Source organism: Bombyx mori, chromosome 10 (genome assembly GCF_030269925.1).
Source record: "Bombyx mori chromosome 10, ASM3026992v2".
NCBI classification, from domain to species: domain Eukaryota; kingdom Metazoa; phylum Arthropoda; class Insecta; order Lepidoptera; family Bombycidae; genus Bombyx; species Bombyx mori.
This window is the reverse complement of record NC_085116.1, coordinates 10459377-10518290: the sequence shown is the minus strand read 5'-3', so window position 1 is coordinate 10518290 and position 58914 is coordinate 10459377. Positions and strand designations below refer to the sequence as shown.

At 36.8% G+C, this 58914-nt stretch overlaps 2 protein-coding genes and 1 long non-coding RNA gene across 4 annotated transcripts; 2 read left to right on the top strand and 1 right to left on the bottom strand.

Moving 5' to 3' along the window:
• The first annotated feature begins 7248 nt into the window (after positions 1–7248).
• On the top strand, positions 7249–15043 carry LOC101740993 (serine/threonine-protein kinase fused). Its single transcript, XM_004923160.5, has 11 exons — positions 7249–7546; positions 7913–8172; positions 8657–8825; positions 9760–9915; positions 10039–10229; positions 10441–11291; positions 11400–11506; positions 12179–12319; positions 12640–12734; positions 12854–12987; positions 13633–15043. The coding sequence occupies exons 1-11, from the start codon at positions 7436–7438 to the stop codon at positions 13983–13985; spliced, it is 2568 nt and encodes an 855-aa protein (XP_004923217.1). The 5' UTR covers positions 7249–7435; the 3' UTR covers positions 13986–15043.
• On the bottom strand, positions 12168–58563 carry LOC134199538 (uncharacterized). Its single transcript, XR_009974081.1, has 3 exons — positions 58534–58563; positions 47625–47675; positions 12168–12286 (listed from the first exon to the last, which is right to left on the bottom strand). It is a non-coding gene; the product is annotated as an uncharacterized LOC134199538 (long non-coding RNA).
• LOC101740852 (cytochrome P450 18a1) lies at positions 29254–45856 on the top strand. 2 transcript variants are annotated; one of them, XM_062670670.1, is made up of 8 exons: positions 29254–29272; positions 34613–34811; positions 36287–36511; positions 37519–37634; positions 40008–40232; positions 41561–41774; positions 42490–42754; positions 43223–45856. In XM_062670670.1, the coding sequence occupies exons 2-8, from the start codon at positions 34613–34615 to the stop codon at positions 43578–43580; spliced, it is 1602 nt and encodes a 533-aa protein (XP_062526654.1). In that variant the 5' UTR covers positions 29254–29272; the 3' UTR covers positions 43581–45856. The 2 variants fall into 2 exon arrangements, with proteins under 2 accessions (XP_062526654.1, XP_021209147.1); XM_021353472.3 differs by lacking the exon at positions 29254–29272 and adding an exon at positions 34116–34318.
• Positions 58564–58914: the final 351 nt, after the last annotated feature.

Genomic DNA, 58914 nt, shown 5'->3' with positions numbered 1-58914 from the left:
AAATACATTTAACAAATCAGGATTTCAAGTCGAGTGAGATTTTGTGGAAATTGACGATTAAAAATTAATAAAGTCCGGACCTCACACAGAAACTATTGGATTGACAATTACGTTTTTCAACGCCCTCATATAAATACGCTGTAAGATCATTACGCACGACGCGACGTGATCTGATAAAATCACTTTCGGAAATTAGATATAATACGCTTTAAATTTATTATCATTAAATTTGACTGGTGTTATTCCATCTATAATGTAGTCATAATGGGTGGCTGCCAATACGAATGTGCCGGTCATAAATCAATCGCATTTTTATGAGCACTGGAAAACTCGAAACGGGCTATTTTGAGAAACGGTTATGAACTCCGCAGTTCATAAAACAACTCGAATTCAGGACGCATCTAAAACGGACACCGCTTTAATTTCAACATCGTTATTAGTCGAATAAATTATGTTTGAATAATCAAATGGACAGTCCAAGTGCTATCTGAACAGGTGCCTAAAGATATTTTAAGTTTAATATAACGTTATCTACAAAGATTCGACTAAGCGATTAAACGTTATATTTCTTTAAATATTAATGTTAAAAAGTTTACAGTGTGTACCGACATCCCACGCTATTCTGATTTGTTTATAGCGTGCACGGTTACGGAATGATACGCTTCAACATGAAATAATGCTCCGACCGAACCTTAGCCCAGTTCGTGTTTATTGTGTATGTGATTCTGAGTTTTATCCCGTACAGCTGGTTGCCGTATAATCCGTTTATAAATAGCGTATAGACAACAAAGCGTCAACAAATTTTCACGTATCGGATACCGACCGCTGTCGAATAATGTCTGGCAGTCGTAAATGCTCGTTTAAATTATTAAAATCGTTCTATTTTTTTGCACGGGCCTCTTCATTGTACTAGCACATTAGAGAGGATTTATGAATACTGTGAAATCCAAGTCAGATAACGAGCAGTTGTACTTGTAGATTTATTAGAAAATCGTTTTGATTAGTTAGATATGGATTCCTTCGAAATGTTCGGACTACTTCGGACAGATGGTCTATTTATAAAATTTATATTTACTATTATAATCATTTGAATATAGAGCGTGTAGTGTTTTTAACTTATCAGCACAGTGATGGAAGTATTAGAGCTCATGGTGGTTTTTGTTGTAGCGATTCATCTCGACGACCATTTAATTAATATGTAGGTGGAATCCGCATATCTGAAAGACCAACTTAGATTCCAAGAGGGTGCTTAGACAGTGGGCAGTTGTCGAACACTTCTCGCAAGAAACTTTTAATAAAGTTGGGATGATTTTAATAATCTAGTTGGATACCTCTAATTTAACCTCTGACTTTCTACATTTCTTTTGCATCCTGAAGGTACCTATGTCATGAATAAGCGAACGAGGTAAGTGGTATCATCTCCTTTGTCATCAGATATTCGACAGGACTAGTTTTGCACCAATTAATTGAACTGTTTAATTGCTGCAAACAGGTCAACGAGTCCACAGCCCAACTAAAAATTACCGGAGCCGAGGGATATTATAGCGTGGCGCCATTCGTCCGGGATGTGTACGCTGACGAAATATGGGACTCAGTATATCCAGACTGCTTGTCTAGCCATGGATGGTTTGACATTAGAGGGCCAAATACGAATAACGTACGAAAACTTTAAAACAAAAAAAGGATCAGCCTGTATTGTTATTAATACAGCTTTTATTTCAGTACCTTCGAGATTTAAGCTCTTATCTTTTTTTTCCTACCAAAGCTGATAGCCTTGAGAGGCTATTTCAGCGTAACTTTAGCTAGTAGGTGAGCTCACGGGGCTCAAACCGGAGTGATGCTAACACTGATCTTAGCAAGAGCAGTGCTTGCAGAATCTACCACTGGATCGGAAACGCGACCCACTGAGAAGATCCGGCGAGAAGCTCATTGGGCCATAAGCTCTTAGCTCTTGAAACTTTTTATAGTAGATGCATAAGTATTAAGTAGTTCATTCGCAAAGCTACTCTTGAGTTGTTAGGTCTCAATTGGAGGCGCTCGGGTAGCTGTTAGCAAATCCCGCCCTTCCTGGCTGAGCCCTTGCTCGCCCACCTACCCTGGTAAAACTAGAAAGGCCTACGGGCCACCAGCACTCTTAAACATAAAAAAGTGTGTTGTGTAATAAGGGCACAGATATTGTGGGGGGTAGGTACCGTCATTTACTTACATATTTCTGCCGCATCTAAACATAACCGTGACTGTGAACCCGTGTGTAATCTAACACAACAAAATGTGGACCTGGGATACACTTAGTCTGGCCATAAATATTGTTACAATTAAAAATAAACTAAATATTACATTTGAATTTGGAATCTATCATTTTAAATGATTGCTCATTGAGTTTTCTCATTTTGGCGCCAATACATTGTACAATATTTTGCGATATTAAAATGGAGTGGGGTGATAAAGAGAACCGAATCGCTGTGATTGCATTACACAAAGTAGGTATGGAGCCAAATGCAATTTTTAAAACTCTCCATACGCTTGGTATTAGTAAAATATTTGTGTACCAGGCTATTAATAGGTGCAATGAGACCTCCTCTGTTTGTGACAGAAAAAGATCTGGCCGTCAACGTAGTGTTCGTACGAAAAAGGTGGTCAAAGCAGTAAGGGAAAGAATTCGAAGAAATCCTGTCCGAAAGCAAAAGATTTTATCTCGGGAGATGAAGATAGCACCTAGAATCATGTCGCGTATTTTAAAAGATGACTTAGGACTTGCAGCCTATAAGAGACGTACTGGTGATTTCTTAACTGATAATTTAAAACAGAATAGGGTGGTAAAATCGGAACAACTACTGAAGCGGTACGCAAAGGGAGGTCATAGAAAATTTTTGTTTACGATGAGAAAATTTTTACAATTGAGCAACATTTTAACAAACAAAGTGACCGTATTTATGCTCAAAGCTCTAAGGAAGCTTCCCAATTAGTCGACAGAGTGCAACGTGGGCACTATCCGACTTCAGTGATGGTTTGGTGTGGTATTAGCTATGAAGGAGTGGCTGAGCCATACTTTTGTGAAAAAGGTATCAAAACATCGGCACAAGTGTATCAAGATATAATTCTTGAGAAGGTAGTGAAGTCCCTTAACAACCCCATGTTCAATAATCAAGAATGGTCCTTCCAGGAAGACTCGGCGCCAGGTCATAAAGCTCGGTCTACGCAGTCTTGGTTGGAAACGAACGTTTCAGACTTCATCAGAGCTGAAGACTGGCCGACGTCTAGTCCCGATCTTAATCCGCTGGATTATGATTTATGGTCAGTTTTAGAGAGTACGGCTTGCTCTAAGCGCCATGATAATTTGGAGTCCCTAAAACAATCCGTACAATTGGCAGTGAACATTTTTCCCATGAAAAGAGTGCGTGCTTCTATTGATAACTGGCCTCAACGTTTAAAGGACTGTATTGCAGCCAATGGAGACCACTTCGAATAAGCTTTTTATACTTTAAATTGTTTTATATTTATGTATTAAACTAACACACTGTAAAAGTAATAAATGTTATTTGCAATAGATTTTTTTTCCTTTGTCTCAGTATTTATGGCAAGACTAGGTAGTTTCAATACTAAGCAGTACGTCTTATCTCTTAGGTCATGAATTTATCCGCTTTTTGCAGTGCCTAATATTTTCATTTCGTGATGCAGTGTTACTGACGGTCGGCGATGACGTAAATTTCTATGAAAATGTTATTTTTCCTGTATGCAGTAAGTTTATGGCCGCATGTGTTGATGTACGAGGAGGGATCAAAAAGTAATGAGAACAACATACTCGTTGGTAAGAAAACTAAAATAAAAATAGTGGCAGGCATAGCTCAGATACATCTTTGTAATATTAATTTAAAAAAAAAACTTCGATTCTCTTTTGTTTTTTTCTGAATGTAGTCATTTGTTTGTTTCGTGTCGGAACGTGTTCTCGAAAACGGAGAAAAATGAAGAACGAGCCGTTATTAAATATCTCTGTTTAAAAAAGTTAACGTCGCGAGAGATTCATTGCGATTTGGAGGCAATATTAGGAGAGTCTGCTCCACCGTATTCCACTGTCGCAGGGTGGGCCTTCTCAATTTCGAGTACGGAGAATGAGTACGGAAGTCGAACATCGTTGCGGCCGTCCATCGACGTCAGTCACCCAAGAGAATATTGCGAAAGTCGAGAAAATTATATTGAGCGATAGAAGAGTTACCATCCGATACTTAATTCAAGAAACGGGTATTTCATATGGAAGTATTCAATTCATATTGAAACAATCTTTGAATATGAGAAAAGTCTCCGCAAGTTGGGTGCCGAGAATGCTAACCGACAGTCAGAAACAAAGTCGACTTGACATTTCGAAGACATTGTTGGACAAGTTTCAAGAAGATTCTGAATTTTTTTGTCTCGTTTCGTAACAATGGATGAAACATGGGTCCATCATTTTGATCCCGAGACAAAACAGCAATCTTCGCAATGGAAACGGCCATCATCACCGACTCCGAAGAAGTTTCGTGCCGTGGCATCGGCTGGCAAGGCTATGGCCTCAATATTTTGGGACTCAGAAGGGATATTGTTTATTGATTTTTTTGAAAGGGATTGAAGCTTTGGAAAAGCGCTGGACTCGCTATGTAGAGAGACTCGGAGACTATGTAGAAACATAAATTATTAAGTTATCAACAGTCATTATATTCTATCTCATTCTCACTACTTTTTGATACCCCCTAGTATATAAGTCGTTCCTTTGCGAAACTATGTTAAGTTGCAGATATAGTTTGTTTTACAATGATTGCCAACATTATTACCACTTTAAGATCGCTTTAGAATTCGTTAGCACTGCAGTAATAATCAGTGTGGGTATTGGAAAGTCAGGCATTGAATGATAATTACGATTAACGACTTACATCAATTTATATCAATAAATTTAACAAGTATTATTAATAAAAAAAAATACAACCAAAGACTCGTCAGCAGACAGAAGTGGTCGTGGACTAAAATATATGACGCCCGGTGCATTCATATCGAGCGATGCCATTGTGCCGGTGATCGAATCCCGTAAGCAGGTATAAATTTTTCTAATAAAATACGTAGAGCTACTTAACAGAGGCTCATGAATAACTTTTTTTATTGCTTACATGGGTGGACGAGCTCACAGCCTACCTGGTGTTGAGTGGTTACTGGAGCCCATAGACATTTATAACGTAAATACGCCACCCACCTTGAGTGTTGAGTGGTTACTGGAGCCCAAAGACATTTATAACGTAAATACGCCACCCACCTTGAGATATAAGTTCTAAGACTTCTAAGGTCTCAGTATAGTTACAACGGCTGTCCCACTCTACAGGCCGAAACGCATTACTGCTTCACGGCACAAATAGACGTGGTGGTGGTACCTACCTGTGCGGACTCACATGAGGTCCTACTTCCAGTAAAAATCGATCGACTCCAGTGACCACTCAACACCAGGTAGACCGTGAGCTCGTCTACCCATCTTAACAATAAAAAATACTTATTTAGACAGCTTTACTATTCAAAAGAGAGTGAGTATTTTATTTTGTTAGTTTTTGCGGGCTTGATTCTTATTACACGATGCTATTACTTCACTGTGGAAGTCAATCGTGAACATTTGTTAAGTACGTATTTCATTAGCAAAACTGGTACCTGGGGGTTTCGAACACCGTTGCATCGCTCGACACGAATGCAGCGGACTTCTTACCCTTTGGCCACAACAAATTCAAAATTACATTATACAACAAAATTGAGAATTCAACTTGTGTATGAAGGTGCCGGGGGGCATTCAGGTCAAAATGTCCGTGAACTGTGGTAACCGTCCAAATCCAGGCTGTATACGAGCTTCTCCACCCATCTAATGTAATAAAAAACAATTTCAGATAAATCAATAACAATTTCACTTCGCTATGAAGCTATTCTTTTCAAAAAAGGTTGACCTTTGAATTAATCCGAATCGAAGTATGAAGAATTTATTGAAAAAAATATTCGAATAAGGTTTTATGAAATATCTTCAAACAATGTAAAGAAAATAAATTTGTAGCTAACCTAATGTAACCAATGAATCATTTGGTCTTATCTATGGAGCCACTCACTGAGAATATCCGGGGAAAACTCAGGCGATTATGTCTGTGGATTAAGTTGCATGTCGAACACTTCGCCGCCCACTGAGTTTCTTGTTGGATATTCTTAGTGGGTCCGATTCAGTGGTAGATTCTGCGAAGCACTGCCCTTGCTAGGGCTGATTTTAGCAAATTCTCTCAGGTTGAGCCTGTGTGCTCATCTAACCGTAGTTGTAATAATTCCCGGCGAATAGGTAGGAGAAAAAAATATGATAAGAAGGCTACCTAATAGGTCGGGTTGCTTTTTCAAAGAAACCGCGTCTATGATCGCTTTTGGTCTAGAGACCTCGCCACTTTCCTAAGCCGGCTATTGTAAATTATTTTGTGGTCGTTTTTTGTAACAACAAACAAGGAATTTCAATTTTCCACGCTCGAATCGATTCTTTGGTTTTAGATTGAAAATAATAGTTTAAAATTACTAAAAAAAATAAGCTTTTATAAAAATTAAACTAAAAATAGAAAATAAATTTTAATAAATTTGAATTAAAAATAGTGTAAGAAAAAAATGATCTTATTGTAAAAAAAGTGTGGGTGGTTTTCAGGATATGTATTATCAAAATATTTATAACTGTTATAACCATGCACCCCACGGTTTCTTTTTACAATAAATTCATTTATTCTAAATTGTATATCTGTTATGGTGTATATATGGTGCTAATATAGATCCATTAATTTTGAAACTTCCTGTTTTTATTTATTGTTTTGCATTTCTCTGCTCCAGTCTTTTAACGTACATGATATTATGTATTGTCTATTTAGTGTTTCTTCAGGTTTAAATGTGTAATAACGTTGGTTTATTAACTGTTTATTATCTGTGAAAGTGCACAAATATGGGAAAATGAAACAAAGTCGCTGGACGTAACTTCTCGGGATCCTTCAAAAAGTCCACTGAAAAAATCAGTAAATGACCACCATTTTACTGAGATTATATTTCATCGCATATAATCTCATCATATTTCATTTAATTTTATCCCAGTTGATTAATGTCTCAAATTAATCATCTTCATTTCATTTCATGTCATGTTTCACTTCATTTTATTTCATAATGTCATATTTCATAAAATAAAATAAATTTATAAAAGATTAGGCTGTATGGTATGATACTTTTGCCTTTCTATTTGGAAAAATAAAATTACTACATTACGAAGAGAACAAAATATTTTATGTTTATTTACAATACATATGTACGACGACTGGAGCAGAGAAATGCAAATCAATAAATAAAAACAGGAAGTTTCAAAATTAATGGATCTATATTAGCACCATATATACACCATAATAGATATACAACTTTACATTTTAAAATGAATAGCTACGTTATAAATTCATTCGTCGGCGAAGGCTCATTTGGACGTGTTTTTAAAGCAAAACACAAAGATACCGATGCTGTAGTAGCCTTGAAAGTGATAAGGAAGGTATTTATTAAGTTTTTATGACTTTAAATACTTGGTGCCTTCATGATTTCCTAATTTTTTTCTATAAATGTATACCATCAATACAAATAAATTACAAAAAAAACTTGCGAGTGCTTATTAAATCTTCATTTCCACTATTTCCAAAATAATATATTTAATAAGATCATTAATAAAGTGTGATAAAATAATAATTGTACACACAGAGAATGTTATTAACCAGGTTTTCTTACTAGTAAAATTTTAAATGGTCTTATTCAGTTATCATGATCCCAATGTCTTCGCTGTCATAGATATCACGGTCAAACCTCTCGTCATCCACATTAGTTAATAAACAAATATTCTTACACAATAATTCAACATTTTCAGAAAGGTCGCTCGTCTAAAGACTTAAAATGTTTGAAGCAAGAATGCGACATACAGAGGCAATTGAATCATCCAAACATAATTCGGATGATAGACAGTTTCGACACTGATACAGAATTGGTAGTTGTCACAGAATATGCTGAGAAAGAACTACATGGAATATTGGCTAAGGAGGGTTGTCTTAATGAAGAACAAGTGAAGAAGATTACTTGGGACCTTGTGTCTGCACTGTACTACTTACATTCTCATAGAGTTTTACATAGGTAACTTGTTTGTTTCATATTTTATATCAAATAATAATACTAAACACACATTATTAATATTATATCATTATTGATGTAAATAATAATTATATCTAAACATTTTTTGGACCTTGGCAGGGGGCATAGCTAGGTGAAATCAGTATAATTTATTCATTTTTTCTCTATAGCCTGGCTTATAATAGAGACATTCATCTTATATCTCAATGTGGACAGTTATATTGATTGGTTCTGGATACTGAATCTATTAAGATTTATTTAAATAAAAAGATTAATTTGTAAAAAAATTGAGAGTAGGATAGAAAGTTATTATTGTTCTTATAGTTAATATTTAATTTGATCTGAGCTTTTAACGTTGAAATTGGATATTGAAGTAATTCTCATTGCATAAAATTGAGAAAGAAAATAATCATAGAAATATCTATGATTCATTTATTATGATTTTATATTATTCCTGAACATTTATCATACAAAATAACAATTTTAGAGACCTCAAGCCACAAAATGTGCTATTGGATAGTACAGGACGTGCCAAACTCTGTGACTTTGGTCTTGCAAGAATAATGACAAATGCAACACACATTTTAACATCCATCAAAGGCACACCATTGTACATGGCCCCCGAGTTAATTGATGAGAAGCCATATGATCATCAGGTAATTATATTAAAATAGCATTATATAAACAAAGAGTTATACTGTAATTTTCTGTGGAGATGACATGTTTTTACCTATGTCTTCCGTCTGACCTAACTATTCTTAGTAAAACTATAATTAAAAAAAAAAAACTGGTCAATCTGTTGCTTTGTTTTGATGTGAAAGGGCATACAAATACACAATCTAATAACAAACACACTTTCACATTTATAATATTTGTATAGTGTGGAAGTATGGATACTTAGTATGCATGCTGTTCCATCAATGCAGCTATGCTATTATATTATATAGTAATACTTTCAATTTTCAAAATTACATTAATTATTCTTAGTAAAACATTATTTATAACAATAATTGACATATTTTAGAGTACTTTTATTTTAATTTGTCCTTAGCCTAATTAATATAAATCAATAATTTCAGAGATTTTCCTGTACGTAATTAAAAAAAAAAAAACATGAATTTATGCTAATGATAGTTTATTCAACAATATTTTTATGTATGCATATATGGTAGGGTTTATATATTAATTAATCACTTTGCTATAAACAAAAGTGATTATATCGTTAAAACTTCATTTTATACAGATATTTCTGTCACTTTTTATGCACAAATATGCATCAAAACCTCATGGAATATTGTTATTAATCCTAAAGAGTTGCAAACATTTTTGTACATTACAGGGCTCCTTGTGGAAAATTTCAGCACCTATAACAACAGGAGTTAAAAAAATTTGCTATCACAATACTGACTAAATATCAATATAATAATTATCCAAATTGTTTTTTTTTAAGTATAATAATATGGGTGAATAAGCCACTTTGTGCTATGTGGTTACCTGAGCCCATAGATATCTCAATGTGTTTGAGCACACCTATTTTGAGACATTATATTGAGATCTCAATTGTATTTTTATTTTGTGTATTTTTTTCAGGCAGACTTATGGTCACTTGGCTGTATTGTATATGAGCTAATTGCTGGGCAACCACCTTTCTGTACAATGTCTATATGGCAACTTGTCCGCATGATTAGACACAAACCTGTACAGTGGCCTAGTTTCATCAGCACTAATGCTCGGACCTTCCTACAGGTTTGTTTGCTTTTGAGCTCTCACTTCAAGCTTTTAAAACTGCACAAATAATTTAACATTTTACGTTTAATTAAGTTATACTATTTGTACCATTAGTTTAATAGTATTAAAATATTTATTTAGGGCTTATTGCATAAAGATCCTTTGAAAAGAATGAGCTGGCCAGAAATATTGGAACATCCATTTGTAGCTGGTCACATTCTTATTCTACCAGAAGACGTCCAGAGTGAATCACCATTTACCAAGCCTTTAACACACAGTCAGCAAGAAGCCAAGCAATTGCAGCGGGAAAAAATATGCATTGGGAATGCAAGGTAATAAAAATTACTTACAGATATATCAGATTTGTAATTAATATCAGAGTTAAAGTTAAAAGAACTTCAACACAGAATAATATTTAAAAAATTAATTTTAAATACATTTACAAAATTGATTTTCAAATAAAAGTAATCACAACAAAATATAGTATATTTAGAATGTATTATAGTTAAACTAATTTTGTAAAAGACTTTCCTTTGTCATTAGAACAAAAAAAATGGAAGGTGATCCACTAAGACTTGTAACCAAAGAGCATGATTTAAGGAATGTAAAAGTCATGCAAGCTTTGGAATGTTTGCCTATGTCTGATGACGACAGTGTCAGGGCCACTAGCGCATTCAGTGTTCGAGACAGCCTCAAAACTGATGATGAAGAGCAAGCATATCCCATTTCAGTAGCCAATGCAAAGCTTTTACGACATGAATATAATGTAATGAACAACAGTAATCTCCTTGTTTGTAATCTAGAAAACAATATGGCACAGCTAATGGCTTGTAATAAAAAACAGATAGAATTAAATACAAAGAAAATGGAGAAAATAGATGAAGAAAAACATATAACAGAAAAATCTGAAGAATCTAAAGCGGATGCAGTCAAATGTGTTGAGGATGAACAGGTTACTGAATTTAAACAGAAATCTAAAACAACAGATACTGCCTCACACAGCTTAGAGAATCCTAAAAGTTCAACAAAATGCAGCAGTGATATTAGTTGCAAGTCTGGATTAAGCAAAAGTGTACCACCTTCATATAAGCAGAAAATATTACAGTTCTCTAGGGATAAACTAAGGTTTGGTAGTGGCGGGAATAAACTGACAAGAAGCATTAAAAGATCATTTAGTATTCGAAGTTGGGATAAAAAAAGTGATAGTCAGAGAAGAATCAGTGAACCAACTGTGGAAATACCAAGTATTATTAGTGCTGAAGAAGAAAAACATTCAAAGGAAGAAAAGGATGAGGATGTTGAGAAGTGTGAGGTAATTGAAGATATACCGAATGATCGAGATGTTGCAGATAATGATAGAATTCTCAAAGTCGAAGAGAATAACAAACCAGTTGGTAAATATATTAAATTTAAAAGAATGCTTAAATTTGATGTGTTAAAGTAATATCCATAAATTTTAATACCAAAGTGTACATTTTTTATAATGGTACTTAAAATTTCAGAGCAGGAACCATCAAGCATTGAACTAGAAGAATGGGAGGCTTTCTTGAATTCAAATATCAGTGAAGTTATGGACGGCGATGTCGAATCTTTGACTCAGTTGAATATGGTATATTTATCAAATAATATTGTGGATTGTGTTGGATTCTTCATAGTTTTAATGATTTAATGAATTTCAATATTTTTTTCCTTTTTGTTCTTTACGATTGAAGGATTACTGGTGGCCCGGAGGCCTTTCCAGTTTTACCAGGACAGGTGGGAGAAGACAAAGGGAATTTTTAATTATATCAACCATATTATGCAATGCATATTGCCGCAATTCAGTGGCTGACAGAATGCACAACCAAAGCCGATGAAATAAGAAAATATTTGTTTCCTCTAAACATAATGCATGGTGCCGTAGACATAATTAAAAGTGCTTTTACATTATTTCTCATGTTTGGAATACTTCACAGTTTTCGTAGTCACCGACGACTATATCATATTTTATATATAAATGAAATAAAAATTAATCATAAATAAATTATTTGAAACATCGATAATATTATGATATGAACCGTAAATTTTTTTTAATTGCTTTTGGATTTACGAGCTCACGGTCCACCTGGTGTTAAGTGGCCCATGGACATCTACAACGTAAATGCCGCCACTCACCTTGCGACATGAGGTGTAAGGTCTCCGTTTTAACAGTACAACGGCTGCCTCGCCCTTCGAACTTCGCATTACTGCTTCACGGCAGAAATAGGCATAGTTTGTATTAAGTTCCGTTACCTGTTTGCAGGTGAGTATGGTGGTTGGTGTGGTGGGCAATGCAGCGCGCGGTGCGGGGGGCGGCCGGGTCTGCGGGGCTGTGGCTGCGCTACTGGCGCTGCCCGCTCTGGTGCACACCCTGCCGAGACACACGCTACTCAATATACAAGATGTTAGTATTTTTTGTATTCTATAATAAATAAATATGAAAATGCTAGGAATTAAACAAAAATAACAATTTTGTTTTTCCTTTGATGTGTCCCCCTTTTGTTTGTTTTATGTTTATTTCATTCAAAAGTTTAGGTCTTTTATTTATCGATTGAGGCACTACGAAGTCTGCCGGGTCAGCTAGTACCAAATAAAACTCACCTTTAATTACAAAGATAAATGTAGAGTACCTACTACGCGAAATGTCTCTTAAATTAAATAGCCTTACACTCCACGATATAATAAATGAAATCGTTTTTCAAATGAGCGACTTTCATTCACCAGGTATATTTGGAGGCGAAAGTGCCTTATAATTTCGTAGCAGCTATAAACACATTAATGGAGAACAGTGAGGACAATGACGACGGAGCAGAGGATAGGTAAATATTACCATTTTGAACTTGTAAAAGGTTTGCTTAAAATCTGCTTAAACTAGATTTGCCATTCCTAACAAGTACCGCAATTTTCGCATTTAAAATTGTATTTTTTTTATTCGCAGATTACAAGGTGTTAGTCGTATGGTTGAAGTGTGTGCGTGGCTGTGCGTTCGTTCCTGCAGAGGAGTGAGACAGTTTGCCACTGCCCTAAGTGCCTACAACGCGTATCCGGTGTTCACTAAACTGCTTAAGCTTGGTAAGAGCGCCATTCTAATAACATTAATAATAATATTTTTATTGACCGCGACTTGGATGTTAGTACAAATTGAGAACTACGTTAGAATATTTAGAGCTATAATTGCACTGCAGCGATTCACGTAGCTGCAGTCCAGACGGCAATCGTGTTTAGGATGCGATGAAAACCACCCCGCCCATTGTACAATTATACCTGCTTGTTGACTGTTTTTCAATGTTAAATATGTTTTGATGTGCAATAAAGTACACTTTTCTCTCTCTCTCTCTCTTTATCTCACACACGCGCGCGCGCAGGCACGCACGCACTTACTCACTCACTCACTCACTCACTCACTCACTCACTCACTCACTCACTCACTCACTCACGCACACACGCACTGGATTGGACAACAATTATTCCAATGTTTTCATCTGAAACCCAAATTTTAAAGCCTAAAAATTTTTTAATATTAATTCCAAAACTAAATTCCCATACTGGAAAAGGAATAGAGAACCCTCTCTCAATAATCACTAAATCACCGCCCATCAAACGATTTTTTTATCTAAATCTTACATTTTATTTTATGAATATAAGTTAAAGTGAGAGTTTAAAAATACGTTCTCATTAAAATAAGTAAAGCGTATAATTCTTAATATTTCGTTACAGACACGAGAAATCCCAGGATAGTCCTGAACATAGTCGGTCTCCTGATCACCATACTGCAGGACCTACCGGAACTAGCTGACGTTGTCGAAAGAATACTATTCGAGGACAAGAGTTTTAATTTCATAAATCTACTCGAACAGCCAAACGACGCACTGAGAATGAGAGTTTGTATACTGATAAGTCTACTTTGCACCTTCTCGTGTACCGCTTTCTCTGCAGCAATGGAAACGAAATGGAGTAAGAAGGAGAGCGATAGTTTGGAAGCGCTCCACGGTCATTGTAACGTTACTCTGAACAGGGCCGCAAGACTGGCCACTAAGGAGCTCAGTAATATGCCTTTTTATTCTAATTAATCGAGGAAAGATTGAAATTTTATTGGAAAATTTCATGGTAAATTACGTAAAACGAAACGTATTTCGAACACAATATTAATATATTATGCTATTGGATGGAACGATGTAGGAATAATTTGAGATAATCGACTTATCTTTGTTTGCTACATAGACGAGAGATCCTATCTAGTATTTAGCTGATACCAGTGGCTATATTATTGTTGGATTGTTTACTCTTTGGAGGGCGAAATAGACTATTTATACAATATATTTAAGATATACAATATACTTCGGTATCACTTGGCGACGATAAATTTGTGATTTCTTAGAGGTCCGGTAACAACATATCATCAGGTGCGCTGTCTACTCTTTCATCCATCCATAAATAGAAAAGTTAAAACTGTGCTTATTATAGCTAAAAAAGATCAAATAAGCAGATTATTAAACTGTAAACTTGTAAATAGAAATAAATAAACGTATGAAATAAATTTTCAATAAGCCCATATATATTGACAAGTACTTATCGGATTAAAAGACGTAATATATTTTTTTTATTAAAAATCTTAATACTCACTGCCATTTTAAATAAAGACTGATGTTTAATTCCATTTACATTTTGTGAGCAATAAGGAATTGCAAATATTTACATTCTTAATGTTTCTGATTATATATTTAATCATTCATGATTATGATTAACTCCAAATATTTTCCTTTTTCTATAACCCGTCTAAAAAAAATAGCCTGAACGCGATTCGACTTCGTGATGTCATATAGACCCAAAATACACGACAAAATAACAGAAGATCATACACATCGATTTTATCATAAATTGTCTTGATGATTTGAAATCTGACATAGTCGTCGCATTCAGGCCACGATTCCAAAGAAATATTCCGCTGTAATCCGTTGTAATCAATTCTACTAAAATAAGATTAAAATGATAAACGAAAATAAAATTTATAAATGAACAGATTTTTTACACCCTGTATATTTATTACTAAAATGAAATCGCATCTAATTGTAATCAGAAAATATAAGTAAAGATATCAACTATAATACATCGAATATTAAATTTAAAACTTGTTTTTTTTTTCAACCCAAATTATTATTTTTTTGTAGAAAGACAGCTGATCTCACGGCACATCTTCAGATATGAAGTCGATATATTCATTGTACTATATTATAATAAGGACTGTCCTGCACGTTCAAACAGCAACGTAATGAATGGTTCATAGCAGAAATGGTACGAATATTCTCTCCTAACCATACAAGTTTACAATGTACAGCACAGGACAATGTGCATCAGAAAAAAATTTTTTTTGATTGCTTAGTTGGGTGGACGAGCTCAGAGCCCACCTGGTGTTAAGTGGTTACTGGAGCCCATATACAACTACAACGAAAATGCGCCACCCACCTTGAGATATAAGTTCTAAGGTCTCAGTATAGTTACAACGGCCGCTCCACCCTTCAAACCGAAACGCATTACTGCTTCACGGCAGAAATAGGCAGGGCGTTCCCAGGACTCCCAAGAGGTACTACCACCAGTAAAAAAATCACTGACTTGCTTTCTACCTATTGCTTAAAAAACGATACGCTCTTAATGGGATTTTGAAATTAGCGATTCTGGAATTAGATTTTGCAAGTTGAGATAGTTGTATACTTCCAAATGATTTCTATAGCAACAACGAGAACCCTAAATAATTCAGCGCCTGTCTTTATGTTGCAGCAATGTTACTCGGAGATAAATTATCTTCTATATATTATTATATAAAAATTAATTGCTGTTCGTTAATCTCGCTAAAACTCGACAACGGCTGGACTGATTTGGCTAATTTTGGTCTTGAATTATTTGTGGAAGTCCAGAGAAGGTTTAAAAGGTAGATAAATATGAAAATGCTGGGAATTAAATAAAAATAACAATTTTGTTTTTCCTTTGATGTGTCACCCGTCGGACGGATTTTGTTTGTTTTAAGTCAATTTTATACAATAGTTTAGGTCTTTTATTTATCGATTAAGGCACTACGAAGTCTGCCGGGTCAACTAGTAATCAATAGATATAATGAAACTGGAACTAGGTGTGTTTGTACACTGAAGAAAATAATGAAAACAGAAGGAGGGTAACTAATGAAGAGTAATATCACATATATACCAGCGATTTTTGTAATAATTTTCTGTTTGTTTGTTGGTTTTTGTACGTGCCCTTCTCTAGAACTATTAAACGGATTTTTATGTACTTTTCACAGAGAGATATGTTTTAATTTGGAGTAGAATATCGCCTTGATTTAATCAAAATTCGATGTTGCTACAAAAGTGAGATACATTTAAAGATTTTTAGAATCTAATCTTACAACAGCTTTTTATTGCCTTAATAAATAGGTAGAATGTACTGGTGTTTGATCACCATTGACGATGGACATCAGTGTGCTTAGTGCGTGTTTCTTAACGTTCTCGATAGCGTAAAAGTTAACCCAATTTTGTATGCAGTTGGAACAGCGCCCCTAACGGCAAAGGAAGGCAAACGATCCCATTCCATACAAATATGAGCTAACTTTTACGCTATCGAGAACGTTATAAAATCGCACTAATCGTACAGAATGACAGAGGTACTAACTGGTACTACTAAGTTTTGACTTACCGTTTTTAGATATTTCGTATCAAATAATATTATTTTGTTCGAATGTAACTTTATCTACGACGTTTTCGTGGTCAAGCAGCAGTGAAACATTTTTAATGAAATTTGGAAACATGTATTCAGAGTAATAGTTTGAATAATGGGGAAAAAGCAACTCTTTATCTCGAGTAAGTGCATCGTTCTTCATTTTTTCTGAATTACAAATTCGACGCGGGAGAAACCACGGGACGCGTCTAGTATTTTATAAAATCTTAATATAGCTTATTATGGCTATATGGAATACATTTATTGATACCAAGTTAACTGTCAATGATAGTAATCCCTTTTTAATCAATTTAAAAAGAAGGAATATGTTTTTATTTAGTTTTATTATGTTTATAAAACGAAATTACTGCTGGATGTATTTATTGAGTTTGCTTTTTTTTATTGCTTAGATGGGTGGACGAGCTGACGGCCCACCTGATGTTAAGTGGTTATCGGAGCCCATAGACATGTACAACGTAAATGCCGCCGCCCACCTTGAGATATGAGTTCTAAGGTCTCAGTATAGTTACAACGGCTGTCCCACCCTTCAACCGAAGCGCATTACTGCTTTACGGCAGAAATAGGCAGGGTGGTGGTACCTACCCGTGCGGAATCACAAGAGGTCCTACCACCAGTTATTACGCAAATTATAATTTTGCGGGTTTGATTTTTATTACACGATGTTATTCTTTCACCGTGGAAGTCAATCGTTTGTTAAGTACGTATTTTGAGTTAGAAAAAATTAGTACCCGCCAGCGGGATTCGAACACCGGTGCATCGCAAGATACGAATGCACCGAACGTCTTATCCTTTAAGCCACGACGGCTTTTGTACATGCTGTTTTATAGATGCCTCAGTGTGGTCCCAAGTAACAATTTTCTAAAACGGTAAGAGGTAAACTTTGATAATTTTGAAATGCGTATAAAAAGGAACTCGGAGCATTTTTGTCTAAATGTACTAAATTTTCACATCCGTGCCCACTGGCTCTCTATTACTTTGTACGTACACGAAAATGTCTGGCGCCGGCGGCATAGCACTCGAGTTGTATGAACGTAAATCAACTCATCGAAATAACAAGGGATATTTCCTGATAAGAATTGGAAACGTCAATGGTATCTATCTGTTTCGACTGTGATGCACCGCATGAAGATGAACTTATGTTTATTTGTTTAGATCAGCCTTTCTCAAAGTGGGCGATAACGCCCCCTTGTGGGCGCTGCGGGCCTAAAGGGGGGCGGTATGAAACCCAAAAAAAAATGAGAGCGTTGGGTAGAGGCTTGGGAGGCGATTTGTAATTTCAACTAGGACTCTTAGACACCGAGTGAGCTCTCGCTATAGTGGTTATTAAGTAGGTGAAAAAAAGGGGGCGCTAAAAAATAACTTATCTCAACGTGGGCAGAAGACAAAATAAGTTTGAGAATCCCTGGTTTAGATCATGATCGGTCTTTAAAGTAAATTACATAAGGCGGGTTATCGGCCAGCCTCGAGTCGGTCACAGCGTGCATTCACCGAACATGCGTTTGAATTTGTTAATACGCATTCATAACAACAAACCAATAAAACTAATCATAAATATCAACAGTAAAATGAATTGTTCAACATTTAACATGGATTTCACTTGTTTTTCTGTGAAAACAAATGCTGCCGATCAGATAAACTTTTATCAAGAGCAAATATTATACATAGTATTTTCCTCAATTTAATTTTTACGGAGCCGCCTGTGAACACGATATCTAAAAATATGATTTCCAATGACAATAAAAACGGGATTATGCCGAAAAAGTTGAAGTCGTCGTGGCCTAAAGGATAAGACGTCCGGTGCATTCGTATCTTGCGATCGCGTCCGCCACTTCTCCGATCGTGCCTGCTCCGAGGGGGGCGTGTTGTTGGCTGTGTCGATTGATATCGCCAACGCCTTCAACACGATTGTTGAATCGCTTCGGTTTCACCGCGTCCCCACTAGTCTCCGCACCCTGATAGAGGACTACCTCTCAGGGCGGAATGTGGTCTTCCCCGACGGAAAGCGGTGTCTTGCGGGGTCTCACAGGGGTCGGTACTGGGACCACTCCTGTGGGACATCGGTTTCGACTGGGTCCTGCGCAGTGCTAGCCTGCGTGGCGTCGACGTAGTGTGCTATGCCGACGACACGCTGGTGACGGCCCGCGGAAATGACTACAGAGCTGCAGCGATCCTTACGACGGCGGCGGTCTCCACGGTCGTTAGTTGCATTCGAAGATTGGGTCTTGAGGTGGCCCTCCGCAAGCTCGAGGCCGTGTACTTTCACCCAGTCCGGAGGCGACCCCCTCCGGGAGCAACTCTCATAGTCGGCGGAGTATCGATCGCTGTCCAGCTGAAGCTCAAATATTTGGGCCTTGTGCTGGACAGCCGATGGCGCTTCGACAACCACCTCGGTGAGTTGGTCCCGAAGCTACTGGGAATGGCGGGTGCACTAGCCCGTCTTCTCCCCAATGTCGGTGGTTGCCGCGCCGGTGTCCGGCGTCTGTACCGGGGGGTCGTGCGCAGTATGGCCTTGTACGGCGCTCTCATGTGGTCGCCCGCACTCTCCGCGCGTAATGCGGCTTTGCTGCTACAAGCTCAGCGGGCGCTCGCGATGAGGGTCATCAGGGGGATCGTACGGTCTCCCGGGAGGTCGCCTGCGCCCTCGCCGGTTCCCTTCCTTGGGATCTCGAGGCCAAGGTAGTGGCTACGGTATACCGGCACAGGACACAGTCCCTGAGTCGGGGACGGACGCCCGGCCTGTCGGCTGTCGGTCGGTGGAGGCGTGCTGCACGTCATCTGGCCTACGCCAAGTGGAGGGAGCGGTTGCTGGAGGAGCTTGGCCAAACTTTAGTCACTCGTCAGCGCACCCTCGGGGCCCTGGTGCCTGTGCTGGAGGGATGGTCAGGTCGGCGACACGGCGTGCTCTCCTTCCTGACGCGGGTCCTCTCGGGGCATGGCTGCTTCGGGAGGTACCCGTGGAAGGTCTGCAGGAGAGAGCCACATCCAGGTTGCCACCAGTGTGGGCATCCGGACGATGACGCTCAGCACGCACTCGAAGCGTGCCCACGTTGGGAGCACTCGCGGCGGGACCTCATCGCGGTGCTCGGGAGAGACCTCTCCTTGCGGGCTGTCATCGCCCGCATACTAGAGGACCAGAATTCGTGGGAGGTCATGACCAGGTTTTGCGACCTGGTCATGGCATTCCATGAGGCTGAGGAGCGCGAAACGGAATGGGATTCCTCTTCGGCTCCTCAGCGAAGAAGGCGGAGTGGGCGGTACGGGCGCGAAGCTCCCGTTCATCTCCCGTAGGGGCTGTCGGGTGCCGGGTGCGGGGGCACCCGGTACTCGGCTGTCGGTCCAGTGGTGAGGCGGCGCAAGGTGGCTCCTGTGCACCGCTCACGGTGTGTCTCCCAAGACGAAGTCCTGCGGGATCTTCCCGGGGATGGAATCCCGTTCTATTAACAGGACGGGTAGGTACCGGAGAAGGCGAGCCTTCGGCGCACACTGCGCGGTACCGTGGGTTTCGTGGAGTCGGAGTGGTGGGGCTCGATGGGGTTTAGTCGGTAGTTGGTTTTGCAGGGTAGCTCTTGCGTGGCTGACGCCGTGCAGTGCCTCGCGCGCCTTTTTCAAGGCGTAGTCTCCCGACAGGAATTGGAAGAAGAGGAGGACACCGGTTTTCCTCTTCTCCCTCTTCTTCTCTGGAGGCGCTGGAGTCCGACATAACCCGGTCTGTTACCCACCTCGACCGGATAATGGATTCCCTAGCGTTAAAAAAAGAAAAAAAAGGCGGGTACCAATTTTTCTAATGAAATACGTACTTAACAAATGTTCACGATTGAGTTCCACGGTGAAGGAATAACATCGTGTAATAAAAATCAAACCCCCAAAATTATAATTTGCGTAATTACTGGTGGTAGGACCTCTTATGAGTCTGCATGGGTACCACCACCCTGCCTATTTCTATCGTGAAGCAGTAATGCGTTTCGGTTTGAAGGGTGGGGCAGCCGTTGTAACTATACTGGGACCTTAGAACTCATATCTCAAGGTGGGTGGCGGTATTTACGTTGTAGATGTCTATGGGCTCCGGTAACCACTTAACACCAGGTGCGCTGTGAGCTCGTCCACCCATCTATGCAATAAATAAAAATTAAAAAAGTAGTTTAATTAAGATGAAAAACCTTCTGGAAATTTTGAATAAATATATACATAAGTATACCATATAATTACCAATGTTTGCTCAGTTATCACAATTAAATAACAATCACTGACGCCTCAAGATTTTGATTTATTGTATGCATTACATTTTATTTTTGTTATGAACTTTTTTTGTATTTGTTTTGTAATAACATTAAAGTTTGTCAATAGTTACTTAATAAGAAAATCTGTTGATAAATACGAGAAGAAAAATGTGATGAACTGTTTTGCCTTTGCCTGTTTATGTAAATGAATAGGACAGACTAATTTTTAAATGAATACACCTTTATCATGCAGACTTAAGAAATATTAGGAAAATGCAATGAAAATTTTAAGCAGCTTTAAAGATTTCGTAACAAATATTGATCACTTAATGAAATAAGACGAAACTTTTTAAAATTGAGTAACAGTAAGTTGTTAATCGACTTCAATTTATGAAGAAGACAAAAATATAAAGTAAATTTTCAATAAACCTATTTAAAAATATTGTCATTTAAATATGGATTTACTTGGGAATATGGCTAAGTTACTGCTGCTGCTGATGAAAAGGTGGCTTATGAGCCCGCATATGTATGTAACAGGACCCTGCCTATTTTTGTCTTGAAGTATTGTTTTCCGGTTTGAATTGTGGGTCATTCGTTATCCTATATAATTGAGTCTCAGATCTCGTGCCTGTGTGGTGACATTGGCATTGTGTCGTTCATCGCTCTACGAAGTAAAGAAAGTTATGCTCTCCAAATACATATTTCAGCGCTGATTTTTTGACAACCTCGCGTCCCTGTAGTCTTAACGGGCTATTTATAACGTATTAGATGTGTGGTTTTATGCGTCATCCGTTATACTTGTTAATCAAAAATAATGAAACACATTGCGTTTTCCCTTTTTTTCTCGCAGGGGGCGAACCTCCTGCGAGGTGTCCACGCCTAGGGGGTACGTGACGTATGTGGGACTTGACCACAGATCATAGAGTTTCTATGATCTGTGGACTTGACGCTCTGCAGATGCGTTAGGAGCAGACCGCGGGCCTAAGAATATGTCATTGGATTTTCCTAGGATAACGTTTGTCTCTCTGGTCCATAAACTATCCTTGCTATATGAACGGTTGCCTTTGCAACTTTTGCTACGTGTCGGTATGCCTTGTGCCTTGTGTAAACATTGGTAGATAAAAAACAAACAACAGATACGAAGTATCTTTAAATTTCTGAGATCTGGTAATGATTGATACCACTCACTGTATTTCCATTTTAAATGTAGATAATAAACGATCACGTTGAACTTCTAAAAAAATTTACATGCTTTTCTTTGTCATAATTAAAAAAATGGGCTCAATGCTTCAATAAGTAGGTACACTTTTTTGGAATCTCATTGGTTGAAATATTTCAAACAAAAAATAATCATAGGTAATTCAGTAAATTGCATCATTGAAACACCGGTTCCATTTGAATATTTCGGTGACTGATGCAATGAAGCGATCATTGAATCGTTTGACATTTCCACATCATTCCACATGTCTAAGGTGAATACCCTCAAAATTAGTTGAAAATTCGTCAGATATCCACCGCTTTATTATAATAAAAGACCTGCGGCGATAATCCTCGTCGCGTTCTTAATTAATATTAATTATTATAATTGAATGCTCTTTAAATTAAGGGCTACTATTTTTTGACTAACGCGGTGTTGCAAAAGCGTCTTGGGCTCGATCCGGTCACCGTCCACGCCGAACCCGTCGCTTGCGACGAAGGGCTCGACGAGTAAATTAACCCATAGACACAGTCCACTGGGTTTCTCGCCCTTCTCAGTGGGTCGCGTTTCCGATCCGGTGGTTGATTCTGCGAAGCACTGCTCTTGCTAGGACCGGTGTTAGCACCACTCCCGGTCTGAGCCCCGTGAGCTCACCTACTAGCTCGGTGAATCTAGAATAATCCCTCGAGGTTACTAGAACAGGTAAAAAAAAAAGGAAATCCCAGTTTGTGGCCAGGTGACGTGTATGACTTATCCCCGGCTACTATTACTATGTTGCTCACCATAAAATTTGCTTACGACTCTTATATTACATAGAAAATTTATTTGTCGTTAATCTGGAACGCTTCGAGAAAATTCGAATATTTGAAAACCTTCTTTTATCAACATTTATTTATTTATTTATTGCTTGTTTATTGCGTTCATCATATACAGTTCTCAATATACAGTTCATGACTTCGGAGTCTTAGTTTTTACAGGACAACGGCTGCTTCACACTTCAAACCGAGACGCACTACTGCTTCACGGCAGAAATAGGCAAAGATGTAATACCCACCCACAGTAATACTTTAATTAATATTAAATGAGAAAATTTATATAAATTATTTTAATCTTCAGAAGATAATTCAAAGTAAATAACTGTGCTTATGTAAATAGAATCCGCGCTCGTCCTGCTCAGGGTCACTTCTTTGTGGTATTTAAATAAGTTAAAGATGGACACGCTTTATAAGTAGGCAGAACTATTTCTTCATAGTTATTAACAATGGGCACCGTCTGTTGTTTGATCTACGCTCAAAAATATATAATAATATGTCATATTTTAAAGTTTGCTACCTCTGCAAACATGTCACGATTTTAAACCTACTTTTATTTAAAATGCAAAAAGATAATCATTCATCTCTATTTGTGTAGAATTTCCGTTCTCGTGTGTTAGAAACAAAGCTAAATTTACACTTGAATAAATTACGAACTGAGGAGCATTGACATAGAATATAAACAGGCGTTTAGGTGCATTGATGACGTCTACGTACATTTATGTTGATTAATTATTGAAGTACTAAGAATTTAATAGAATTCACAAGTTACAAGCAGGTAATAAATAATAAACACATCATATTGTTCTTGCTTTTTTTCCATGTCGGTTTATGGGAATTACTAATTGATTATCAGTTTTTACTACATAATTGATTGTTCTTTTTACTGACAAACTTTAATGAAATAAAATCTGCTGAACCAGGGTGTAACCAACATGATGACCGCTTACTATTGTCAAAAAGAATCCATTTTTCATCGGCAGTGAAAGTGCGGGTCAAAATCATTTTGTTTTTTTTTTTCACTTCGTTACTGTGTCTATTAAACAATGCAAGGCATACCTTAACGCGTTTAACGCCCTAGCGATCGTTCAGTACATGCGGCATCCATTAATCATTTTTTTTTACCTTGCCAACTTGAGCAAAGCGATAATATTATTATATTTTGATTCCAATTCCAAAAAAATTGAATGCGATTTTAATTTGCGTGATGTTTGAACGTAAAAACAACAAAAAAATCTGTAATCTGTGGTCTGGTAAGGTATCAGTGGCTGACTATGTAAGACGTTCTTCACGCTTGAAATGTACACTTAAAATAGATAGATTTAGTAAATTTTGTGTTATAATTAATATAAAAATAAATAAAATTTTCGCATGCCTAAACAGGCGAAATATATGAAGCTATGTCCTATATCTTGTAAACTATATTTCTGGCGAATAAAGATTTTCTTTCTTTCTTTCTTTCTAAAATCATATCGTATCCAATATTTTAAAATTTTTAGTGGTCAAAACGCATCGCTAAGTTTTATAATAGTGAGAACCGGTACCCGGCATAGCTTCTCCATAACATTAATAGTTAATGTATTTTTTGTTACTCATAAAAAATTGTAATTTTATATTTAAACTTAATGTTCAGGCACTTCACTCAACGCCGCGGTCAGTATCGCCGCGCCTCTGTTAAGTCGTTTATAGTCTTACGCATCTAATGATTAGCTCTGCATCACATCGAGCAATATCGTGTATCGGCTGATATCGATATATAGATTTCGATTTACGAATCGGTACGATATGCCGATGCGCATCAAATCGAGCAATATCGTGTATCGGCTGATATCGATATATAGATTTCGTGCGGGGCGATATCGGATTCAACGATATTGCTGCGATATATAGATATTGAATCTAGATACGATTTATATCACCCACTCCTACTCTGTAGTATGTTGCCAAATAATGCCAAGCAATTATTATCATGACATAATGTTATAGATGAATGTAATCTAGAGAAAGTGCCCGTCTTAACTGGCACGTTTATTTGGATGCGGATTCATAACATTTAGCAAAAATATGTTTAAAGAAAGATATTGTTGGTATCTAAATGTGCAATTGTCCATGATTATTAAATACCACTTTTAATAATGGTATTAATAAACGCATAATGTAACTAATTCTACTAAAAATAATAGCTCACACGTTACTTTCGATTGTGATTGATAACATGACTTTGCTTTTAATACATAAACCGTAAGACATACGTCACTTGTGGCTAACACTATTACTCAGTTATTGATCTCGTCGGAGCTGCCTATCTTTTCCAAAGGTTGATGATGAGGAACTATTTATTGGCTGAATACGTCGAAGCCTTGATTCCCATTGGCGGCCATTATTAAACTACCAAACCAAAATTGTAATTAGTTCACGAAGTTAGCAGTACGTTATGCACACAACTTATTTGTACATGTGGCTCTCATCTTTATGAACATAATGCGATTTTACATTCATTTCTGTTCTATGACCTTGAATACGTTGTACTTTATAAAACAAATAGTGACTAATATTACCAGCTGTAAAGTGAACAACGTTTATCGGAATTTATAATGGTGAAAAAAAAAAAACTGAAACTGGTAGGTACGGTAAATAATTTCCATAACTAGAGGTCCCGCAGCAAGTCGAAATTCGACTATAATGAAATTAATTGGAATTGTAAATTTGTACACTATTATGATTGTATTTTATACTTCTATAATCACAAATATCGCCAAGGCTAGACTATAAAAAAATATAAATAAAGACAAACAATATTTAATCTATTCTCAATTTGACCACAGACGTCAAGAACAAAAGTTTGACAATAAATAGTATGCATTCGTGTGTGCGTGAAATACACATGGTATGTAGTGTGTGCAATGTTTTCTTTATTTATTTAATGTATCTTTTATGCATTATTTAAAAAAAATATTAGCATTGTGCACTTCTTCTCTATATTCTCTATAAGTGTAGAAAATTTCATACTCCTCCGTCCTCGCAATTTTCGTAAAAAGGGATACAAAGTTTTTGCTTCACGTATTAATATACAGATAAATAACATCGTCGTTGTCAAATCAACATATGCTATGCGCATTTTTATTGAGATTTCGATATTTCGATTATTTTTAAGCAATAAAATTTATTAGATAGCTGTAGGCAGCGGCTTAGCTCTGCCCCTGGCATTGCTGACGTCCATAAGCGATGGTAATCACTCACCATCGGGTGGACCGTATGCTCGTCTGCCTACAAGAGCAATAAAAAAAACGCCAGGCGCATAGTCAAACCACTGCCTACCTATGTTACGACGATTTTAGTTGTTGAATTTAATTTGTCGAAATCTCCAAAAAAATATGGTAAACATGTACATATCATTACAGTACTTTGAAAATAACATATTTATTACAATCTAAAAAGATCTAAATCAATCTACAATTTAAAAAGATCCTTCGTCCTTAAAATTTATGACGCGGACAATAAATAATATAATATGTACAATGAACGCCCACAAACACTTAATTTTAATGAAGGAAGCTTTGTATGAAGTCATCGACACAAATTATCTCTTACATTTTATTCATTTAATCAATACAGCCAATACTTATTCGCTTATGCAATATTAAATTATATTCGAGTACTGTTGCGAGCGTTAAATCTTTTTTACTAGATACCACTTAGCTTATTCGTCACAGAAGACTTGTTAAAATCAATAAGTCTGGATGTCAAGAAATCTAGGACTCGCATCAGCCGTTTTATTGATAGAAATCCGAAGTGCAAGTCGAAATTAACTTTTAACAAAAATCGCTTTCTTGGACAGATATAATATATTTATATATTTATTAAAATCAACAAATTTTCAATTTGTAAACTTGAAAAATTCTCTTCGAAATCAAGGCTATAATTTTATCCACGAAGACAGCAGAGGGCCTGACAAAGTACTCGCTTCGGTGAGAACTAGATATTGAAGAAATATAAAGAAGGGTTCCACACCGGAGCTTTCCGGAGCAATAAAGAAATAACACGCTGCTACCAGTATCGAGAATCGTCGTTGCGACGTACTTCGACATGCGTCGCGCCCTACATCAATAAATAAATAAATTACTCGTGGTTAAATTATTTATGGTCCTTCTAAACGAATATTTTATTAGCAAACTACTGATAATTTAAAAGTCTTTCTTGTCGTAGATAGGCAGATGAGACAAAGTTAGAGCAAACATTTTCAAGGATCTCGAACCGTTTTCATCGAAATAGCAATTGTAATTATTCCTTTATCAAATTGTCATAAAATATTTCTCAACAAAAATCATAACTCTCTAACTATCAAAAATCATAACTGCCATATTATTATATAAGGTAAGATTGACTACGGACGAGGGACGAGGAAATATTTTAACGAAATAATTTATCATGATCACAGTCATTTTGTTGATTTTTTACACATTTTGAGTAATTAGAATTGCCATTGCAACGCCATTTATTTTTTTCAGTGATTCGATCGCACACAACACGTACGTATTAATGAAACACGTTCTGAATCAACTCACACTCGCATCTAGCTTAGTATTTGTATTTAATTATTTACATTACGACTATGTTGATGGTTGATGAACTCTACTCCAATTCCAATGCACCTATGCTTTGACGTCAGCATATGATTGCTCCTGAATCACAATCACCCGTATGAACGAATTGTTGATGGCAAAAAACGCTTTCAAGTGTCGCTACCGCATGAAATAGATACTTTAATGAATAACGTTGCGTAAACAAATATGAATGGCATGTGTTTACTCAAACGAAGCACGTTTGTAAGGGAAAATTAATAAAAAAATAAAACATCCATTAAATTTACCTTGTTCGTTGTTTGTCGTTTTCTGAATGGTAGAACTATGCGGATGGTGGTTTAAGAGGAGGTTAATAAACTTTTTTAGAGACATGGTGAACTTAGGAAAAGTTAATTTTAATTAAAGTTAAGTTTTAATTGTCTAACCGGCGCCATCTAGGCAGGCTTCGGACAGCCTGCCGACCGAGAGGGCAGGTGGTCGTGGCGCCGACGACCGCTGGCCCGGCGACCCGAGGGAGAGGGTGATGGGAGAGATGTGCACTCGGCACTAAGCGCTTCACTCTCCCCCTTTGCCTTTTCATGAGTTCTGTCTCTTGCGAGGCTCGGACGTGGATTGTTGAGCGACAGGAGGTTTTAGTCGGTTCGACTCCGACATACCCCGCCCGCCATCCCCCGTGGAGGGTGGGAGTCCGGCGATTTCCACCTGACCAAAAAAAAAGTTTTAATTAAATTGTAATGGCAGTTATTGGAAAAATTATGTTTCAGAACAGCAAATAGTGGACAATTAGACCAACATATTGTTAATGGCAATAGTGTACACAATTTAAACGGTCTCTTTGATCAACCCAGTTTCTACTTCCATATGTGATATATACTCTGAGGCAATTATATAGGAATAGAATGAACACGAATATTTTCAAGTTACCAAAATGAAATATAGCTGCCTTCGTGATCTGCGTTACTGGTATCAGTGTTCATAAATATTATAATTTTATCATCAAATTTATTGTTAGATTTTTATAATTATTTAGATTTTAATTTAGATTTACTGGTGGTAGGACCTCTTGTGGGTCCGCACGGGTAGGTACCACCACCCTGCCTATTTCTGCCGTAAAGCAGTAGTGTTTCGGTTTGAAGAGTGGGGCAGCCATTGTAACTATGCTGAGACCTTAGAACTTATATCTCAAGGTGGGTGGCGCATTTACATTGTAGATGTCTATGGGCTCCAGTAACCACTTAACAACAGGTGGGCTGTGAGATCGTCCATCCAACTAAGCAAAAAAAAAAAGTAGATTTTTTATAGTTCATTTAGTTTTTATATTCTAATAGTCTGGTTATATTCACTTAAAGGAAGAGCAAACGCTCTGTACAGATTCGAAAACACTGATAAAAAAAACATTATGAGAATATTGTAAAAATACCTTTTTAAATAAACTTCAACAAATGTTTAGTCAAAAAAAAAACAATACGCTTAATAAGTGAGTAAGTTTACAAAAAAATATCTAGAGTAGATTGCTATCTTTGTATTGTGCAGTCAGATAATATAATGCTTAGATTATGGTCTTATCTCCCGATAACGAAATGTTTATCGAGAATTTCGACAAATGGCCGAAAGCGTGGCTTAGTATTTGCGCGCTCGTTGAGAGTTCAACGACCTCGCGTATTCACTGTACCATTAGGTCACGAGTATGTATTTTGACAACGCACCGCGGAAATTATCTAATCGGCACGCGGCCGCGAGGACGTAGGGTCAACGACACCGGACCGTTTGCAGCGGACTCCGACCGCCTCAACGAAAGTGAAATGCGAAGTGAATGTGCCAGTGAGTACCGATATCGTCGACTGAGATGACCGAATTTGTTTATTGATAGATGTGGGTGGCTGAACTGCCTGACAACGGCCACTCAGCCAGAATTGGGTCCCAACAGGAAATTGTTATAAATTTTTTAACTATGTAGTCGTGAATCGCAAGCAATTCGACTATAGTCTAGTTAACGTATTGTTTGTTTATTGAGCTCTGGATCAATGACCTATGCAAATTATATTATTAGGGCATTCGTTTCATTACTCAATAAATATATGTGTGAGTGCGAAGAGAACGGTTATGATAGCACAATTCTTTAAGATAATAAGATCCTACTTACTTAAATATCTTAAGTACGTAATATCTATCTAAAAAATATTGAATTATGAAATAATTCATATATTCCCTCAAATATATTTTTAAGCAAAAATGGCACTAAAAATTGGATGTTTGCAATACATTAATTAGTGTGTAATTCTTCTTTATCAGATTACTACTTGATACTTAACACACGTGTATTAGTTGCGAATAGCTACGTCGTAGCAAAGCCGTAGCGCGAAATTACCTATGACCCTATAAATCCTTTGCGCCTTTTAAGTGCTTTTTTTTCACCATTACTAAAGTTTTTATTTGGATTCCATGAGCATACAATAGATTAATAAATTTGGTGTCGTTTTTATTCATTTATGTTTGTTAGAAGAAAAAGATCTTCAGACAGAGCGCGAGTCCTTCTTCTAATTCTTCTACTACTATATTTCTCTTTATAATAGTTTATTTTTGAATGATATTTGACAGGAACGTCGAAAACAAACGAAATTAACAAAACATAAATAATATATATAGCTTCAGTTTTCAACTACCTACCTATGTGATAAGGTTATAAATTTATTAGACATTGACAGTATATGTCAAAGAGTTGTAAGTATTATTATTCGCGTAATCCTCTGCATTAATTCTCTGCGTAATTACTGGTGGTAGGACGTCTCGTGAGTCCGCACGGGCAGGTACCACCACCCTGCCTATTTCTGCCGTGAAGCAGTAATGCGTTCGGTTTGAAGGGCTTGGCAGTCGTAACTATGCTGAGACCTTAGAAATTATATCTTAAGGTGGGTGGCGCATTTACGTTGTAGATGTATATGGGTTCCAGTAACCACTTAACACCAGGTAGGCTGTGAGCTTGTCCACCCATCTAAGCAATAAAAAAAATTGGGGAAAAATAGCAAAGCATGAATATCATTGCAAAGGTGATCAAGTTGATATAGTTACATTACATTAGCAGGCGTACATGTTGAGCACTTACACCTTTGCACTAATGTTGTCTTTGATATCAAATAATTCGTGTTTCATTTTTGGGAACTAATCAGAGGAGCTTAGATTAGCTTAGGCGCAAGATATCAAGGGATTTCAGGAGCTCGTTCGAGGCGAATTTGGCTACAAATCCTGGCGCATATGATCAAACTCCGGATTGCATTGCATTTCTTAGCCATTTACACCGGAATATTTACTAAATAAACTGCTTCAGCAAAAACAGAAAGGGCGGTGGTATACCTATACTTGTGTACTTGGGAGCTCATTGGATTCCGTTCAGACCAATTAAAGTTGAGTAGGAAAATATGTTAGTGGTCTTAACAACAAATTTTGGAAAGGTAGTAGGTAGTTCAAGTAGGATTCAAAGAAACCAGGGTCACGTGGATGACTTTTTTATAATATGATCGAATCGGTTGATTGAGTACCGTCTGGTCATCGTTTTCGTACAGCCTGTCACTTGCGACGAAGGGCTCGGCGAGTAAATTAACCCACAGACACAGCCCACTGAGTTTCTCGCCGGATCTTCTCAGTGGGTCGCGTTTCCGATCCGGCGGTAGACTATGCGAAGCACGGCTCTTGCTAGGTTCGTGTTAGCATCATCGTCAGGCTTGAAGTCGTCTTGGCCTAAAGGATAAGACGTCCGGTGCATTCGTATCTAGCGATGCACCGGTGTTCGAATCCCGCAGGCGGGTACCAATTTTTCTAATGAAATACGTACTTAACAATTGTTCACGATTGACTTCCACGGTGAAGGAATAACATCGTGTAATAAAAATAAAACCCGCAAAATTATAATTTGCGTAATTACTGGTGGTGGGACCTCTTGTGAGTCCGCACGGGTAGGTACCACCGCTCCGCCTATTTCTGCCGTGAAGCAGTAATGCGTTTCGGTTTGAAGGGTGGGGCAGCCGTTGTAACTATACTGAGACCTTAGAACTTATATCTCAAGGTGGGTGGCGCATTTACGTTATAGATGTCTAGGGGCTCCAGTAACCACTTAATATCGGGTGAGCTGTGAGCTCGTCCACCATCTAAGCAATAAAAAAAAAGAAGATCCCCGTGAGCTCACCTACTAGTTAAGGTTACGCTGATATGGTATCTCTAAACCATCAGCTTAGGTAGGTAAAAAAAATTTAATAGATACCGAAAATATTGCCACATTGAATTCGCTAATTTTAAGGAAATTGCGTAAATGTCCAAAATTGTCGTGAACGATTGTTTTGAAGATGTTTTGATCTGTTATTGCACGATTACTGGATTCGATAGGATTTTTATTACACACCCATGTTATGTGGCTACAAATGTCGGAGGTCGATGACCGTTCTGTACATAGTCATCAGAATGTAGACACAACCGTGTCGTAATATAATAGAAACGCTTCGAATTTCACGTATCTTATTTTTTCTTAAGCAAGTATTTATCCGTGATATTTGACCATATGTATTTAATTTCCATTACATATATAATTTTAAACTTCATGATTTCTAGAATAATCGATATTAAAAGAAGGCGAAATTAATATGACGAATGATAAGACGAAATTAATATTAAAAGGCTGGTGGTAGGACCTTTTGTGAGTCCGCGCGGGTAGGTACCACCACCCCGCCTATTTCCGCCGTGAAGCAGTAATGCGTTTCGGTTCGAAGGGTGGAGTAGCCGTTGTAACTATACTGAGATCTTAGACCTTATATCTCGAGGTGGGTGGCGCATTTTACGTTGTAGATGTCTATGGGCTCCAGTAACCACTTAACACCAGGTGGGCTGTGAGCTCGTCCATCCATCTAAGCAATAAAAAAATGCTTTATCAGTTGATTCGGTAATATATAGGATCAAACGATATAATGAAATGATTAGTTTTGATTCCTACTTTTTTGAACAGAGTAATGTATGTAAGTGCATGTAATTGTATGTAACTGTTGACAGAATTCATTCAACAATGTGAATATCAGTGCTCACCATAGAACTTGACATCAAAATATTAATTCTACTAGAACAGCGGCTATTCAACAAAACAGAAAAACTTCGAGTTCATTTACTACATGAATTAAGAAACTATGTATTAAAAATAAGAAACCACGTCCTTATCATAAAGTATTTTTTCTTCTTGATAAAAAGAAAAATTGGTATCTGGTCCAAAGTCGGATCACAGATTAGCCAAAAGACTATGAGCACAGGCCAACGTACGTATTTCAAACTCCAAAATGGCCTCTCAATAAAAATCCAATAAATATAAATTACTAATCTATGTTTACAAACACATACAAATGACTACATAAATATTACGAATAATAGAAGGCACAAACACGGGCTTACGTAAAAGCGTGGAATGCAAAGCAAGACTAAACAAAAATCATTGACGGCGATCATTGACTTAGTGGAAATAAGTCCCTTGACTCTATTCGCGTCCAATAACCTGTGCATTCGAACATAAACAACACATGGTCTTTGAGTTTCTAATCACGTTGCATCTCGACGTGTTTAGGTCATTAACGACAGGTCAACGACCGATCAATGCTTAATTACTCCTAACAATACTAGTATGATTTCTATCGGCTAAATGTGAGCAGTATTATTGCATACTAAATCTTAAGGTCGATACAATAAACGTGCAATTAGACAGGGACCGAACACGTCGTGCAAGTCAGTCAGTTGTAAATGAGCGAACGTCCTTGCGCGTACATTGAACCCGGAATATATCGGTGCAATAAAGTCAATAACCTATTATCCAATCAAATAGTTGTTACTGATTATGTGAGTCCTTGATATCTTAGAGACGACCTTTGCCGGTCAATGCCCTTACAATAAAAATGATGACATATTTACCCAGTGCTGTATTTACGTGCTTAAAACACGAAAAACGATTACATTTAGGTTCTGTACCGAAATCGTAGAATGGTATTATTATGTAAACATGTCGCGCTTACGTAATACGGCGCGTTGTGCAAATTCAAATCTTTGCTCATCTATCCTTAGAGAAGGCTAAGAGTAGGTATTACCAACATGATACGCACTATCGACTGTTTGGTTTTTGTTCAGGTTTCTGTTTACGATTTTGTTTTTTACTCCGTAGGACTATGGCAATACCAAGAAAAAAAGCAATTAAATTTTACTCTTTAGGAACAATTAACATAAACATAAAATACGTAGTACTAGCCAGCTAATATACGAATTTTGAAAAAAGTTTTGTTTTCCACGTTCGTAAATTTAAAATCATAGTTCAGAATCTCGTGAGGAAATGACGTAACTACTTTTACTACAGGCGATCATATTCGTTTACCTCATTAAACGCGAAGCAATCGACCAACCGGGGTTCGATCTCAAAAAAGTAAGATTTTTTTAATAGTTACGTTATAAATGTTATCGATTTGAAATTTCAATATTTTTTTTGCTAATTACGATTAAATTAATATCTCAAATTTAATAACATTGCCGAACAGTAAACTAATTCTAATTTTCAAATCTATTTTAAACCGAGAATCTTCTAAATTTCATGATTATATTTTAATTATTGGCTATACATTCTGCCATCGATATAGTAAATGTCGGATGATTTTAAACTTAAAATTTCAAGTACCGACACATACTATTTTGTTTGGAGTCCAATTGTAACAACAATGGAGTAAAAGTTTAATACTTGTGCAACAAATACAATCTGAACAATATGCCCCGAGATGAGATAAGAGGATCACGTGTAGTTCACTCTGATGTACATATAAGCAATTGATTCTGCAGTACAGTTCATTTCTGTATATTTTGGTACGCATTACTGATTCTTGAATAGTATCAACAAGTCGTCTAAAACTGATAATTTATAATTCAATTAGCTTGAGTAACCAATAAATTATATTTACACAAGAAACGTTGATAACGTCAAATTGTTTCGTCTCCTTAATGTATTTTTAAATAATTGCCCAACGTCCATAAATAATGTTAATTTTACAACGTAGTCCGCCGGACGTTGAAGTTAATTCGATATAGTTTTGAAGAAGGTAGTTACGAAATAGTTTTCGTTCGCGTCTTTGTAACACAAAAGGATATTTTATTCCGCAGATGTTGATTTACACCCGGATTATCTCTACATTAGGAATGTGGACGAAACTCGACACGTACATTGAACTGTACAATGGATATATGCAAGATATACTGGATAGGAAGCATCGGACCATGGATCTGTTGTTTTTGGTCCTGTTGGGATTACTTTTCTTATTTTTAAAAAGAACCATATGTTATTATATGTACCTACCACCAGGTAAGCGAATTTTATATTTTAAAATACGAATAGAATCCGTCGTGTCTTGCTTTAAAATCGTTTAATGTACAAAGTCAACGTATTATAATGTACTACAATAATCTTTGATATAAAATTCAGTGGTATTCTGGTTATTTTTGCTTGGCAACATCTATGAATTAATTTTAATTCAGGGTCACCACGCGCTTGGCTTGGGTCGATCCCAATTCAATAATTTGTATTTCAGAAAGATATATAAATCTCGTGCTTTAGAGATCAACGAGATAGCTTGAAAAGTAATTTGTTAAGCTAGTATTCGTCTCATAGTCGAAATTTGAGCATAATCACTAAACTCAATTTTCGATTTCTTTAATTACATTATATGTTTTTATATTACTAATCATTTTGAAGAACAAAACTTAGTATTTCTTAAAAATTGATAATAACACTACCCACTAAACATTAACAGAAAATGTGCCTGTTTATATACAATATCTTAACCATCTTTTTAATTTTAATGTTTAGTGTAATAAACTAAGAAAAGAGAAAAAATTGTTAGTATATATATAGTGCGTATACAGACATGCTCGCCATCCGCCATTTTTTTATAACGTAGGTAAGTGAACGAGCTCACGGTCCACCTGGTGTGAAGTGTTTATCGGAGCCCATAAACATCCACTACCCGGTATTAAGTCCTTAACTGTAGCAGTAGCTATCGTCGGATCCAAGAAATCCGACAAAAATCGAAGTTTTTTTTTATTGCTTGGTTGGTTGGACGAGCTCACAGCCCACCTGGTGTTAAGTGGTTACTGGAGCCCATAGACATCCACAACGTAAATGCGCCAACCACCTTGAGATATAAGTTCTAAGGTCTCAAGTATAGTTACAACGGCTGCCCCACCCTTCAAACCGAAACGCATTACTGCTTCACGGCAGAAATAGGCAGGGTGGTGGTATCCACCCGCACGGACTCTTAAGAGGTTCTACCACCAGTGAAGTGGAGCTAACGACCATTTACGGGTAGTATTTTACTAGTTGGAGTTAGTATATTTGTAAAATGGGTAGTATTTTATTAATTGGAGCTAGTATATTTGTAAAATTCCGCATAGATTACATCATCTTTGCTATTTCTGCCGCGAAGTTGTGTACCGGTTATAGGGACACCAATTACATAGTACAATGAACTTCGATATCATGTCTTAGAGTGGGCGGTTGTATTTTCTATGTAATATATTATATATGGAGTCGGGTAGCCACTTAACTATGTCGTCAAAATTATTATTATTTTTTAGTTATAGTTGGAGTAAAATTTCTTAAAACATCGAACTTCCTAGTAGTTCCTAGCTGGTTTGTTGACTGAATAACTCGCTTATGTGTAATGATGTGGGGGTGAATGTTTCTTTTAAGCATCATAATATCTCATTCAAACTCAGAGTTGACTTCGAAGTTTAAATTGTGTAACGGCTATATAAATGCAATTTGATTTCGTGTTACAGGACCATGGGGTGTACCGTTTCTTGGTTATCTTCCGTTCATGAAGAGCTCACCCCACGCCATGTATTCTAGAATGGCCGATAAATACGGTGAAATTTCTTCTATAAAACTTGGAAACCATTTAGTCGTCTGTCTCAATTCGCCGAAACTTGTGAAGGAACTCTTCAGTCGATCGGATTCTATCGCGAGACCAAGAACTCCGCTGAACGAAATCATGGAAGGACGAGGTAACTTCTCAGACCATCTATTCTCTTCGAAAATTAACTTCGTCCTTAAAAACTTACTTGTATTTTTTCATTAAGTTTATAGCTGCATTCCACACATCTACAAATTAAAGGGTTTAAGCAATCTTATTTTTTATGAACGAAACTTTTTCGGTAGATCTTATTTTAGGTTGCTCAATATTTTTAAATTAAATCTATATCATTAAAAATGCTATTTTCAAAGCAGATTATGAATAATAATATTAGGTTAAAAGATAAGTTAGCTTAGGTACCCTATATTACTCCTCCCGGTGATGGTCACGGGGCGACCTAAGGGGGTTGAGGCTGCGCCGCACGCTACCGTCACTCTAGCGCGCTGGCACCAGGAGGACGGGACGGCGCGTCGGCGGCTGCGGACTGCGATGCGGTCCGCATTTTCGTCGTCGCTGTCGTCGCCGAACATACTGTTGAAGAGCAACCCGGTCGGCGGTGTATCGCGTTCCGACCCGGCAGGCTGGTTCTGGCCCAGCGGGGTATCCCGGAACACCAGCGGCACCGCCCGGGCGGCCTGGTAGGGCCGCCGTACCGCGGAGACTGACGTCGTTGGTCGTCGACTATCGCCTCGACGACCCGTCGGTCGGGCGTCCTCGGGGTGGCGCCGCGTGTCTGGTTGTAGTGTTGACCGCGGGAACCCCCCTACTCTGAACGGGTTCTGACCCCGGACGGAGATCGGACGTCGGGTGTAAGAGTGCAGGGGAGTCGTTTAGTGGGTGGGCCCTAAAATCCTTGGGCCCGCGATCTGCTCTCAACACCTGCAGATCGTTGAGTCTCACATACCCCGCGCGCCCCCTAGGCGCGGGGACCTCGTAGGAGGTTCGGCCCCCGGCCCGAAAAAAAAAAAAAAAAAAGGTACCCTATATTACCCTTTACTGGGCACTTAAGCACGAGCAAGCCCTTAAAGACAGCTCGACGAAGATCTGAACGTGCATTTATGAGAAGACGCCTTTTATATTCGATTTTAATATTCGTAGGTATAGTACTGAGTGAAGGTATACTTTGGCAGAAACAGCGTCAATTTCTACATGAAAAATTCAGGGCTCTTGGAGTCAAGGTTTGGCCGAAACAGCGATTCGAGAAATTTATTATTGTAAGTAGTTAATATTTCAAAAAACCATTGAACTAATATTAAGGCAAAATGTACCGGAACTATTTAATTTTTTTCGTATTATACTTGGAAAGCAAAGGACAATATATGGCTGAAATAAAAAAATATACGAGGGCTGCACTGAAAATTTCGGGAATTAACGAAGTGACACAACATTACTATTTACAAATGTATTTATTGCTTTTCGAAGTATTCTCCGCGAAATTTGACACATTTTTCCATACGATGGAACCAATCATTGAAGCAACCATTCCATTCGGAAGTTGGGGTCTCCAAAATGGCCGTTTTGTAGGCGTCCACAGCTTCTTCAGGTGATGAAAATCTCTGTCTACGCAATTTATTCTTTATTTTAGGGAAAGTATAGAAATCATTAGGGCTTAGGTCGGGGCTGTACGGCGGATGGTCTAATAATTCTATGTTTTCTTGCTCTAAAAACTCTTTTGTTCTGTGCGCGGTGTGAGAACTCGCATTGTCGTGATGGAGGATGATGCGGCGGTTGAAGTTCTCTTTACGGAGTTCAGAAACGACCTGTGGCAACCAAATGCTAGCATACCATTCTGCATTAACCGTTCTTTGTCTCTCAAGAGGAATAGTCGTAACATGGCCGGTTTTGGAGACAAACGTGGCCACCATTTTTTTTGCAACACTCCGTGAATGAACAATTTTTGTTGGCTTTAACTCATTTTCGAACACCCAAACTCGTGACTGGTTTTTTGTTTCGGGTTCGTACGCGTATATCCAGGATTCGTCACCTGATACAATGTTGTATACAGCATTTGAGGATCCTGCGTGGAATCTTTCGAGAGTTCTGACGCACCAAGTAACGTGAGCCGCTTTTTGCTCTTCACAGAGCGAATGCGGTATCCATCGGGAAAACAACTTTTTTACACCTAATTGTTCATGCAAGATTATTTGTATTTGACTCATGCCAACATGACCAATGTCTAAAGTTGCCTGAATTTCGCGGTATGTCACATGTCGATATTCCTCAATCAGCTTACGCACAGCATCAACGTTTTCTTGGGTGACTGCAGTTTTTGGACGACCTTGACGGGGATCATCACTGAGCTTGACACGTCCACGTTGAAACTCAGCAAACCAGCGATAATTTGTGGTTTTGGATGGGGCTTCATCACCAAATGCAGAAATCATCCGGTCAACACACTGTTTTTGTGTTAAACCACTTCGAAAGTCATAATAAATCATCGCTCTTGAATTTTCTCGTGACAAGACCGAGAATCTTTTTTTAAATAAATAAATGGTATTCGATTTTTAAAACCAAGAAGTTTTCAATTAAAAAGATTTTAATATGACAGGAACAGTGGAAATATTCCATTCCCGATACTTTTAGTGCAGCCTAGTAGATTGTGTCAAGCGTAAGAAAAAAAATACACTTTTTTCCAATATTTCAGCTGGGTGAAATCAATGTACTTGTATTCCTTTTTAAAGGGTAATAAATGACATATGGTTTAATAAAAGTTTTATTAATCTTACAAGTAAAAACTTGTATTTTTTCTGCAAATATCAATAAATTTGGCCAGAGGGTTTTACTTAATAACGTCATAGCCCATATATCTCAAAAATAAATGTGGCCAGAGAATCTCGCTTGATGATATCATAACCCATAAATACCAAAAATCCATGACAACGATCAACCATCAGAAGAAGCTGGCGACCCAGGGTGTCTCCATTTAGTACTACTTTGCATTCATCAACAGATTTTTTTTTATTAACTTTTCCTAAAAACCTCGAGGGGTTATGCTAACTTCACTGAACGTATCAACAGTAGTAGACTACGTTACAATAAAAGGTTGAGCTTACCCCTCACCTCATCTTTTTCTGGCTTAAAAGATACTCAGATGTCGTTGAATTTAATCATGAAAAGTTTGGTTTGTACACATTTGCGATCAATGTTACAAGATTTTGAGATACTCTTGGGATAGCATAAAATTTCATTGTATAGATTGGTGACAACACAATGTGAATACCGCCATCACACGATGTCATTCTAGATGTATTTTGACAGCCATGATTAAGTTTATATTTCCATAGAAAAAATTGCGCCTGGGAGATTTTTAAGCTGGTATAGCTGAATCGCTTGATACGAATGAGCTGGGCGCTTTATCCTTTAGGCCACGGGGATTTCATACAACGCTCTAATGCAATTAGAACTTTGGCATTTTGTCTTGTGATTGATGGCGCCATACACGTTCTGCTTTATCGTCTCCAGTAGCTGCCTAAGACTTAGTTGACAGAAAAATAGTTGCTATCACGAATTGCGATATTGACGATTTCGAATAAATAGTAGTGGAAATAAAATGGTTTTCTTAGATCTATGATATAATTTAATTTTAGATGGAAATCGAAGAATTTATAACTGACCTAATTAAATTGAATGGAGCTCCTGTTGATCCAACGCTTTTGCTCGGAAGACACGTACACAATATAATATGCCAATTGATGATGAGTTTCCGATTTGAAGAGGACGATCAAGAATTCGGTATATTTAATGAAAAAATCAGTCGTGGGATGAAGCTGTACGGATCGATACACGCTAGCGAATACGTGCGGCAGTACTTGGTTCGTACACAGATTGTTCTCTTTCTAACACGCTTTTTATTACCTTGACCTGTATAAATAAAATAAATAAATAAATATTTACTAACAGTCACACAGCCACATTAACTGGTCCCGTGATAAGTTCGTAAAGAACTTGTGTTACAGGTACCAGATAACGGAAATAAATATAAGATTTTTATTATACACATACACATATTTAATATACATCCATAACCCTGGAAAAGACATTTATATTTATCATACAAATATCTTCCCTTGACGGGATTCGAACCCGCGACCCCCTTGTGTAGTGACCATGTCACTTACCACTACACCAGACGGCCGTTTAATCGTTAATGTTTGTATCAACGTAACGGCAATAACAACGTAATTTTCAACAACTTCGTCTGATTAACTTGAAAATTTGCACACGTATTAAGGACTGATGACAGTACAATAATTAATTATAATACTTTGGCCTAACATTCTGACCTGAATCATTAAGATATAAAAAGCATATTTTAATTTGAATTGCTTATAAACTTCGTAAAACTATATTTGTCAATTAAGGTGGTAGTAGCAATGAAAATAATCAGCTCGACATCTTGTTGCGCATTCAAATGTTACATGTCGAAAGTTTGCGTTGTTTAGGGCTATTTTTATACAATATCTCTATATCTACAGTAGTATTTGAGCTAAGAATACTTATTATTTATGTTTTTTTATTGCCCTTGTAGGCAGACGAGCATACGGCCCACCTGATGGTGAGTGGTTACCGTCGCCCATGGACTTCAATGCCAGGGGCAGAGACAAGCCGCTGCCTACCGCTTAATACTCTCCACAAGCCTCGTTTGAAGAAGGACATGTCATAGCACTCGGGAAACACCGTGGAGGAGAGCTCATTCCGTAGCTGGATGGTACGTGGCAAAAAAGACCTCTGGAAACGCATTGTGGATGACCGCAGTGGCTCCAGGTAGTACGGATGAATTCTACTCCGGTGGCGGACGGTGCGATGGTAAAAACGATCATCATCTCGAATAATTCCTCAGAGCACTCCCCATGGAACATAAGGTACAAAATACAGAGGGAACCTAAATCCCTGCGCAGACCCAGAGGTTCCAAACAATCTCTAGTCTATTCGCCTTCCAAAGAGTAAACTGATATGTACTTTATTTCGGTAAAATCAAAGTTACAACTGAAAATTATAACGTTCGACTCACAAGATAATTGTCAGCATAACATCTCGCTTTGCTCTACATACCGTGACACAGTTTCTAATGATCACGGCTCAAACACACGTGTAAGCTATAAAACAAAAGACGAAACCAAATATTTTGCTTCTCAAACAGAAACTGCCCGGAAAGAAAACAATTTTAGACGAAATGAAACGTAGCTTGGCCGACATCAGCGAATTTCATGCAAACAAGATCAGAGAACGTATTGATTATCGAGCAACCCATCCGTATGATGAACCTGCCGACCTTTTGGATTATTACTTGGACAATATTGAAGCTAGGAAATCAAGAAAACGTTTCCCTGATATATTCCCGGGAGTCGATCCAGGTTGGCACGTCTAATATTTTAAATTTGTTGTATGTAGCTTTACATTATATCGACGCTTGAAAGGCAAACGTGACTAAGCGACAATGCGTGAACTTTACAGTAGACTAACATATATTTCAACGTAAAGTTGAAATACCTGAAAAAATTATATTTTAACGAATCTAGCCGTAGGATTGAAATGATTTTAATAGACCTAGAAATATATTTTTTTTGCGCATCGAATACGGTTATTGCCTATCATTTATGTACAAAGCAGTTATTGTCGTTTAGTCACGTATTTGCCTTTCAAGCGTCGATATGTAGAATGTAACTTTCTTGGTTTGTTTGCTCCTCGTACTTGTCGCGAGTTGTTTTGATAGTTTAGGAATATATAATTTTTATTGCCCTTGTAGGCAGACAAGCATAAGGCTCACCTGATGGTGAGGGGTTACCGTCGACCATGGACGTCAGCAACGCCAGAGAACCAAGTCGCTGACTACAGTTTAAAAATAGTGCTTGCCTTCCTCGTTCTGTTCTATACAAACAAACGAGTATCTATATTTTATACATAATATGAGTGAAATTAATTTCTTTGTAAAGTTTGTAATAAGTATTCAGTTACAAGAGAAAATAAACTACTACTAAGTTTCTCGTGTGGTTCATAAAACCAATATCTAACTTTTTTTTATTTTAGTTCTTTAAAATATCTAAAACAAGACACATTTTCAATTAACAGAGAAACAAGTAGTACAAGTGATGAACGATCTCTTCTCCGCCGGAATGGAGACGTCGCGCACGACTCTCTCCTGGACCTTACTGATGATGATCCACGAGCCTGACGTGGCTGCGAAGGTCCGGGCCCAGCTCACAGAAACGGTCCATCCAGGAGAGCTCGTAACCCTCGATCATCGCCCCGAGCTGCCGTACCTCGAGGCTGTGCTGTTCGAGACATTACGATGCGTTTCACTCGTACCCTTAGGAACCACACATGTCAATACAACGTAAGTTGTTACAATTAACAACATTAACAACGTTACAGTTGAGAATTTGTAGTTTGCCCGTAAACATATTTAACTGTCACTAGTGGTCCCGCAGTAGTCGAAATTCGACTATAATTAATTGAAATTGTAAGTTTGTACACTATTATTTTCAAAGACTATTTATACTTCTAAAATCACAAATTTCGCCAAGACTACACTATAGAAAAATATTAATAAAAACAAACAATATTTAATCTATTCTCAATTTGACCACAGACGTCAAGAACAAAAGTTTGACAATAGTGTGTGTAATGTTTTTTTTTATCGATTTAATGTATTTTTAGGCATAATTTTATAAAATATTAACATTCTGCACTTCTTCTCTATATTGTTTATAAGTGTGGGAAATTTCATACTCCTCCCTTCGCGCAATTTTCGTAAAAAGGGAGACAAAGTTTTAATTAATATATAGATAAATACGTTTTACAGCGAATGGAAAGTGGACAAGTACGTCATCCCGAAAGGAGCACACATTATTCCCTTAATCGGCAAGATGAATAACGACCCCAAAGTATACCCGGAACCGGATAAATTCAAACCGGAACGTTTCTTGCGCGACGGCCAGTTTCACATCCCGGATAGCTACATGGCTTTCGGAGTTGGACAACGCTTGTGTCTGGGAATCCAATTGGCCAGGATGCAGCTATTTCTCTTCTTCGCCAACATTATGAATAGATTCGAGTTTTCGCTGCCCGAGGGCGCTGAGATGCCGCCTTTAGAGGGCTTCATGGCCGCAACACACACTCCATTACCTTATTCTTTGTGTTTCCACAAAATCGATAACTAATTTTATTTTATTTTATTTTAAGTGTTTAATTTTAATAACTTTTTCGATTTGACTTTAAATTTGATATACATAAATATGTAGTTCGTATATTAGAACTAGTAGAATAGTTGACAAAAGTGTGTTATTTCTTCAGTTGCAATTTCTTCTTATTTGGAATCAAGCAAAACTAGTTTTAAATTTACTATCGGACTGAACATGTTTTTATAATTTTGTTTCATTTATTTAAAGCATTCAAAGAATCCTCATTGTTGGTCTGCTATTTTCTTTGCTTGAAGAGTGTAGTTTATTCATGAGTTTTTTTTATTTGACAGTTTCGATTTTGGATAAATTCGCAACTGAATTCACAACGTGACTTATGAAACATCAAGTTTCAGTTAAATAACTTTCGATAGTATTTTGACCCCGCCTATTTTAAGTTATATTTGCATTTATATAAATTTTTTGTACTGACATTCCCTTTAGCGTGTTTATTTTTTAGTTCTCGAAATTATTTAGTTTCAAATCAAACTTAATAATACTGCATTCATTATTTTTTATTATTAATGGCCGCCGTATTTATTTTATACAATCACACTCCAGCCACGTACCATATACAAAAGGGCTTACATAATCCTATACACGACATATTCGTCCAAGTATTGAATAAAAGTTCCATACATAGTCTTGACACAAAAGCTTTAAGCCCAGTTATATTATATAACATCGGTTGATCATGACCAGTTGTCCCTTTTATGATTATGGCCTTGAATTTAATTTCTGTATGCATGAATAGTATTCAAAGGTCATAAGGGAACCTATTCAGAAATTTTATAATGGAAATATTGTTTGACCCCATTCGGCAAGTTCAAGGCTTTAAAGCGTTGTGCCACTCAAATCTAAACATTAATGTAAGTACAGTGATATTTGTAAGTTTCATAATATATTTTATGTAATTACAGAATAATGACAGTAGTATTTTTATGTTATAATGTATAAATAATTATATTTTATTTACAAGATAATTTTATTTCTAAATAATATGTAAAAAATCATGACGTTTTATTTTAAGTACAAGCATAAATAATATTATTCTGAATTCGTATTTATTTTGCTTTAAAATATATTCGATTTGAAATTCAATCATCAATTCATCTCATTTCAATCAATTACTCTCATTTTTGTATAAAAAGTAATATTTTAATGATTATACTTTTTTGTTCTCATTATGTTAATGAAGCATCAATAATTAATTTCAAATTACCACTTCATTTAATTAAGATCATACGAGGTCAAACTAACCTTTTACCCCTGAAATTGGAATACACGCGAAATTTAAAAATAATATAATAATACATCGGGAGCTTATCTGTACTATTCACAAAATATATACTATTAACAAAAAATATTTTAATGTATACATATTATTATATGTACCTACAACAACGAAATACTACATGACGTATTAAAGAATTAAATTAAATGTTTAAGTATTTACTATAATTTCGTAAATATGTATTATTTTTCTTCTTAAAATATTAAAAACTTTGTTTCATGGAACTCACCCTTAAGCTTGACACGTGTAAAATGGAATTCGATCCAAAAGGAGAGGAGAAATTCAAGGTCAACAACGCTTACGTTCACACCGCCGTATACAGACCGCTAACAGACAAACAAACTTTTTTTTAGATGTAAATGTATGTGTATGTAATATGGTGATTGACATATGTGATAAAAAAAAAATTGACGTTTATGAACGAAGGAGCTCACGGCCAACTAGATTTTAGGCGGTTATAGGATTCTCTGTAAAATTACGAGTATCAGAGGGACTACGGCTAGTCATTCCGACCGGAATGCATGCTTGTGGCATCAGAACGGTATCATGAGCTCGTGTGGGCTCAACTTGTCCTAGATATAAATCAATGGAAGCGTAGTGGATATTTAATTTGAGAAATTTGGCGTGGTTAGTACTCGTACGATAGTATAGTGTAGTATAGATAGTATAGACTGATTATGCGGAAGTTGTATAATGCATTAGCTCGAGACGACATGGTTGCATGTCCGCATATTATGATTTTTAGTAGTTCTAACTTCTTTTGTTAACGGATTTCAAGAAAAAAGAGATTCTCAATTCGATTGTAATTTTTTTTGCCATTGTTACCTTAGAAGTTTTTCTTCTAGCTGAACCGATTTTGATGATTCTTTTTTTCTTTGAAAACTGGTGCTTCTTATGTGGTCTGGTAAAATTGTAAGATGTGATAGTCTTTGAGTTATCCTTAATAATAAATAATTAAGTGACATCGATGAATTTTTTTTTGTTAAAATTTTATATTATTTTGATTTTCAGAAGCGTTAGTCTGGTTCTAAAGTCTAAAGTCGACTTAATTTATACCTAAAGATTCTTCTAAAGCACATGAAGAGTAATCGTTGCGAAGTGGAAAATTCTTTTTTAGCCAATAACAAAATTCTTAAGCATGAATTACGCGTTCTTTGCCCTAAATCTAAAGAAATAAATTTAAAGGACGTCAAAAGCGTAATAAATAGGAAACTCCCTCCAACCAAGAATGAGCTAGTAACATAAATCATTAAAACTGGCCATGCCGCCTATGTCTGGAGGCAAAACTGAGACTGCTAATAACAATTTTTTTAATATTGACCATCAAACGTCCGTACGTGTCGTAACGCAAATGCGATACATACTCAACGCGTATTATATTATATAGTTGGTATTTTTTAATTCAGTAGCTGAATGGGAGGGAGGGGATGAGAGGGAGGGGGCAATAGAAGCATTCAAACTAATTTCAAGCCCAAACTCTTGTGCGAACTAAACTATCATTTACACCCCTCAAACACGATATAAAGTACCACCAGTACGCATTCTGTTTGAGCGCATAGTTACCAGGCTTACCACAATAATATTGCTCCAGTTGCGACTGGTGAGGCGATAAAGGCACTGACTGATTGACGTAATCCCATCAAATAATTACTGAGAGCACTCTCCGTGGAATATTGGTATAAATACAAAGATAATTAAAGTCTTTCCGACTGCCCAGAGACTCCGAACGATCCCTAAGACGAAAATCGACAGTCTATAGAATAGTCCAGTGCAGAATTTCAACTGAAGAGTGGGTCTGTCACATTTAAATTGTCCACCAAGGCGTAGGTAAAAATCTAGATTGTTGACCCCTCTTCCTATCATCGTTAAAAATATTATAATACCTACATATATAATACAAAGGAAAATAATTTGCATTAACAAAACTGCGTTTTACCCTTAAATACTAAAATTAATAAGATAATAAATAATAATAAGTGATCAATTAAAACAAAGGCACCTCTTACGTTACGTATAAATTATGTAAAATGACGTGCGCTACTAAAAGAATTAGACTAGAGCTGCTCAATATTAGAAAAAAAAAATGACACAAGGAAATTCTTCTTCATGTTCAAAGTGTAAATAACGCGTAAAAACCTTCAATGTACATTGAATTAATCGTCTCGCAGTACACATAGACTTGAACTCATGATTAAGATCAAGGCTAACATTTTTGGCAATTTATTAACACATTTGACTTTGACATCTATAGACCTTATGAGTATTCTGTTCCATCTATTAGGTTTGTTTGTTGCCTTCAAATGATAGATTGTGTTTGTTAATTATCAAGTTCACCACGATTTTTTATAAATATTTTTTCCTCATATTCTCTTTTTAATTAAAAATTTTGAAACTAATAGTTTCCAATTTTAAACGTAAACTAATTGTTTTTTTTATAAGCCACTCTAATGATATATCGAGCACAATTTGTAATTTAAGTAATAATATGTTACCTAAAAAAAGTTAAATAAAAAACAAGGTTCATTCAAACATTTGTACATGATAATTAGCTATAAATATAATAACTATAATTGAAATATTCGTATCCGAGCCACTATCATTCTTCATAATCCTTCACAAACTGTAATCCTTTACAGTCAAAAAAGAAATATAATCAAACTATTTTTGAGACTTAATAGTTGTTTTATTGATAGGATTTATGGACAGGACTTAATAACGTAAATGCGTCATACCTTCCAATACGAAGTCGGAGTCTCCTCAACTGCCTTCGAAAGATTGTTATCCTACAAAAATAAATCGAATCAAATTCATTTTGATACTGTGGTTACAAAGATCTCTTTTTAAATTCGCAAGGTGCTGCATTTCACACTCAGTCGTGTAAAACGCATAATTAATTAATTCTAAACTAAAAAATATATATAAATTGCATAAGGTAATAAGTACCAAGCCTTTCACTAAAGCACTGCCCTGCAACAGTACTTAAATTAAAATGGGGTGAAAGTGATGTTCGTAAATAAAGTTATTAAAAATGGGTAATGGTCAGTAGTAGCTGTAATTAGACGACCCTGTCGCATACCGAATCTTCTGACTTAATAACCGGACTAGCTACTATCGTATTAGATCCCCAAATACAGACACTAAGGGTTTATTGGTTATGCAAGGGACCGTATGAATCGTCGTAATGGACGAAAATATTTGCTGGTGGAGAAGATACGCCGCGTCGATTGTATGTAGAAAGGTGTACACATATGTGGTCACCCTAAATACATTTTAATTTAAAACTGTATTACGAAAGTGCGCAAAATTAGATGATGGTGACCTTACGCAGTGATCGTTGGGCAATGAAACTGTTCAGCCTCAACGCGATTAATTGAACGACCTTTAGTAATTCAGTTAGGTCAACGGCATGTGACGAATACAATCCACTAAAACCATTTTATGAGATAGATCTAAATACCCATCACCCGTGCTTAGTTTGGAATCCATACCGAATGGAACATTTATGAAATGTCACACTCCAGGCCATAAATTGGTGGTATTATTATTATTAGTTAACTACTTTTCCAGTTTAATAATTTAAAGTGGAAATATCAGATTTTATTAAATCATAAATTAAGCTGTAAATGTTGTTTTGATCGTTTCTGCCTTCGATCAATAATAGTACGTTTCTGCGAATCCCAAAAATATTAATTTAAAATGATAAATGAAAATATTATTTTAGCCAGCTAACGAAAAATATGTCGGAGAAGCCACGATTATTCATCGTCAGACATCATAGGGGCGAATAGGGTGATCAAGCTAAGAGAAAAATTGAGTACACCAATCACGTTTATTGTCTTTGAACAATTTAGAAATCTCTCTTGACGTTAGCAACGAAAACGAATGACAGTTCTTAGGACGAAGGCACCGCTCTTCAGGAAGGTTGGTTGGCAAGTGTGATGGCGTCTATGCGCCTCCATCGGCTAGGCTGGTGGTAGGACCTCATCTGAGTCCGCACGGGTAGGTACCACCACTCCGCCTATTTCCGCCGTCAAGCAGTAATGCGTTTCGGTTTGAAGGGTGGGGCAGCCGTTGTACTGAGACCTTAGAACTCTTATCTCAAGGTGGGTCGCGCATTTACATTGTCGATGTCTATGAGCTCCGGTAACCTCTTAACATCAGGTGGGCCGTGAGCTCGTCCACCCATATAAGCAATAAAAAAAAGGCTCTGTCGTAGCACGAAGTTAGCCGAATTCCAAAGATACCGCAATATTGCGTTGCCATCTTTCGGGAATCGTGCTGCCTTTCTTATAGTTACCAAAATAATTACCGTCTCCCACAAATATATTATTATGTAAGAAAAAGCACTGAGAAAAATCTAATGCCTTAAAAGCTTCTCTGGAGGGATCGCAGTCCAACATAGCCCTGTCTGTTACCTCTTGGACCGTGTATAATATTGTGTAAATGTATACCTCAGCTTTAAAAAAATGTGTTACAATCTGGCCTAATATGTTATTAGATTATTTAGAATAGACTAGAATAACCAGAATGTATCGACAGGAATCATGAACAAGAGGCTTTAAAACAAAATATAATTGTGTGTAAGACTGGATGGCCTTATCTCATTTAATATATTAAATATATAAATTAAACAGTAATAGTATGTAATTAAGCTATAAGTAATAGTATGTAATTATTCCTGGAATATAATAATATTTGTTCCTTTAAAACGTAATTTTGTATGTATTCTCAATACTTTCAGTGTAAATTATCTGATTAAATAAATAAATAAAAATTACTATTGATATGGTTATGACCTTGGTTCATTACTTGATTGTACTAGTACAACAATAATCTGAAAACAATTTTATTTCAATTAAAAATACTGGAGGTTGAAGGTTATCGATAGGAATAGTTTGAGTACCTACCTAATATCATGGACACTTAAAATAAATATATAACTTAAAATTACTATGATATTATGTGGTAGGCAGCGGCTTGGCTCTGCCCCTGGCATTGCTGAAGTCCATGGGCGACGGTAACCACTCACCATCAGGTGGGCCGTACGCTCGTCTGCCTACAAAGGGCAAAAAAAAAAATATTCTGAAATTTTTCATTTATTACAATATGCCATTACGTCAGTTTGATCTTTCATGCAACGAGAATTATCGATAATTGGTTAAAGACAGATCGGCCTTCTTTCTTGTAAAGTCTTTGAAAAGAGGGTAATATTATTTCGCCTTATTGAAAACTAAAAATAAATGCGATTTTCCTTCAAATTGACTGTAATATATCTGATCATCAAGACTTCTAATACCTTGAAACATTTACAGAAAGTTTCCTTTCAAATGTGAGACTATACTACCACAATTGTCGTTCGTATTAATTCTGAAGCAATGATTTTATTGGTTTTTGTACGTAGACGAGCATATTACCCACCTGATGGTGAGTGGCTACAATCGCTCGTGGACGTCAAATAATGCCTGGGGCCACGCCACTGCCTTTTGCCCAGTACTCTTTTTTTTTTATTGCTTAGATGTGTGGACGAGCTCACAGCCCACCTGGTGTTAAGTGGTTACTGGAGCCCATAGACATCCACAACGTAAATGCGCCACCCACCTTGAGATATAAGTTCTAAGGTCTCAAGTTAGTTACAACGGCTGCCCCACCCTTCAAACCGAAACGCATTACTGCCTCACGGCAGAAATAGGCAGGGTGGTGGTACCCACCCGCGCGGACTCACAAGAGGTCCTACCACCAGTAAAAAACTCTCCGTAAGCCTCATTTGAGGAAGTGTCTTAACGCTCTGGAAACACCGAGGGGGAAAATTCATTACAGAAGCGGAAGGTACATGGAAAAAAAAAGATGGAAATATACTGTAAATAAATGCAGTGGTTCTAAGTGTCTGAATGGCGAAAATAAAACTTTCGAATAAAATACATCATAGATAATTTAGATAAATTTTCATATATCATACGAGATTTCCCATTTCTTTATCGATTATCTTTCATCATTTTTTTGGTGTTTAAACCATTAAGCCAACGGATCGCCTGCCCATCATCGCGGTGATTTATTCGACCCTTGACACACACGTGATTGTATTTAACGCCATGCGCATGTGCATACATGTTGTTCGAGTTCATGATCATCACATTGATAAAATAATTGCCTGCTCAATGCACGTACTAATAATACATCCAGTAGGCTATTTAATTCAAGGGCACTCTCATCACGCGGTGAACGTGTTATCTGTTTCAGAAAGTATCGTATAACATAGAAACTTGTAGAATAGACTAGATTATTCTGCAAGCTTCCACAAAGAAATTTGATGCAAGAAAGATAAATGATGCAATAAAGATAACGAAATTGGTTTACCATATTTTATCATATTTACCAAACAATTTAATTCATAAATGAAATGATGAAATGATTTTTTCTTTGTACATATGTACATAACGTAATATACATATTTACTCTCTGTGCTCTTAAGCCGATCATCCAATTGAAACTATGCTATAGTAATACATAAATTAAAGTTAAATGTTGGTATTACTGATCTCACATGTTAAATGATGATGAATTTATTAATTATTTCATATTTTATTATGTTATATTTAATTATTATTATTATATTAATTAATTTAGCGATAGTGACAACGGAGCGTGACTATAATTAATATGTATATAGGTAATTTTAAAAGGGTTTTTTATTGCTTTGAATTTATCTCACAGCGATAACAGAATAACAGATCAAAATAATTTTGTGCAACAACAAAAGCATTACCATTAGACGCGTGAGCTTACATACCAACATTTGACAACTGTCAACTCATAAGCTGAAATTGCCTCTCAAGGCTATCAGCATAGGCAGGAAAAAAATCAACTTAATACTACCACAGTACTAATTGACTACGTATATAATTGAAAATAGAAAAGCATAGGGAAGTTTTACTTGCTTTTAATTGGATAAACTTTTAGTATTATTAATAATTCTTCATAATTCTTAAGTATGCTTAACGGTAGGCAGCGGCTTGGCTCTGCCCCTGGCATTGCTGAAGTCCATGGGTGACGGTATATATATATACTCACCATCAGCTGGGCCGTATACTCGTCTGCGTACATGTGCAATAAAAAAATTTAATATATTTAGGTTTAAAAGCAACCGTGGGGTCGTCGCGTCCACTGCGGAGGCGCGGAGCGTGCATCGTGGAAACCCCTCTGACCGGGCATGTAACTCCCTGCCATATTTTTTCCGTTTTATGATACAAATTTTTCTACAACTTTTAAAAATCTTTGATTCATATTTTTGTTTTCACATAACTAAAGAACCTATTCGGAGGTTCGTCGTAACATATTATACGTAATTTTGTCGCTTATTTTCGTCCTCTACCTTGCCTGATTGTTCACATTCGATTCCCAGTCGGATATATTATATATTGGATGGATATATAATCATATAATAAATGACGATAAAAAATATTTTACTGATTATAATCGTTCTTGTCGTATATATACACATACGTTTCTGATACCCATAAAGCAGGCGATTAATGCTTTGGGCCATTGAATGTGAAACCTCTACGAGTATGTTAATTGATTAAATATTAAACCCGGATCTTATGGGTTTCGTGGCCACCCGCCCTTATTAGGATTAGATATAGATAGATAAGAAAATTCTAATGCCATTGTTTACGTATGTCCACAATGAGGTCAATGGCGGATGATTATCATCACGGCAATGATCGTATCGGCCCGATTCAGGGTTTCTATCTTCTGATGTTTATTATATCAGAATATACAGGCGATAGGGCGACACGTGATTTTAGAATTAAGTAACATGATAATCATATCTAAAGCGTTTTAACATGAATGCTGTTTCCTGTTCATGGAAATAAAAGTATTATTAGAATGTGTCAGTTATTTTTTTATAAATCTGTGTGAAAAAGGTATAAGGCTTTTCACTCGTAAGCGATGGTTCGACTGATTTTTTAATGTTTACAATAATCCTAATTAGGTTAATATGGAAATAATAAAAATGGTGCAAGTGCAACTTGGTGCATATGAAAGAAGTGAAACTTCATTTTTCATCCTTAAATCAAATTTCTATTGTAATAGAGAAAGATGTATATAAGTGAAACGATCTGTTCACTCTTTATGCATATTTTAAATTGTAAATAAAAATATATTTTCATTGAATATAAAATATAAGAGGGTTAATACGTTACTGCCATCTACAGGACAATGAGAAACTAATAACAAGCCATCTAGTGGCTGACGCCCGTAAACAGAATCATCACAGCCCGTAAACAGATAAGAGACGACCCAGCTCGTTTTCTTCCTCTCTCCACGGGTAGTGATTCGCAAGACGCTGTGTCTATTTTCTCACTCTCGCTCTTCCTAAATTTCATATTTTCTTACTTTGTTCGTATTTGTTCTCTAGATGTAACCAATCTGTCATGAGTTAAATTTGAATCTCAACGCGCCTAAAGAAGTTTCACTTCAAAAATTAGAAATAATGAACGTAAAATAATAAATTGAAGACAATCGCATTATGATCAAAAACAAATTTAATTAAGTTAGATGGGACAATGTCTTTCTGATCTGCTATTGTTAAAACAAAACGATGTAATATTTTAATCTTTTTATTTAATAATTTGATTAAATAAATTAGATAAAATCACGTACACTCCGATAGCAATTTTACTTGTGTTTATTTTATTTTCCTTGTAAATCTCACGATTCAGAGAAGTTACTGGAGCTATCACTTTAACGGGAAAGAAGTCGAATAACTTTTGGTTTCACGATGATTAGCTCGACCTGGAAATTATCTGCGACGGCGAGGCACCAGCCACCGGTCACGTAGGACATCCGTAGGACATCGCATTCTACTAAATATTTATTTGCCTTAATACGGTGCATATTACAGGAACAATCAACGTTTTGAATCAGCTGCAATGGACATTTTGAAATTGTAGTGCTTGCTGTCTTGCTTATTTAGCGTGTGTTACACTGCAGGAGTTCAAATTCATGAGGTGTTTATGGTGTACTTTGAAGGTTAGAGCGGTGCTGTCCCAGGTCACTTGATGACAAAACATTGTTGTTACCGTGACATAATAGAAGGGAAGCCGTATTGAAAAACAATCGAGCGGATGCTTTTTTTTATTGCCCTTGTAGGCAGACGATCATACGGCCCACCTGATGGTGAGTGGTTACCGTCGCCCATGGATTTCAGCAATGCCAGGGGCAGAGCCAAGCCGCTGCCTACCGCTTAATACTCTCCACAAGCCCCTTTTGAAGAAGGACATGTCATAGCGCTCGGAATACACCGTGGAGGGGAGCTCATTCCATAGCCGGATGGTACGTGGCAAAAAAGTCCTCTGGAAACGCACTGTGGATGACCGCAGTGGCTCAAGGTAGTATGGTAGAGCTTTTTCTCAGTTGTCCGATTTTTTTTGTGTACGAAATTTCTAGAAATTTCTAGCTGCCAGCCGTTTTTAGTTCTCGAGTAGACGCCGCTACAATTACGGATGTAAGTGTTTGCATAAGTTTATCAATAGTTATGTTAATGCGATAAAACTTGCTATAAAAAACTTGATTAAATCATCAGGATTGTCATGGCGTACACAACTATTTACTTCCGAAAACGTAACTTTAATTAATATCGTAAATTAACGCTAACACATTATTAATTGTATCTTAAAGTTGTTTGTATAATATCAAGTTTGTCAGGTTTTGTATTAACTGCCAGCACGTGCTTCGATCGAATAACGCGAAACACTACGTGTTATTTTTAAGTCAGACTGCTTAACTGCTTACAAAAACCGGGTATAAAGTGTGTCCCTCATGCCATAGACCACATCATCGAGAGAAGATACATTCACCTACAAAAACACAACTTTATATACACATTAGTAGTATTATTTACACATATATTACTTTTCTGTTTTAATTTTAGCTAGTGATCACGGTTGAGAATAGAATTCATCTTAATGTATTTTATTATAATTGAGGGTATACATTGTGACGTGGGCCAAAAAAAATATCATCAAAATAAAATTTTAATGTAAATCACACATACTATATACATTATGTATGTATAAATGTAATAATGACATGTTGACTTTGTATTATTTATCAGTCTCTCCGAATAAAACTTCTAGTTAAGTGACCTTGGAAATATTTAATTGTCTCGTACAGCAGGAAGTTAATGTATCTATATTGTAATAATGATTTTTTTTTTAAATATTAATTCACTCAACGTCCATCACCAAAATAAACTTTCGTATTTAGAAATTACTAGCTAGCCCGCTGGCAAACGTTGTTTTGACATATAAATTATTTCTAGGAAAGATAAATAACCTAGATACCGACTGCAGTGCCATCTACCGGGCTGATTTGTAAATCTAAACCATTCTCGAATCCACCTGAAGGGACACAGAAAATTTCACTAAAATCGGTCCAGCCGTTTAGGAGGAGCTCAGTGACAAACACACGCACATAAGAAATATATATATAAACATTGTATCATCTCGCATCTCTCATAAAAGGAAAAAAACAGATTATATTTCATATCCCAATAGCTTATGATTAGTCAGAACTAAAAATAGCTGGTTCGTAAATATTAGAACGTTTGCATCCGAAGCTGAAGCAACGATAAGCCTCTAGCGTAAACTAAACTTAAATTTGCAATTTCTTAAATTTATATCTAAATATTAAGGGTAAATTTGTAATTCTGAAATATTGAGAAACGTCTCATTATTCCCTGATCCAAATTAACGTATACATATTTTCCAGAAAGTTTCTCTTTCAAACATCATCCCTAACCGTCACAGTGAGAAGACAAACCAAAAAATGCATTCTCGATTATGATATTGTTATCGTCATCGCAATGATAACTGAATTCACCTTGAACCACGGCTAATGTCACACAAACATTGTTAATTATCCTTGACGAGTACAGGAAGTGCAATTGCATTGCGTAATAACGCGCACAGTTCTCGTCGCTTTTTATCTTAAACTACATTACGTCCTATAGTTAGAATGAAGTCATTCGCTGATTTGCATGAGCGTTACATAATCCAGTATTAAATGTATATTTTCCGCTCTTTTCCCTAACGGAAAGTTTGCACTTTTAGCTACAAACTATAACAGCTATAAACTGAGACCTTAGAACTTATATCTCAAGGTGGATGGCGCATTTAAGTTTTAGATGTGTATGGGCTCCAGTAACCACTTAACACCAGGTGGGCTGTGAGCTCATCGACACATCTGAGCAATAAAAAAAATCTTGCAATTTTACGTTGATGCTAAGGAAAATTTGTGTTGCATTCTCTTACTAGGGATTAGAACGGACTTCGATAAATACACCACAACCCTACTCGTGGGATGAGGTTTGGTAGATTACGTCATGCCTCGTCGCCTCTACATGGTGATGGTCGACGGCGGATATACGGAGCTCCTATATGGGATCAATCCCTGACCGTAGGGTGGTGAGGAGAAACGGGCGAAACGCGTCACCTTGCCCTCCGCCCGTTCGTTATTGTTACGCAGGTGAGTAATGGAGAGGTTTAGTCGATTCATCTCCGAGATGGATCCTCCATCACCTCCTAATCACAGATGAAAGTCGAACAACAAATTTCCGCCTGACCCAAGAAAAAGCCCAGTGATATGAAAAATTAAGCAAAACATTGTTCCGTAAAAACACTGTTCTGTGAAACTCTATGTACAAATTGAACATCACAACATCTTGTATAACAGTTTATTGTTATTGTTTACTAACAACTGTACGAGCAAATATTTTCTGTTTGTTTATCATTAGGAAGAGGAAATTAGATTCAGTGTTATTATCTTTATCAAACTAACCTTGTATTAGTTATCGAAGTTTCACAATACGCGATGAAATTATAGGACGCGATACGAAGAAAAATATTCCTAAGTTCCTCCATGTAGGGGCAAACAAAATCAATAAGTAGGTACATTCATTTGTCGGGCGTCCCCTGCGGCCCCAGTTAGCGATGTTTTCCCCTTGGAAAACAGGAAATAATCTAGCTTCATGATATCATTGTTGTTATCTAAAGCGTTCTTTTTTTTTCGCTTTGTTTTTCCGCATTAACCGGAACAAAATATAGATAAATTGGCAAAAACAACCTTGAAAACAGCCATGAACGATCATAAACAATATGATAAACAAACACCGCGACACCTACGTGGAATGTCAGTTATGAATTGCTATTTTAAATTCTAGAAGTCGTCGTAGCCTAAGCGATAAGACGTCCGGTGCATTCGTGTTGAGCGATGCACGGATGTTCGAATCTCAGGCGGACACCAATTTTTCTAATGAAATACGTACTCAACAAATGTTCACGATTGACTTCCACGGTGAAGGAATAACATCGTGTAATAAAAATGAAGCCCGCACAATTATAATTTGCGTAATTACTGGTGGTAGGACCTCTTGTGAGTCCGCGCGGGTAGGTACCACCGCTCTGCCTATTTCTGCCGTGAAGCAGTAATGCGTTTCGGTTCGAAGGGTGGGGCAGCCGTTGTAACTATACTTGAGACCTTAGAACTTATATCACGAGGTGGGTGGCGCATTTACGTCGTAGATGTCTATGGGCTCCAGTAACCACTTAACACCAGGTGGGCTGTGAGCACGTCCACCCATCTAGCAATAAAAAAAAAATCTTGCTTCAAGTAGGTACCGAGTCTACACGTCGTTGTAATACGGCGGCAGGATAGTTGCCGTTTGCATTATTCGAATCATGAACAAAACTGCTGAACGATGGACGCACATTTCAATTCATGATGACATCATTTTCTTACAATAGAACCAGTTGTAAATCATTAAACAAATACTTATTAGACGCAAGATTCGAACAGCGAATGAATACAATCTATAATCAAAACACATGAAGAATGCTTGCACGGGTAATGGCTGCCGGTTTTAATAAACCCGAGTTTTCTAGCATGGTTCATGAATCAAAGAAATTATAAGTTCATACAAATTATACGATCATCCGATTGTTTAGTTTATAATTGTTGATGTTATTAAAACAATACATCGCGCTAATAAAAACAAAATGATTCACTATGACGCTGACAATGAGTTCAAGGTTGACAATGCACAATATTCTAAGTAAGTGTTCTAAATTCAAAATTCAATTGTTTTAAACAAAAATAAGAGTAATAAAAGATTTTAATTACAAGATTATTCATGAATTGTTATCGCTTTAAAATTTGGAATTTACACTACAACAATTAATTTACAGATGCATGATTTTATATGAAAATATATTCTATGCACATTATGTATAAGTGTGAGCACGAGAGGCGACAGCTTGTACTACTTTTAATATCCTTTAATCAAATTCATATTGTTTTCCTACTTAAGTCTCCTCAAAATCATGTTAAGTAAAATAAAGGGGTGTTTTGATACCGTCAGGCAAGCACCTATGTGCAGATGTATATCCACCGGAAATAAGTTATGCATTGCAATAGGAACTTCGAAAATATGTCTCAACGGCGCAGCGTAATTAGCATTGTGTTGTCTGTAGACTCTAGTGACAACTTTAAAATTGTTGGGCTTAGAATTCATCTGCCTAGTTACGGTATTAAAAATTGGTCACACAAATACTATTTTAGCAAACATTGTGCAGATGTTACCTGTTTATCGATGTGCGACTTCTGACGTTGCTTCTAAAAATAAATAAAAAATATCCAATGATAAGGATCGTTTGACGCGACTATTACGATTCTGCGATAATATTTATCGTATCATCGTAACAGTCCGTGAAAGTTTTTACTTTTAATGCTACAACTGGTTTGAATTTAATCAAACGGGGCAAGGTCGAGCGATCCTCGCAAAAAGCTGTTTTGGCGCCTCAATCTTGATTCGGGGCGGGACCAATAAATTGTCTGCGTCCATACATTAAGAGACAGGTAGACGGTTTTTTTTAAGCTAAATCGAATTCTTTTAGAAAACAATTTATGGACAACCTAGCTCGCAGGTGACCGGTCGCTCGTTTATCAGAATTATATCTGGAC

Excerpts from the sequence above, each read along its gene's own strand:
- LOC101740852 (XM_062670670.1), top strand. The coding sequence starts at position 34,613 with ATGTTGATTTACACCCGGATTATCTCTACATTAGGAATGTGGACGAAA. Across the intron at positions 40,233-41,560 it reads AATACGTGCGGCAGTACTTG|AAACTGCCCGGAAAGAAAAC; the intron begins GTTCGTACACAG and ends CTTCTCAAACAG. Across the intron at positions 42,755-43,222 it reads ACCACACATGTCAATACAAC|CGAATGGAAAGTGGACAAGT; the intron begins GTAAGTTGTTAC and ends TACGTTTTACAG.
- LOC101740993 (XM_004923160.5), top strand. The coding sequence starts at position 7,436 with ATGAATAGCTACGTTATAAATTCATTCGTCGGCGAAGGCTCATTTGGA. Across the intron at positions 8,173-8,656 it reads TCTCATAGAGTTTTACATAG|AGACCTCAAGCCACAAAATG; the intron begins GTAACTTGTTTG and ends TAACAATTTTAG. Across the intron at positions 8,826-9,759 it reads AGAAGCCATATGATCATCAG|GCAGACTTATGGTCACTTGG; the intron begins GTAATTATATTA and ends TATTTTTTTCAG.